This window comes from Hevea brasiliensis, chromosome 15 (genome assembly GCF_030052815.1).
Source record: "Hevea brasiliensis isolate MT/VB/25A 57/8 chromosome 15, ASM3005281v1, whole genome shotgun sequence".
In the NCBI taxonomy this organism is placed as follows: domain Eukaryota; kingdom Viridiplantae; phylum Streptophyta; class Magnoliopsida; order Malpighiales; family Euphorbiaceae; genus Hevea; species Hevea brasiliensis.
The window spans coordinates 21,592,185-21,664,273 of NC_079507.1; the positions used below are offsets into that span (position 1 = coordinate 21,592,185).

Consider the following 72,089-nt stretch of genomic DNA (forward strand, 5'->3'; position numbering starts at 1 on the left):
AAAGATTACTCAATAAAAATCTACTATGTGAGATGCTTGCTTAGTTAAGAACTAAGCCCATTAAAAATATTAGATATTCATATCATTTCTCACTTTATGTGTTTGGCCTATTCCTACAAAAGTAGTTGCAATCTTTAAGGAAGTAGGTTATTAATTTTCAACATTGCAAGAGATACACACCTAGTCGACATTCACACTAATAATAAGCCAAGTATGATTAATAAAAAATCATAAAAAATGTAACTCTCTCAAATTCTCGAGCACTATAGACATAAAGGACACTAATTAGGAAAAATTATCTAAGAACCAAAACAAAAATAAATACAGAGATTGAAGACAAAAATTAAGTAGAGTACCCATAATAAAGATTATTAAAATATAACAAAGAAGAAGAAGATCACACTTGATAGAAAAAATCAAAGAACTAAAGAGCAAATCACCTCAAAGAGAAATTAATTTCATGTTACTCAAATCACCCAAACTTCCTTACATGAATTAAAGAGTAAACTCGTTCATAATAGAAACCAAAGAGCAAATCACATGAGTTTATTTTAGAACAATAGCAAAAAAAGAATAGAAAATCAAAATAGAACAGCAACTGGCATTTTCTTGGCACCTCTAATTGAATTTGAATGGACTCAAAAAAAGAAGATCATAATTGAGAGAGGTTGTGTGGGTGTAGTCATAGACCAAAGATAAATCTGTGAGCTAGTACAAGGTCGAGAGAGAAAGAAAGTAAGGAGAAGAAATGAAACGCAGATTGGATTTTATCAATTTGGTATTGATGGAGAGAGTTAGCAGCTGCGTTTTTTATTTAAGTGTAATTTTAGGTTAGGGGAAATGAAAGAGTAAGAGATGGAGAGGTAAGTTTAGGTTTTAAGTTTTTATATAAGTGGATTCATGGGTCATAATGGGCTAAATGGGTTAATGGGTCATGGGTTATCACGTGATGCAAATATTAAACTATGTCATAAACGTGTCAAGTCGAGTTAATGGGTTATCCCGTGACACGACACTATTATACCTATGTCATAAATGGGTCGACACGAATTTGACACAATACGAATAAGCCTAAACCAAACTCTATATTTTCATATTGTGTTCCTATCATGTTCGCCGGTCGTGTCTAAAATTGCCACCCCTACTAATTACCCATGCAAAAGAAGTCTTGAACTAGCAAACCTTGAATGCCAGAGCATAAAACTCCATCTTGTAGAACATTGACAGAAAAGTTGATGTAGTTGTTAACAAGACCATGCAAACGGAACTAAAAGTAAACTCTTTGGAGGACCATTTTAACATGATCTATACTAATCTTTAGACCAAGATTGACCAGCTTGATAAAAGACTTCAAAAAATGTTTCAACAAAAAACTTTTACTCAAAAGTTTTTTCAGAAAAGAGGCAAAGCTTAAAAAGCTAAAAGCTGAAGTCGCCAGAATGGAAGCTGATCTTTCCAGTACAATCCTAAAAACTCTTCCTAAAGAATCATTTGTATTTCCTCAGCCAAAAGACTGAATCAACTTTCATCTACCATTCTAAGACCACAACAGTCTCAACGACTAAAGCAGACTTAGTGACTCATGATCTCTTCACAAACTTCAAATTTGCCTCAGTAAAAATGGCTAGATAAATGTCCAATGGATGATCCTAATCCTCCTCCTTATATGACTATCTAGTCAACACAAGGAGGTTCTTCAAGCTCCTCTAGCTCCTTTTAGACTTAGAAATCTTTGATTTAGACTCTAAAAGTAACTTAGCAGATATCACTAAGTTAGTGATGATGGAACCTACAAGAACTACCCAGTCTAGTTTAACTCAAGGTTCCAATTCAACATCTACTTCAAGAACATAAAAAATTATTAATGCTAAAGAACATCAGAAACTACTAATGCCATAGAACCTATTATTGAAGTAGAAATTGCCCGACCCATGGTTGGCCATGGTTTACTGTGGATGACATCCCTCCTTCTCAATAGAGTGATAGAATACTCCTATTTGGTATATGGATTGATACCCAAAGATTCACCAGAGAAGACGTTACTATGCCTCTTATTCTTCAAGAATTTTCAGCAAGACTTAAGGGCACTCTTCGTTGTTGGTTCACTACCTTAAGTGAATTCCAACAAGCCCATTTTTTCTCTCTACCGAATGCCCCTAATATCAATGGCTTTATCCATAAAGAATTCTTTAGAGATGCCACAAATATCCTCATAGAAAGTAGAAAGGAATTTCATGAAAAAAAATGTTGCTCACTTAAGCCAAAAGATATTAAAAGGCATTACCAGAGAATGAATTATCTCCTTCACATGCTTTCTGGCAAAAAAGATATTAACCTCAAAACCACCTATATTTTCTCTCTCCCAAAAGAGCTAGTTCTTGAAATCAACGAACAGTTAAAAGGAATAAATTTCACAGAAACCACTTTTGAAGAAATTCATCAATTCTCAATGATTGCCTTGGAAAAGCTTTGTGAGTAGAAGCGTAACTGAGAACTATTTATGACAAACTCAAAGAAGCTCAGGAAAACTTGTGACAAGTCCCATTTGCAAATTAAGTGCAAAGAAGAGAATTGTATCTGCAAAAATAAAAAGAAGTTTCACCAAAAAAAGTTCAAGTATGGAAAAAGCAAAAAGAAAAAAGGAAAATTCTACTTCTTTAGAAAAAAGACACGTTGAAACAAATCATCTAAGTCAGATAGGTGCTACATTTATGGGAAAAAGGGGCATTATGCCAAAGAATGCCCATAAAATCCCAAGAAGGCTGCTAAGATAATCCAACAAATCCATCAAAGCACTCATCTAGACTTGGAGGATGCAGATATTGAATCTTTATTTTCTAAACAAAGTGAGGCAGATCATGACATTGTCTTTGCACTAGAAGAACTTATGGATGATAGGGAATCAAGCACTAAAAGACACAATTCTAATTATGGAGATGATTTTCATTTCACCAGCATAAATGCACTACAACCTTGTTTCTCTGCCCAGTCCACAACTCCCAGTTCACTTGTAGAACTTCAAGTTCTACCCTCTAAATATGGAAGGCCAATTTCTATTATTGGCTTCATGCATACAGGAGCTCACAGGAGCATGATTAATCTTTCCATTCTTTTAGAAGAAAACTAGATCCCTCATTCAGAGTATTTCAAAGTAGCCAATGGAAAAGTTTTCAGAATGGGCCTAATTACCAAAAGGCCCACTGGCATTTAGTTCTTTCCAGATTGTATAATCTGAACTAAAGCAATTAGGATAGACCATCATAGTAAAGATTTGCTGATTGGGTTTGATACTTATCAATAGGCTTAGAAACTTCAGATTCTTCCAAATGGTTTAAAGTTTAAAAGGTTATTTAAATCTTACACTACAGTCCCAAAACTGTTCACCCTTCAAAAGCTCCAGAAAAATTTCGAGAGTTTAGAGATTTGCTTATGCCATCTTGTGCTAATTCTCATGCAAATTTTCACTATGAAAAGCCCTTATGGAAAAACCCTAAATTCTTTATTAAGCTTCCTTTCAAGCTTAACGAAGATGTTAACCCTACTAAGGCTATAAATCCTGGTATGACACCATCTGACCTCTGACTAGCACAAGAAGAATGCTAGAAGCTACTTCAACAAGGCCTCATCCAACCAACCATATTAGAATGGGCATGCCAAGCCTTTTATGTGAAAAAATGGTTAGAAAAGGATCAAGGGAAAAAAAAAGGCTAGTAATTGATTACAAACCTCTGAATCATTTTCTAAGAGATAATAAAATTCCTCTTCCAAAAATCAATTCCTTGTTTACCCATTTCCACCATGCCCGCATATTTTATGAAGGCGAGATTCTAGCAATTAGGCATAGATCCAGCAGATAGATACAAAACAACTTTTTATATTCCTAAGGCCTAATACCAATGGACCGTGATGCCATTTGGCTTGAAAGTAGCACCATTATTATTTCGAAAGGCTATTATTTGAATCTTTAAGCCCATTTTGCATTCAACCCTAATTTATATTGATGACATTATGCTCTTCTCATAAGATGTCCAAGCCCATAGCCCAATTCCATGCTCTGGTCCAACAGTATAGTATTATGCTATCTGAAAAGAAAAGTTATTTAGCTCAATCCAATATCGAGTTTCTTGGCATGAAATTTCAAGATGGAAAATACCAGCCTAGTCCACATATAGCCCAGGAATTACTCAAATCCCATATGAAAATCTCTCAGTCAAATAGATCTAATAGTTCCTTGGTATTATCAATTACCTTAAGGACTTTATTTCCCATGCATCCAGATACACTAATTAGTTGTCAAAAATGTTAAAGAAAAATACCCTGCTTTGGGCAAAAGAATAGACTATAGCTGTCAAGGCCTTAAAAAAATTGCCCAAGACCCTCATCCACTCAAGATTTCTAATACTAGCAAAAGGATTCTTCAGACAAATGCTGGTGATGAATACTAGGGTGCCATGCTCCTTGAAGAACTTAATGGGAAAAAAGCATATCTGTATACATGCAAGAGGACAATTCAAGAAATCTGAAAAGCACTACCACACTATCTATAAAGAGATCTTGGCCATAAAAAATGGAATAAAAAAGTTTGAATTCTATCTCACTAGTCACTACTTTCTGATAGTGATGGACAACTCCTCTTTTCCAAAGGTGCTAGATTTCAAAAACAAAATTCTTCTAGAGCCACATCTCTTGAGACTTAAAAGATGATTTGATAGATATGACTATACAGTTCAGCATATAAAAGGAGATCACAAATTGATCCCTGATCTTCTCACAAGAACCAAGACTTGTAATCTCATCTCATTAACATATTCCTTTCCCTTAATACTCATGGCAAGCTTGTCCAAACTTTCCAGTTTAATAACTCATCAATTTCTCATTCCCACAATGGATACATTTCCACCAGGATGCACTCCAAACATGACTTTGTCATAACTCATTGCATATGCAAGGAACCATCTATTTCATTTCCAAAATTTGCCCAATGTACTTCACTAAAATAAGGACAATTACACTCATTGCTAACCAGATGCTCCATTCGTAATAGTTTTTTGCCTAAATCTCAAGGAGGACTTCCTTCTTGAAGAAAAATGGTTTTTATAGTGCATGGTTACTCTTTATACAGTTGGTATAGAACTCCCTACAGTCGCATTGTTTAATTGCTTTCATGACATGGCTAATCAGTGATACGTTTGGTGGCATTTTCGTGAATGGTTTCAATTCCATGTTCTTAGGAAAATCATTCATGACAATAATCTTCAAAGAAGGCCTCTTGAATATGCAAAGAAAGTCAGATCCCTGTTCATCCTTCACCGAACATTCTTCAAAAATTTAGAAGGCATGCTTTGGACTCAAAACTAAACTTATGAATGGCGCACACATCCATAAAATCTAAGCCAGTGGATTCAATTCTTTGCAAATAATTGTTCTCTCATCTCTGTGAGATCAACAATTACCAATCCATAGTTCGAATGACTGATTCTACCTCAATTGGTCCAAAAACTCAACCAGAATAGGCCCCTAACTATGACATTACCTTTTAAGACTCTCAAGATCCTACAAAAGATAACCCCATGCAAAATTATGAGGAGATGAACCAGGACAAGTCACGTGAAGACTATTTATGGGTCAAAAAAATATTTAGCAAAGATATTGACTATGATGACTTTAATCTAAGTCCAAGCCAAAACTCTCGCTAAGCTGTCTCTAGATGAAAAGAGCTGATATTGTTTACTTTCTTAAAGTATTAGTGTCAGAGCATCCAAGGCACTTTGTTTTATTAAAGTCTGTATGTAATAAGAGCATCTGATGCTCCTTGTCTATTTTATTAGTGAGATGTCAAAAATTAGTACTGTAAAGTGATTCCCTTTGAGAATCACAATTATGTGTTTTATCCTAGCTCCTCTTCTATATAAGGAGCCTATTGTATGTTGTATTCTCTGAGTGAAATCAATAAAATCAGCTCTTCCTTAAAACTCTTATGGCTTTCTGAAAGTTTTCTTCTTCTTGAAAATCTAAAATTATATTATGTTAATACAACTCTCTACTAAAATATAAGTATGCTCTGCACTTTCCTCTTAAGGAGATCCTGTGTACCAGAACATGTTAATCCAATGATCCATGGTTACGATCCTCTTAATTTAATTTTAATATCATAATGCAAAAGGGCACCATCTGAGGTCTGTTGTTAGCCATGGATGACATTCTGTGACCTAAATAATATAATATAATAAATTTATAATTTTATATTTATTTTAATAATAAAAATTATGTGATATATATATTTATTAGTCATTTTACATATTAAGAGTAACAGTTAAATATAATTTTATCAAACACTTAACATAAATCAGCTATCATTAGTTATCATCTATCAGCTATCAACTGTATCTAACAGTTAAACTAAATAAGCCCTTAAGCTGCTAAGTTAATTTTTAAGCTTATTTAATAAATATTTAATTTCATTAAATAATTTTGTGAATTAGTTTATTAAATAATATTATGAGTTGATTCGTTTATAAATTTATTTATATTAATTATTATATTTTATAATATTATAAATATGCTAATTTTTTATAATTATTTTATAAAATAATACTCTCTTTACCTATTTTTATCTGTCGTTTCTTAAAAATCATTTTATCCATACTTATCAGTCATTTTTAAAACATGAATATTAATTCTTTTTAATTTTACCTTTATATTTAATAAGTACAATAAGTATTAGGTTAATTTTACTTATAGTCTCTCAATTTAGTTAGTTATATTTGTAATGCCCCTCAACTTTAATTTATATCATAAAAATATATGAATTTAAATTTGAGTATCATTAAAATTCATATAACCTATTATTACATGTTTTAATTTTACTTATACCTAAATTTTACTTATAGTCTCTCAATTTAGTTAGTTATATTTGTAATGCCCCTCAACTTTAATTTATATCATAAAAATATATGAATTTAAATTTGAGTATCATTAAAATTCATATAACCTATTATTACATGTTTTAATTTTACTTATACCTAAATTTTACTTATCATCCCTCAATTTTGACAAATATATCACACATTATTCTCAATTTTAATTTATCTCACAAAAATCTTTAAATTTTATTTTAATATATAAATAATTTTAATACAAAATGTAATAATAATTAAGATTGCATATATTATTTTATTAATTTAAAAAATAAAGACAAAAACTGTATACAATATCAACCTATATAAAAAAATTAAATCATTCATACTTTATTAGGGTTTAAATATTTTCAAAATGAAGTAAAATAATTAAATGTTAGCAATTTTTTTCTTATATTAAAATAAATCGAAGGAATTAAGATAAATTAGACATAAATCTTTTAGATATTAATTTAAAGTTAAATTAAAAATAATATATGTAAAAATAATATTTTTATATGATAAATTAAATAATTAACTAATTATAAATATTTATAAAAATATTAAATTACCTATTTTTATCTGTCGTTTCTTAAAAATCATTTTATCCATAATTATCAGTCATTTTTAAAACATGAAATTTATTTATTTTTTTTAATTTTACCTTTGTATTTACTAAGTACAATAATTATTAGGTTAATTTTACTTATAGTCTCTCAATTTAGTTAATTATATTTGTAATGTCCCTCAACTTTAATTTATATAATAAAAATATATGAATTTAAATTTGAGTATCATTAAAATTCATATAACCTATTATTACATGTTTTAATTTTACTTATAACTAAATTTTACTTATCATCCCTCAATTTTGATAAATATATCACACATCTTCATCAATTTTAATTTATCTTACAAAAATCTTTAAATTTTATTTTAATATATAAATAATTTTAATACAAAATGTAATAATAATTAGGATTGCATATATTATTTTATTAATTTAAAAAATAAAGATAAAAACTGTATACAATATCAACCTATATAAAAAAATTAAATCATTCATACTTCATTAGGGTTTAAAAATTTTCAAAATAAAGAAAAATAATTAAATGTTAGAAATTTTTTTCTTATATTAAAATAAATCGAAGGAATTAAGATAAATTAGACATAAATCTTTTAGATATTAATTTAAAGTTAAATTAAAAAATAATACATGTAAAAATAATATTTTTATATGATAAATTAAATAATTAACTAATTGTAAATATTTATAAAAATATTAAACTATTTCTAAAAGCAAGATTTTATTTTAAATAAATTAAAAATAAATGAGAATTTAAAATTTTAAACTAATTATAAAATTGAAGGACGACTATTGTAACTATTTAGGTTGAGTTATAAGTTAATCTAAAACCTATAATAGTAGGTCATAAAAATTTTAGTTATATTTAAATTGAAGATCATGAATTTTTGTAACACAAATTAAATTGAGGGACAATATTGATGTAACTACCATATGAGTGATATTAACTACTAACTATTTGTATAATTTTTTAAAATCTACCTTAACATCTTTACTTTCTTTCTTAATGAGGTAAAACAAAGGGCAATTTAGTTAAATTAATAAATATTTTATTTTAATTTATGTGATTTAATTATTTTCTTAATTATCACGTAAAAAATCTTAAATAGTAGATAAAGGTGGATAGATCAAGTGTATTATTAATTATTATTTTACTTATTTACACATTAATTATGTTAAATTTGCTAATTGTATAGCTTAATATTGTAATAATTGTTGGTTAAAATCATATAAATTTTATTCTAATCGAAGAGTTACCGTTTGTTTTGGATTAGGTTTTATAAGGCAGTAAAAAGTTTTTTAAGGTTTAAAATCCTCTATTTTATGCGTTAGGAGAACTTCGATTTTTTTAAGTAAAATTTTTTAAATTTTAAAGACCTTCAAAAGCCTTTATTTTTTAACTCATTAAATTGAAAATAAAAATAAAATTTTCTTTCTAGAATATCAAAATATCTTTAAAAAAGTTCCATTCATTTAAAACAATAAAAAATTATTAACATATCAAAAGATAATAACTTTTTTTTTTAAATAATCTTACTTTACCTCCTCCCCTACAGAGTGCGAAACACCAAACTCTACCTTTCTAGCCTATATATTCATCATTTGGTAACCCTAGTTCCTTATATTTCTCCCTTCTTTTATCTTTTTTTTCCCATCTTCTTTGCAATTTCATCTTTTTTTGTTGTCTTCTCTTCCCCTAATCTCACATACTAACCACCTTCTTCCATCAACTTTAACTCATCATAGTTGATCTGCACCTCATTCTCTCTCTATGGAAAACTTGGCCACCAACCACAAGAGGGGTGATCTTGATGGCTAATGCTTAGATAGAATACAACTCAAGCTTAGATAGACCCAAGTTTAGCGGTTTAAATAGAACATGCAGAGCTTCATTCAACCAGAAGTACATAGCAGATCAATGAATGTTAGACAGAGCTCCTTTAGGCTCTCTCAATTTCCTATAGCCAAGTAATAGATGGATTGCTCATAGATCGGAGTTGGCATTGTTAGTATCTCTAGGAGGTACTTAATCACACAAGAAATCTAAAAATTAGATGCAAGCACGGACAATTAACCAAAATAAACAGAGCTCCACCCCTTGCTAAAGCATCAGGGTACAAGGAGAAGCACATGCAAGTCTTCACGACCCCTTTAGTTATCTAGAGGTAGAAAAAGGAGAAACTCACTTTTTAGAAGGGGAAGGGAGACCATTCTCCTTCTCATGCAAAGAATATTTTGTTTTATGTGAGAGTACATAAAGAATGATATTTAGCTTGAAGAATAATAATAAAATATTAAATTTTATTTGTATAATATAATTTTGAAATTAAAGATAGTTTTTAAAATAAAAAAATAATTGAATTAAACGAAAACCAGTTGCGCATGCAGCTGCGTTACACTCCAACCGCTCCAAAAAAATTCTTTCTTCAAACAACCAGAGCACATGCTTACATGAATCCTCCAAATCCAATCAATTCATCTACCCTGCTTTTAACCTATAATATTCAACTCGGAAGAGAATCCATCAATCATTTTCCTCTCTCCTACTCATACATTCATATTTTTTCCACCCCCACCATTGTGATAAGCTCATATTCTCATCTTTGTTGTCAGAGAAGGCCAAGAACCTGAAAATGGAGAGAAATGAAGGAGAAAATCAGCATGTGGAAAAGAATTCGAACTCTAAAGACGGTTCAATTTGTGGGTATGAGTCCCTTCATCATCTCCTCAGTGCCAACCTCAAGCCTCACCTTTTCAAGGTAACCCCATAATTTTTCCTTGAACTGCAAATTTTGATGAGTTGCAAGTAAAAGTTGCTGATTAAAGCGAATTCATATAAATCTCCAAAATTCTCATTTCGTAAATCAATTTAAAGCAATAGATTATTAAGGTTACTAAGTAAAGAATTTCTGGAATTTTTTTATGATGTAATTGTTATTCTTTTCAGGAAGTCAGGCGGTTGCTTCTTGGGCTGAATTGTGGAAGGGCACTAGAACTTGTAGCTCTTCCAGAGTCTACAAAAGCTCTCTCTTCAGAACATGATTTTGACCTCCAGGTATTGGGTGTTACCATCTATTTGCTATAATAGTTCAGTATTAGAATAATTTCTGAATAACATTATGCTTCACATTTTATTTACTAGTGAAACATATGATTTGGTTATTGGTGTTTAGAATGATCATGATGCCATAAATTTGTGATCACTTACGGAAATCCTATAGATCTTTTCTGGAGACTGTTGAGAACTAATGAAAAAACAACAATGGTAATTTTGAATCGTGACAGAACTCTGATTTGATATGCTTGTGTTGGAAACTAATGGATGAGATGTATTCAGGGATGCCTAAAAACCTAGGAGGGGATTGACAGGTGGGGATTGACAGGTGGGGATCATTTGTTTCTGTTAGAGAAAAAAACAAAAAACCATGGCCCTTAACTCATGGGCATGCATAAACCCAAGATCCATGGCTTGAATCACTAGTCCTAATATGATCAAATATGCATATATGTATACCAACCATGCCAATATTTTCACAGCTTAGATGTTACCTCAATTGCAGTGATGCCTAAAGAATAAATTTGAGAGGAGAGATAGTTTAGCACTTCTTGCTCACAATTTACTGCTGGAAAGCACACCACTAGAATTCTGCCTTTGTATTGCCCATGTAATGTACTCAAATGGCTATGTATTGGACATGAAATGCACAGCATAATGCCCTCTTGAATGCACCTCTCTAATACCCTGAAAAATGCACACAGAATGGCCAAAAAACTCTTGTCAAAAAATTTTCTTTGGCCAGCACTTATGCTAACTTTTTCTGCCCCCAAGTCATCCACATAATGGCCATCACTTGGCCTTTTGATCTGTGCCCATGCAACCACCAAAACATGGCCATGAAAAACATGCACAATGAGTTTACTGTCCCTTGTAGTTCTAGGCAGCCAGCAGCGATGAGAAAATAACTTCCCTAAACCAACAGCTTATAAGGCCTCCTTACTGAGGCCTGCAAATGAAGGCAAATGGGCCTGGGCCTATCATGGGTGGACCTGAGCCCATCATTCTTCAGTTCAAAAAATGAGAAAGTGTTAAGATGGGATAAAAATCAAAATGCATGAGCTTCACTTTTTGAGAAGTGTTGAAGGCATGTACCTTTGTCACAAGATTCTGACATGGACCTTCAGCTAATGTATGCTTTGCATTTCTCAACATAGTCTATTTAATGGCATTGAAATCTTTAAGTGCGCATTCCCAGAGCGAGTTTGAAACTTTTAGTGGGAAATCCTTGTGACACGAGGCTTGGGTTTTTGTTTTGGCTTTCCTACTAATATATCATAATAATTTTTATATATTTTATTGCTTAGCTATATGTAAGCAGGCATATTTCATTTTCCATGATAGGCTTCTTAAATAATCATGCTATGCTATTGATTGTTCTAAGGTATTAATCTTTGTATCATTCATGCTTTTTGCTTTGGTGCTGACAAAGAGTTATTAAGACAACCTCTAGTAGTTCGTGTGGGTCTTATTCAGAACTCCATAGCTCGTCCAACAATTGCCTCGTTTTTGGACCAAAAGAGGGCTATTTTCCAGAAATTGAAGCCAATGATTGATGTTGCAGGTTCTTCAGGAGTGAACATATTATGTTTGCAAGTAAGTTGAGATGTAACATTGAACTAATTCATTTATTGATTTTTCCACTTAGTCAAATGGTCTGGAATGATTTCTCACATAATATTACTGCAGGAAGCATGGATGATGCCATTTGCATTCTGTACTAGGGAGAAGAGGTGGTGTGAATTTGCAGAGCCTGTGGATGGGGAATCAGCACAATTTCTTCACGAATATGCAAGAAAATACAACATGGTTATCATAAGTCCAATTCTTGAGAGAGATGTAAATCATGGAGAGACCCTCTGGAACACTGCTATTATAATTGGGAGTCGTGGGAACATAATTGGCAAGCATCGGAAGGTAAATACAAGTTTACTTGTCTCTATTATATGTTACTTCTAGACTAGTTTGTTGAGCACATTATCTAAATTGCATTTGGCAGAACCATATGCCTAGAGTTGGTGACTTCAATGAAAGCACATATTACATGGAAGGAAATACTGGACATCCTGTGTTTGAGACAGCTTATGGAAAGATTGCTGTGAATATATGCTATGGGAGGCACCATCCATTGAATTGGTTAGCATTTGGCTTGAATGGTGCTGAGATTGTTTAACTATATTTATAATTGTTTTGATACAATTATAATTCTTTTTTCATAACTTAATCAATTATCCTACTATATTGAATTGTACTGTATATCGAATAAAAGAATAAAATTTAAAATCAATTTTATATATTTATTTTTTAATATATATATATATATATATATATATATCTTATTTTTCTAATTTTATATAAGTTCTTATAGGACTCGTAGACTTATCTTGGCTTTTTCTCAAAAGGACTAGCTGCTAGGGATGGTAGCGGGTAGGGTACCCGTGAAAATCACCCTATCCAAACCCAAGCCCATTTTAAACCCGATTATAATTATCCAGTAAATACCGGAACCTGTTTAATTTTATATATTTTAATTAATAATCTATATAAAAAAATAATTTTTATTAATAATTTATATTTTAAAAATTTAATAATTTCCTAAAATATTTCAATTTTATTTTATATAAAATAAAATATATAAAAATTTGTAAACATTATTATAAAAACATATATTTTATATTTAATTGAATATTTATATGAACGGGTTCGGATAATGAATACCGAACATATAAAACTCGAACCCAACTCGAACCTATAATGGGTATTAAATTTCAAACTCAAACCTGTCTCAAACCCAATTATATACTATCTAAACCCATCCTATTAGGGTTCGGTCAGATCGAGTACTCGCAAAAACCCGACCCATTGCCAATTAAACAATAGTTTTTTTTTAAATAGAATTTCTTAAATTTATTTTTAATATTAACTAAATTTTTAGTGTGAGCAAAGAAAACAACTAATATTTTATTCATGTAACATTCATAATTTTTAAATAATTATTTTTTATATAAATATTTTATTCTAACGCTGGTATTGTGGACTTCGCGTAGGTATTTTCGTTTCCTGAAAATTCAATCGTCGTCCGGATCTGCAATTTCGAATCGAGCAGATAAGCTGCTGGAACTATTTCGAAACCGGGCCAAAGTTATAGGCTACCTTACTATTTGCAGATGCCCCGGATGCGTTTCAAGCGTCAGAATTGACATAGGTAAACTCGAACCCAAACTTTCTTCAGTTATTTAGTATTAGGTTTAGAATAAAAATCCATAAAATATTCGAGAGTTATTATTAAATTATAATTCTTTTTGCAATGGCTTTATAATATTGTTGAGGACCGCGGGGCAATGTTTTAGAATTTTTAGAGTTTATTTAAGTGATTTTTGCAAAATATCCATTTTAGGGGCTAAAACGTACTTTTTTAAGTTTGTGACTATTGCCTGGTTTGGAGGGCTCAGGAGGGTCATATGATATTGATAAAATATGGGTTGAGATGTGTGATTCTAGAAGTGATATTTGAACCATTGTGCAGGTTGGGTAGGCCCTAGGTGCAGGAGAAATTCTACCAAAATTTCGGCAAGATCTTAGAAATTATTTTGATTTTATGGTTTAAGTCAATTATTTAGTTTTGTCAGTCTTTTGATAGAAGTCAGTGTGTATATTTAGGTGATCGGTACCGGCCGTCTTCTCCTTTCAGCCGGAGTAGCTGCAGTCTAGTATACTAATCCGTGAGTAGATATTTATTTTATTTACAATTTTAATATTATTATATTTCTGGTATGCTCATGCATCACTTATACTTATATTTATGTAGTTAAATATTAGGAACACCTTGTTTTGCATTTATACTTGATGATGTTACTTTGGTTACTGTGTTTTGATAATCTGGAGCTGTGTGTGTGAGTTGGTGTGTATGTGGAGTATATGGATATGGGTAGGACGGGTAGACGCGGCCGGAGCTTGACTCGCTGCGTCCCGATCCTTATTATGGATAAGTCGGGGTAGGCACGACTTTGATTTGATCTCGCTGGCCCCCGCATATGGATTATTAAGCGAAAGTCCAGCTCGAGTTGATATTGCTGGCATGCCTTGGATTAAGAGAGCTGGGTAAGGGGATCAGCTCCCCATATATGTATGCATGAGTATGAATATATCTTGGGTGCATGAGTGCTCCAGATTATCTTTGATGTGACATGACTTGTTTGCCTGACTTGTATGAAGATGATGCATTTCATTTCTAAGGATACTTTAGAATTAGATAGTTATAGAAATTATAGGTAAAATAAATATTTACTTTCTGAGTCGGACGCTCAATCATGTTCACTATTTTTTCAGGATACAGGAAAGCCTTGTTGTAAATGACTTGTTCCTTTCCTCACAGGTCCACTTATGTTCATTTTGTATAATTTATGTAATCAATGGAAGTTTTAAAACTTCGCATGTGTAGGAGGTTATTTAATTTGATTTAGGCTGTAAAAGATTATATCTCTTTTCTTTTGAAAATTTGTAAACTTCTTATGATACATGTGATGTTGAATGGACTGGGTATATGGCGTGATTTGAGGGAGCTGAGTTTCCATTTGATCTTATTGTGATTTGTGAATGATTGTGAGGGTGAGCTAAGCTCCCAAATGGATTGGATTTTTGCATTTACAGGTCGGGTGAGCTAAAAACTCCCCGTTGGATGGTCCATATTATGGCCGGACTCTATTCGATTGTTTCCTTGAAATTGGGCCAAATATGGGTTTATGCTTGGGTTGAAAGATAATTAGACTTACTACGGGTTTCAGAGGCCTTATACTGACTCAAGTCCTAGTGCAGGTCCGGCCCGCGAGATCGGGTCGTGACAATTTAGATAATAAAATTTAATTATTTGATTATTTTAATTTAATTATTTAAAATATAAATTAAATAATTCATAATTAGCACAAATTAAAATACCTTCAAGTGTGTGACTTCATAGTTTAATATGAAACCAATAATGAATTGAACAATCTTATTTTACTAATTTTTGAAATATGTGCATTATAAATGTATTAAATTAAAAAAATAATATATAATATATATTTCCTATAAACATATAATTGCAATAATATTATATAATAAATTAAAAAAAAAGAACACAGGTGCAAAATTGATTTTTACTTTATTCGTTTATTTGGTAAGATGTGATATAATTTTCGATTTAATTATTAACACAATATTAATATTATATTAAAATTATAAAATAAATTTAAATTGGTATAGTATCTATATCTATCCAATTAACTAATGTATAATGTAGCTCTACTGTGGCAAATTTTAGAAAATCATAATTATAAAATAATTATAATAATATAGATATATAAGAAAATATATTAATTAGATTTAAATTTAATTGTCATTAACTATTTTTGGATAGTATTAATTTTTTTTTATCAAAATCAAATAAAATTCCTCTTAAATTGTATACCCTTTAATTAGTTTTTGAAATTAATATTCATCTTTTGATTGATTTAAATTTATTTTATTTTATTTTATTTTATTTTATAATTAATTCATAATCTTGAAGGAAGTTAAATGGTTTAGTTTTATTTTTAATATATTTTATTACTCTTTAAATTTTATATCATATTTGATTATAGTATTATTAATAATAAATTTCTTATTTAACAAATTATAAAAAATCAATAAATACATAAAATAAAATATAACTCTTAATTATAATGCACTTATATGTTAATATCATCTCCATATATGATTTATGATTTCAGAATAATTACATAATTTATTTTATATATATATATATATATATATTATAGGTTTTTAATTTTTAATATATTAAATAATGTTAAAATTTTATTAAAATTATAATAGGATTATGATTAAATTATTAAAGACATTCTTTCACTTAATTATTAAAATTTTACTTAGATTACAAATTAGTTAGCAATATAATTCTAATTTAACCACTGATTTTCTATTTTATAGTTAGATTTAACTTTAATTTACTATATTGACCTATAAAAAAATATAGAGTAGAATTTAATTATATATTTTTTTTCTTAACGTACATTACATGTTATTTATATTTGTTACATATACTCGTGTTTTAATTTTTATGTATAATTTTTTTATTTTTTTATATATGATGTAATATTATTATAATATATTAATTTTCAATAACAATTAAATTTATTCTTGTTGTCATAATATTAAATTATCATAGCTATATTTTAATTTTTTTTCATAATTAAAGTTGGTTTATATCTTTTAAATTTTTAAACATTTAATTTGAATCACAGTAAAAAAATCCAATTAAATGAAAGTTAAATATAGATACGACTAAAAATTTTAAATTTATATAAATTTTAAATTTAATTTAAATAATAAAAAAATAATATAATTATAAATAATATAACAAAATTAAAATATTTTTGACAATCTAATGTTTCCGTTCATATAAATTATAGAAGATAAGCTATGGATGTTTCAATATCAAATTAAATATATATAAACATTTTTTTATAAAAAAATCTTAATCTCAAATTTGGATTTAATTAATTAAATGGAAAGGTTTATATTAACAGCCGCATAGAGATTAAGAATTCAGCTCTTTAACAAACACAAATCAGGATATGAATTACAATTTACACTTTGTTTGGCGTAAGAATTTGCAACGTAATAGAATTATATCTACAAATTTAACTTGGATTACGTTTTGAATTAAATTAATAAATAAATTCAAATTAAAATAGAAGCATAAAATAGTGTTTTTAGAACACTTATTAGAATTTATTTTAATTTTCTTTTTAAATAAAATATATTTTTGAATAATAATTCTTCTTAAAAATAATAATTCTTCTTCAAACGGGAATATTGTAGACAGGAAGTCTAATCTTGTGCAACTTCTGAAATTTTAATATTTTTAATAATTAATAGAATTTATATTAAAATTAAAATTTTAATTTAGATTAATTAATATAACAATTTTTATAAATAATTTAAGTTTATAAGTATATTTAGATATAAGTAAAGATTAAGAATTTAAAATTTATATAAATTTTAAAATTAATTTAAATAATAAAAATATAAAATAAATTAATTTTTAATAACCAATTAAATTTAATTCTTTATTGTCACACTAATATATCATCATGTGTATTTTGGGCAAGCTTATTATCCCTTTTCCCACATTTATATATTATATAGATATATAGATTAATTGGTATAAATCCTTCTATTTTTATGCAATTTAGTTCCAATATATTAATATTATGAAATTATATTTATGTTGACCCTTTAAATTAATTAGTTATTAAGATATTTTCAACTGAGAACTCGAATTTAATACCTAAATGAGTGATATGTTTTTAGCTATTTGACCAAGATAAGCAATTAAATGTACACTTTAATATTATAAATATGTTATAATATTTGTGTAATGTTAAAAAAAAAAAAAATGTTTGCTTAGCTATATGTAAGCAAGCATAATTTCATTTCACATGATAGGACTCTTAAATAATCAATGCTATGCTATTGATTGTTCTGAAGTATTAATTTTTTTTTTCATCATTCAGGCTTTTTGGCTTTGGTGCTGTCAAAGAGGGCTATTTTCCAGAAATTGAAGCCAATGATTGATGCTGCAGGTTCTTCAGGAGTGAACATATTATGTTTGGAAGTACGTTGAGATGCAAGTAAGTTGAGATGCAACATTGAACTAATTCGTTTATTGATTTTTCCTCTTAGTCTAGGGGTCTGGAGTGATATAATATTATTGTAGGAAGCATATATGGGTGATGCCATTTGCATTCTGTACTAGGAAGAAGAGGTGGTGTGAATTTGCAGAGCCTGTGGATGGGGAGTCAACACAATTTCTTCAGGAATATGCAAGAGAATACAACATGGTTATTATCGTAACTCCAATTCTTGAGAGATGTAAATCATGCGGAGACCCTCTAGAACACTTCTATTATAACTGGGAATCATGGGAACATAATTGGCAAGCATCAGAAGGTAATTACAAGTTGAAATAGTATCTCAAATCATCAGCCAAAATAAGTTCAATGTGTGTTCGTGTTTGTAAATATTTTAACATTATTAGCTGTCACTGGACGAAGACAGGGAATAATGGTGATAAAACATGAACATTTTGAGAGTGATGAGGAGAAAGAACTAGGAAAACACATCCTGGGGCCTCTTCTTTTAGCTTCTTTGCTATTGAGTTTATATACTTAAATTTGATCACATTGAGCACATCAGCAATCAGTCTTTCTACTTCTCAATCCATTTCAAAGCTCAATCACTCCATTTCAATTAGATAAAATTGTATTATATGAAAAGATCAATTAGATTAAGGCTGATTAGCTTTGGTTTTCAATCACAATTATATTACACAATTTAGGAATAATAATAATGTAAATATCATTTATATCAAACAAAATTTTAAAGAGAAAATGAGGAGACTGCTGTACTCACAAAAGAACAAAAACATTTCAATGTGAAGAACCTTAATTTGTGGTTGAAACATGAAAACATTAAAAAGAAATAAAGAAAGTTAGAGCTAGGGATGGATCGGGTTTTTGCGGGTACCCGATCCGACCGAACCCTGATAGGACAGGTTTTGGTATTATATAATCAGATTTGGGACGGGTTCTGATTTTAAAAATGATACCCGTGACGGGTTTGAGTTGGATTCGGGTTTTGCATATTGAGTATTCGTTACACGAACCTGTTTATATAAATACTTAATTAAATATAAAATTTATTTTTTTTATAATAATATTTATAAATTTTTATATATTTTATTTTATATTAAATGGAATTTAAATATTTTATGAAATTATTAAAATTTTAAAATATAAATTATTAATCAAAATAATTTTTTATGCAAAATATTAATTAAAATATATAAAATTAAACGGGTTCGGATTTTTTTCGGATAATAATAATCGGATTGGGATGGGTTCGGATAGTTGAAAATAAATTTTAATCGAGTTTGGGACGGGTTCAAGTTTTAATAATGTTAATCAGGTTTGGAGTCGGGTAGGGTAGGTAGGGTGATTTTCATGGGTACCCTACCCGTTGCCATTCCTAGTTAGAGCAGAATCCTCCTTAAGATGGAAACATATCACATAAGGCAATAAGAAAATACCACTTTCAATCCGCGTAAGGATCCCAATCTAAGAGTCCACTTAGAAATCTTTTCCCATATGTCCTGATTGAAAATATAATTTCTTTCTTCACGGTTACGAATTCGATTGATGTTTATTTGTTTTGGTTAATAGTGTCATCTATTTCCAGGAAAAATTTGCTTGACCTTTACATCCTCCATGCAATGCTTCCAGCAAGAAACCATGAAGAGACTTGCAATAACCACTCTTTCCTTCATAGGTTGGCTTATGGTATGAGAAATGAAGCAAGTGAAAAATAATAATAGTAAGCAAAGTTACAAACAAAATTCCAAAAGTTCATTAATCTTTTCCATTTTATTATTTACAGCTCCCTGGAATCAAAATAATATGAAATGGCAGTGACTACATTCCCAGCTCCCTGGAATCACTTCCCAGCAAAGAAGATTTGCAAACAACTATTCAACTATCATTCTTAAGTGGAATTCTTATAAAGAATTATATATCATACCTTAAAAGAGGATTTTACATAGGTACTCAAGTAGAGTCTTTCCAGATGAGGAGAAATCCCTAGCATAGCATCTACAAGTTCAGCAATTGGACATTTGCCTCCACTATTAGTTGAAAGTTTTAGTTCTTTTACTTTATGCAATGGTGGCGGTAGGAGTTGTCTCAGTTGGCTAGGGATAATGTAACTCTATAAAGATAAATCACGCAAACATAAATGTTATCAAATATCAAGTGGAATCCACATATTAATCAAATAATAGGAGTTATCAAGTAGACAGACCTCACCCGTTTGACTTTTCAGAGTCACTATCTTGAAATATTGATTGAACTTGCTAAGTAATTCAATCAATATAATATACCAGGAAATTTCCATGTTATTGGATTCAATATACAAATGAATCTCTAGTAAGATCAAATCGTTTGAAGAAGAAGAAATTATATCACCACGATATGGGAAGATGTGTAGATTAGGAGTATGAATCTGAACTCTAGCCACCTTCTCACATGACTTTATACACAATTTATGGAGACTGGAGCTAGAAATCTTGATACTCTCCAAAATATGGCATTCACGCAAGCTCAAGCTTTCCAGGTGAGGAAATTTATTAAATTGCACCTGCAACCATTTATCACTTATAGGAGCCCTATATACTGCTAAGCTCTTCAAAATTTTCAAACAGGCCACCTTTAATACAGAAGCCCAAATTGAACCATGTAGAGTCAATGAATGAAGATTTGGTGCCTCAATCTCAAGTCGCTCAAGACGAGCAATATTTCTCACATGGAATTTGACAGGATTGACAAGATCAAATATCTATAGAGTCTTGATACCAAAGCAGCTAGTGAAGCTCATATCTTCAATTAGAGGAGACCCAGCAACAAGTTTGCTAATAGCATTATCATCTGCAAAAACATATGTAAGAGACAATCTTTTCAAGAAAGGCAATGTTACGTTACCGATGGAGGGCATACAAATGCAACTTGCAGTAGCTTAAGTCCAAATCCTGTACTAAAATTGCATTAAGAAGAGCTTGAGGCACGCAGTGCACATGCCTTTCAGCAAGTATAGTTGGACCAAATCTAATTTTCAGGTGTTTGACATTACGCTCCAAGGCATACCCAATGCACCTGCCCATAAAGGAAGCACTTTCTGGGTCTATGGAAAGATTATAAGACATAACAAGTTTAAACTTGATCAAACTAATTATCTGCTTGCGTCGATTTAAAAAAATCTGTTCAAAAAGATTAAATATCTCCTGCACGTTCCTCCAATGATCTGAATTTTCAAGAATGATTGCACGAATATCAAATTTTAAAATTGGGACAGTCTTCCATGCTTGTAACCATGTCTTTGACAATACACTGGTTCGTGCAATTTCTTTATTATAGAGAAAGGAAAGGATGCGATGTAATAATATAGGCTCTGACAATTTAGATATAAAATCTACTGCTTCTATGCTATCCTCCATCCTTGTTATTAGCTGATCCTTCTGATTTTACTAGTAGAACTCTGTTCAAGAACAGCTTGTATATTAGAAGATAAAAAGACCACTTAGTATTTCGAACAATTGCTAGCAATAGAGAAATATATATCAATACCTGATCGCGAGCTCTTCAAAACTGATCTTTGATATCAAAGCCTCAAATAATAAAATTAATTAATGAACACTAATCATTAATCAAAGCATGTACATTCATGGTTTTTTTGTTGCTCATATTCCAAAGGATTTTGTCCGTTTAGTAGTTAAGAAAATGAAAATGAAAATATGTTGAAAAAAATATCAAAAATTGCACTGAAGATTTAATTCTTGTTGACTTTTCATGGTCTTGTTCAAGTATTAATAACATAATTGGATACAAAAACAGTATTATGTCAACTTATATTTTTAAGGGAGAAATTAATGGACATTTTTAAGGGAGAAATTAGTGGATAATTAACTCTAAATTAAATATAATAAACTCATATTCAATACAGTATAATTATTGATTTAAATTTTTTGAAGACTTTATTTCAAAAAAATAAATTTGATAAAAAAAAATAAGACTTAACAGTTTTTATTTTAAATTCAAGACAAATTTTAATCGAATTTCAAGTCAAATTATAGCTTGGTCTAGCATTTTTGACACCTCTGCTTCTTCGTCATTTTTTTTTTCTTTGTTTTGACTGCATTTTTTTTCATTTTCCTTTATTCTTTCCCTCGTGTTTTAAAGATGCAGAAGATTAACCCAAAATTCTCTCCCCTACATGCTTTCTAATCTTGATATATTTTGGTAATTTTAATTTTTTTACCTAATATTTAATTTTGTCATAATAATATACAATTGAGTAATTACATAATAGCTTACTAAAAAAATAGATAATAAGAAGGTAGAAAGAATGGAATTGACATAAAGAAATTTAAATTGTTATTACTAGAACTTCAGAAAATCAATAATAGTCTTAAATATTCAAATGCAATAATCTACTTTTCAAGATGACATTTGGCTGGAGTCTGACTTCAAGCATCCTCAACGTTCACTTCCTCTTCACAATCTAAATTTCCTTCAACATCAGAATGTCCTTCACTATAATTTATCGCGAGATCTGAATTAGTTTTCTAATATTGCTTGTATGATTATGTGAGCAATGTAGTACTTCAAAAGTTGGCAGTCTAACCTTAATTTTCTTTTAAGTTTGTTTTGATTTCTCAAAGTAACAGCTGTTATTAGTGGAGATTCTTTTGGATTTTCATATATTGCTTCAGCTTTACTGTTTGAGCTTCCTGCCTCAATTTTGGCATCTCTTTGAAGTTCTTTTGCAAATCCACTTTCCTGTAATAATTTTAAAAAATTACTTCAATATAATTCTAATATGGTAAGTAAAAATGATGACTAAAATAATTTGTATTAATCATAAAGATTTGTTACCTGTGAGGCAATATTTTTTTGGTAGTTGGCTTCATCTATAGCTTTGATGACAGCGAAACTTTTTGTAGCTAACAACTTTTTGAATGTATTGATTCTAATATGAAACAAATATTAACTTCCAACAATATTCTAAATTGGTGATGGCAAAGACACATTTTCTTCTTCCTGATATATAAAATTATCACATAAAAATATTAGTGTATAGAATATTAAGATAAATATAAATATTAAGGACTATGATTGAGGGATCAAGTGGATCTACATTTAATGTGGATCAAAAGGTTTCCAACAACATAAAAAGTTTTATTTACCCTTGATACTTAAGGAGGTAAAGTTTCCCTATATCTTCTTGTGACACCCCTTACCTGTCTACAGTGTAGCCGAGCAAGTTATGCCACTCAGTGTGCCGGAGCACCAATTTATATTTCTATTTCAATTTATCCCTTTTAATTCATTTATTTTCAATTTTGATAAATCTGAATTTATCCGCAAATTTTATAGAAAATCCGGCAAAGTGCCGGCTATAAATTGGAAAATAGTTCTTCTGAACCTGTTTAAAAACACTTCCAATATAATTATAATCTCAATCTCAGTCAACCACCAACATTTTTCAACAATTTCTTAAATCAATTCAGTATCTCAAAATTTACATTCATCTCATATCACACCCAATTCAATGAGAAATACTCATATTTATTTCTGAACACAGCTCATAGGTAATTACAGCAAAAATATGATTACATGAGTTTATAATATACATAACAAAAGTTTACAAATACAAAAGACTTAGGTAGCCCAATATCCTACCAATGTACTACAATTGTGAGGTGACTTTGAACTCTGAGTGCAGATCTGAAAACTCACCCTGTATGAGGTCTGCTGGACTCTCCAGCTATGTCTCCAGTACCTGCGCGTGGTAAAAGCGACGCGCTAAGCAATTCTGCTTAGTGGTGACAATATAAAATAAAATAAAATAAAATAAAATAAAAACATGTATGCAGAATGTATGTTTACATTTTTGGGTAGACTTAATTTCAAATATTTATTACAATATTATTCAATTAAAGTTTGGTAAGATTTATTAATATTGCCCGAGTAACCTATACTAGTTGACTGGACTGGATAAACAGGTAAACTGGTACTGGGTACTAAGTACCTCGGACCATTACACTATCGGTCACATCGTGTCTCCCGGTGTGCAACGGAACAACTAATAAGCTGTAATAATTATCGGGGATTAAACCCGAGTATACCAACTCAATATCATAGCCAAAGGCTATTATGTCACAAAATGGCATGGAAATCCATGAAATGCAGAATGGCATGAAGCCATATGCAGTACTGCTAACAGAACCCTATTGACATGCCAACCTATCCAAACCAATCACATTAGACCTACTAGGGCATTTAACACTTTTCATTTATGTAATTCTTTGAAATTGAATTTTTATGATTACTATTTATTTCATTAGTCAACCAGAATGTTGACTTTTGCATTGGCAATAGTTAAATTAGTTTAAATATCATCAACATACCACATTTTGCATTTTAAACTTGTTGGTATTGGTTGCCAATACCATCTCTAAGCTTAATGTGAATTGGACAAAATTTTCAGTTTTCAAGCTTTAGGTTTACTGTTCCATTAGTCATTTTTGCAGTGGGAATTTGGCAAAATGATCAACATGAAAGTTGTTCCTTATTTTGTCTAGTTGAATTTCCTTTTTTGAATCACTCCATTTGGAGTTTTTTAACTTAAGTTATGGTCCAAAAACCACAACTGGCCGGATTGGACAGAATCCAAAATTCTGGGCAAAACTGGTTCTACCAGATTTGGTAACCTAAGTTTGGTTGGTAATTTGACTAGGTTATGGTCATAATTTGGGTCAGGTTTCTTCATGAAAGTTGTTGGTCTATATCTCAGCTTGTTGCTGGTAAAATTTCAGGTCAATTGGACCTTTCTACATTGAGTTATGGCCAAATGACCAAACACTATTCATTTGGTCATTTTGCCCAGGCAAACTGCAGGTCACCCAGATTAGGGCAAGCTTTTGGTCCACTTGGTTTGGTTTTATGGGCATGGTTTCTCCATCAAAGTTGTGCCATTATGTGTCTAGTTTCATGTCCAATTGGCCTTGCACCAATTGAACCTCTAAAATTCATGTTATGGCTGCCCAAACCTGCTGAACTCATGTCCAATTCTGCAGGTCACCTAGGGCAGCCACACCAAACCCAAATCCCATCACTCAACACACTTCATTTTTTGTTTAAACAGAACTAAATGGTCACTAATTGACCATTAATACCCAATTTCATCATCACATGGTCAAAGTCCCATTTCTCCACCCCAAACCCTAACTCAAACATTACCATTCATGCATTTTCATTGCATTTCTTCAATCCACTTACAAAATGCACATTAAGGGTAGCCATAATAACCTTTTAACTTCATTAAAATCATCACAAACAAACCCTAACCATGGCTGCCAAAAATTTATGGTTTACATACAATTGGTATTCAACAATTTTTCTTTGTAATTTACACTCATTTATACTTACTCAACATAAATTTGAAGAGAAATATAAGTTTAAGTCACTTACCTCTTAGGGAGCTAATCCAAAGCTTATAAGAAGTCTTTCTTTTTAATTCTTTTTGCTCCCAAAAGAATCTCCAAGATGCAAGAACACTTTTTTGTGTTGGGAGTTTAGGGTTTAGTTGGGTAGAAGTTGGTGAAATCAAGCTTGAAAAAGCTTGAAAATGGTGGCTATGGTGGAGGCTTACGGCAAGGAAGAAAGGAGAAATGAGAAATCTGGTTTTTCTCTCATTTTTCAGCCCATTTGTCTCTTTTAAATAAAGTTATGCCATGTGTCAACATTGGGTTGGGTGGGAGAACTTTAATGACATCATTATGATGTCATAAGTCCATTTTCCTTTATTTTCTTTTCATTTCTTGTCTATTTAATTGCAATTAAATTTTTAATAACATTTATTCATATTTTATATTATATAAATTATTTATTTAACTGGGCAAGTTGGTCAAAAATCATCTCTGAAGATGAAATGACCAAAATGCCCTCCGTTTGGCTTAACGGGCCAAAATTGTCTGTACCGATTGAAAATTTTTTCTAAGTATTTTCTTGGCATTCTAATTCCATAAGAATCTCAATAACCCTTCTCTGGAGTCTCAGAAATTCTTTTATAATTTTTCCCTCGGGTCTAGGGCTCCTAGTTGCGAGAACCGCAACTTCTCACTAGGTTACCCATCGCTAGGGCACCGGCTTATTTAACTTGGTTGTATCTTATTTCTAAAATTTTTGCTAAATTTTTCTTATTAATATTTGAGTTAATTATGGTTCCTCACTTTAGTTTAAATATTTTTCCGGACATTCTAGCTGTCCGGACCGACACTGGTCACTAGAACAGTAGACTGTACAGACTAGCTAAAGTGAGGATGTTACACTTCTACTCTTTCCTCCTTTAATAATTTCCCTCTAACCACGTTCTTTTTTTTTAGCAAACAATAACAAATTATGTTATCATTTTCAAGAAAAAATTATATTTTTTTTAAACTATAAAATAGTGCATGTAATGGTGATAAAAATGGTGATTTTTTTACTATATATTATAAATTAAGGCTAATATGAAGTATAGTTTATGAGTTGTAATGTTAATTAATTACTTTTTATTAATTTATATTACATAAATATAATTGTGACACCCCTTACCCGTCTACAGTGTAGCCAAGCAAGGCATGCCACATAGTGTGCCGGAGTACCATATTATATCCTAATTCAATTCAATTTATAGTTCTTGTAATGCCCTCACTTTAGGTAGTTTGTACATTTTACTATTCTAACGACTAATGTCTGTTCGGACAGCCAGGATGATTGGAACTATACTTCAACTAGAGTGAGGAGGCATAAATTGACTGAATAAAGACTAAGTAAAATTAAGGAAAAATAAAAGAAGTGAATTGCAAATGAGCTAAATGAGCTGGTGCCCCGGTAATAGGTGACCTAACGGGAAGTTGCTGTAAAGACAGTTAGTAGCCCTAAACCCGAGGGAAACCCAGTGAAATAATTTTTGGGACTACAGAGAAGAGTCATTGAGGTTTTTATGGCGTTAGAATGCTAAGAAAAATTAAAGAAAAATTTTTAGATCGGTATAGATAATTTTAGTCTGTTAAGCAAAACGAAGGGCATTTTGGTCATTTCGTCTTCAGAGATGACTTTTGGCCAACTTGTCTAGTTAAATAAATAATTATTATGACATAAAATATGAATAAATATTGCTAAAAATTTAATTAAAAATTAATAGAAAAGAAAGAAAAAGAAAATGACTTAAATCCCTAATTATGACATCCTAATGATGTCATTATAATGCCCTCCATCAATCATATTACAACACACCCTTTATAACCAAATTAAAAAGAGATAAAATAGGTTAAAAATGAAAAGCCAATCTGCCTTCTTCTTCCCCAAATTCCAGCCGACTTCTTCCCTCTCTCTACCTCCATTACAATTTCTTTCATTTCTCTCTCCATAACCTTGAATTCCTACTACTAAACCCTAAGTTTCTTTCATTAAACCTTGTTAATTCCTCTTGGGAGAGTGTTTGGCAGCCTAGAAAAAGAAAGAAAGTGAAGTTTAAGCTTAGAAAAATTCTGCTAAAAAAGGTTAGTGCTGCTATTCTTTAATTTCTCTTAGATTTCATGTTGGAAGCATGAATTGACTTAGAATTTAAAAGAATTGAAAGAAAAGATCCATGTATGAGCCAGTTCTATTTTTGGCAGCCATAAATTAGGAAAGTATTTGATGAGTTTTGATGCAATTAAAGATGTTTATGGGTGGCTTTGATGGTGATTAGGAGACTTTGAACATAAATTGATGTGTGTGAAGTAGGATTTGAATATTTGAGAAATTTTGAGTTAGGGTTTGAATTAATTTTGGTACCTTGGTGTTATGGCTTGAGATTGATCTTGTTGAGACTTTTTGTTAATCATTTGAAGTGTTATGAATGATAAATTGTAGTTGGGAGTAAGGAGGATAGAATATTGGGAGTGCTTCTCTTATGTAGGAAATTCGGACCTATGAGTTTAATGTACTATTTGAGTCATAACTATAATTGTGTGACTCAAATTGATATGAAGCCAATTGGAGGTGAAACTAGACTCAAAATACCCCATTTTTCAAGAACAAACCCTGCTCAAATTCTGTCAAAATCTTAGTCAATTAACTATCCCAATCTAGGCATTCAAACATTGAACCCAGAAAAATGACTAACATGTTCATTTGGCCATAACTCCCTCTAGACAGGTCCAAATGACCTGAATTTTATACCATTGGAAAGATTGGACATAGGACTACAACTTTCATTGAGAACACCATACCCATAAATGCCTCTAACCAAATGAAATTGTTGACTCAAGTTAGGATACCAAACTGACCTGCATCATTCTGCTCTAAATTTCCTGGACTAAAGCTCACTCGACCAGTTTTGGCAAGATGGCCATAACTTGGTCTAAAAAAACCAAAATTCAATGAAACCAGTGGCAAAATTTCTATAAGACATAGATTTACAAAATTGGTCTTTTGACCAAAATCCAGACACTAAGGGAATTAGGCTAATTTATTAGGTTAAATTAGTATATGAATTCTGAAAATTACCTAAGTGATCATTTGGCCCCAGAATAATCATTTAGCCATATCTCCCTCTAGGAATCTCTAATTTGGATAAGCCATACTGATCTAGAACCCTAAGAAACAGGGCTCCAACTTTGTTTTAGACTTGGTCCTCAAATTATGAACATAAGAACCCTAAAATGGGACTCAAATTTTCTGACCTGAACATGAATCCTTGTAGAATAGGGTATATGAGTCCAGGCCAATGATTTGGCTATAATTAATTCTAAAAAACTTGAAAATTTGTAATAAAAATTTTTGAGTGACTATAAGACATAGGGTAACAACTTCTATGAAGAACCTTAGGCCTAAAAATGACTATAACATGACCAATTAATTAGACAAAGATAGACTCTGGAAACTGCCAAATTCTGGACCTTCAGAAAGGTTCATAAAATAACTTAGCATATGATATAAAATAAAATAGAATACTTTGTTAAGCATAAAAATGACATGAATTAATGAAACTATAGGTATGAAATAACATTATTTTACCCAAAGTATACCTTGACTCATTTATATAGCTTGGATCAATTGGTATACCATTTAGCGACTACATATTGCAGTACTGCCCATAGGGATAATTATTAACAGACAACATATGTCTAAGATGATTGTTCTATTGGCTTTATGCCTGCCGATGGCCATAGTGCCAATTTTCATTAGTACTGGCTTATGCCTGCCCGCTGGCCTAGTGCCTGACATGACCGTTGTATACTGGGTAGATATACGGATGTCTAACTAGTATACTCCCATGTATCCAGTCTTTATAGTCTGTCATAGGTTACTTGGGCACAGATAAAAGTAGTAAGCCTTAAATATAAATAAGTACATGAGAAAATCATTAATATGAATTTTATAAGACTGAATATAAGGTATATACACCGAAAAGATCCCTATTAGCTTATTGACTTCTAAAGTTCTAGAAAACATGTAAAAAAAAATTTAAATACATGAAAATTGATATTTATTTATAAGGTTGTACGTGAAATAATTATTTTAAATTTTTTAGTTATTTTTTTCCTTATTTATGCACCACTAAGCGTTATGCTTAGCGCGTTGATTCTTACCACGCGTAGGTACTGGAGAGCAGCAGCAGCAGTAGGGTCTAGACCGGACTTGGACCAAATCTGGTACAGTGTGGGTTGTCACCTCATCAGTCATTTTCGTAGGGCTCATGTACATACTAGATTTTGCATTTTTGTATTGTATGTAAATAAATGATGTAAATAATTTTGGATTGTATATAAATTGCAAATTAGTGTATATGTAAACTTTATATGAATGAAATGTAATTTATTTTCTTGAAATTGATATGAGCATGAGAAGTGATATGATGAATGAATAGATGAAATGGATATAAATTGTTTTAACAGGTAACATGAAACCCACCATGCACTAATAGAATAGAGGGGACTCTGTCCGGGTCTTCATAAAAATGAAATGGGATAAAAAAAATTTTCTACAAGTGAGATAATAAAATTAAATGGATATTAAATTAATATTGTAAATGATAAGACAGGATAGGGTGCTCCGGCACCGAATGTAGCATGTTTTACTCGGCTACACTGTAGACATGTGAGGGGTGTTACATTTATCGGTATCATAGCAAAGGTTTAGGCATTCTAGGTATACGTAGACAGAAAGATATAGTGTGCATAACATGCAGGAGCCCTTATTTAGGAGTCGAGGTGACACTAATGCAGATCTGCTCTTTGTTTGTTTTATAGGATTATTGGAGTCCGATCCTTCAGAGGAAGGGTCTTACAGACCAGTGGAGGAGGAGGAGATTGGTAGTCATGCACCTGTCTGCAGTCAGGGGCGAGACAAGAGAGAGGAGTCATCCCAGGGTATAGCGGGTAAAACCAGCAGGCGTTTTTGGAGAAAATGACTCAGATGCTTCGCTAGTTTACCAGAGCCACCTCACAGCCTACACAACGGTCTCCACTAGAGAAGTTAAGAAAGTATGGGGCCGTTGACTTTATGGGTAAGAAGGAAGATGACCCATCTGCTGCTGAGCATTGGCTAGAGCGAACTAAGAAAGTGATGAAGCACTTACATTGCATGCCAGAGCAGTAGCTAGAGTGCGCTCTGTCGTTACTACAGGAGGAAGCCTATCAATGGTGGGATACGGTTTCCAAAGCGGTACAGCCGACGAAGCTTACTTGGGACTTCTTTTTGACTGAGTTCAAGAAGAAGTATATTAGTCACATATACTTAGAGGCTAGAAGGAGAGAGTTTCTGACCTTGAGGTAGAGATAGTTAACAGTCTCTGAGTATGAGAGGGAGTTTGTGAGGCTGGGTAGATATGCACCGGAGGTAATGCCTATAGAGGCAGAGAGGTGCCGTAGGTTTGAAGATGGACTGAACGATAATATCAGAATTATAGTGATGGGACATGGGTTACGGATTTTTCCTGGTTAGTAGCTGCATCACTTAATGTGGAGAGAGTACGAAATGAGGAGCAGTCTAGGAGAGATAGACAACAAAAGAGGAGTTCTAGATAAGGTCAGTCCAGTACACCAGTTTCTGAGGGTAAAAGGCCTAAGAGTTCACCAGGCCAGGGCCAGAGACAGAAATCTCAGTTTACACAGAGAGGAGGATAGTCCAGAGTATCAGTTGGAAGTTCTTCAGGCAGCGTAGTAGAGGGATTAACCTCCATACCGTTATGCACTTACTGTGAGAGGAGGCATCGAGGAGAGTGCCGATTGTTGATCAGGGGATGCTTCCGATGCAGAGTTACTGATCATTTTCTACGGGATTGTCCCCACCGGAGTGTTCCCACTGCCCCACCACCAACTGAGAGATCTGTCCCCGCAGCTCAGAGGGGTAGATGACCTGCGCGACCAAAGGTGACGAGTACATCACAGAGATCAGCTTTAGAGACGATTGAGCGACCCAAGGCCCGAGTAGCACCTCGTGTATATGCTATGAGGGCACAGGAGGAGCCAAAGCTGGCAAATGCTGTCAGAGGTATATTTTTAATTATAATCTTTTAGTATATGTAATAATAGACCCTGTAAATAAGATGAGAGAAGATAGGTGTAGAATTAGTTGAGAATATGAATGTAAAACCAGAACTAGTAAAACAGACTAAAGAGATAGCAGTTCCTCGACTATTTACACCAAGTAAATTTCGAGGATGAAATTTTTATTAGAGGGGGAGAATTGTAACGCCCTCACTTTAGGTAGTCCATATATTCTACTATTCCGATGACTAATGTCTGTTCGGACAGCCAGGATGATTGGAACTACACTCCAACTAGAGTGAGGAGGCATAAATTGACTGAATAAAGACTAAGTAAAATTAAGGAAAAATAAAAGAAGTGAATTGCAAATGAGTTAAATGAGTCAGTGCCCCGATGATGGGTGACCTAACGGGAAGTTACTGTAAAGACAGCTAGTAGCCCTAAACCTGAGGGAAATCTAGTGAAATAATTTTTTCGACTTCAGAGAAGAGTCATTGAGGTTTTGATGGCATTAAAATGCCAAAAAAAATTAAAAAAAAATTTTAGATCGGTACAGATAATTTTAGACTGTTAAGCAAAACAAAGGGCATTTTGGTCATTTCATCTTCAAAGATAGCTTTTGGCCAACTTGTCCAGTTAAATAAATAATTACTATGGCATAAAATATGAATAAATATTGCTAAAAATTTAATTAAAATTAATAGAAAGGAAATAAAAAGAAAATTACTTAAATCCCTAATTATGACATCCTAATGATGTCACTATAATGCCCTCAACCAATCATATTACAACACACCCTTTATAACCAAATTAAAAAGAGATAAAATAGGTTAAAAATGAAAAGCCAATCTGCCTTCTTCTTCCCCAAATTCCAGCTGACTTCTTCCCTCTCTCTACCTCCATTACAATTTCTTTCATTTCTCTCTCCATAATCTTGAATTCCTACCACTAAACCCTAAGTTTCCTTCATTAAACCTTGTCAATTCCTCATGGGAGAGTGTTTGGCAGCCTAGAAAAAGAAAGAAAGTGAAGTTTAAGCTTGGGAAAATTCTGCTCAAAAAGGTTAGTGCTACTAGTCTTTAATTTCTCTTTAGATTTCATGTTGGAAGCATGAATTGACTTAGAATTTGAAAGAATTGAAAGAAAATATCCATGTATGAGCCAATTCATTTTTTGGCAGCCATGAATTAGGAAAGTGTTTGATGAGTTTTGATGCAATTAAAGATGTTTATGGGTGGCTTTGATGGTGATTATGAGACTTTGAACATAAATTGATGTGTGTGAAGTAGGATTTAAATATTTTAGAAATTTTGAGTTAGGGTTTGAATTAATTTTGGTACCTTGGTGTTATGGCTTGAGATTGATCTTGTTGAGACTGTTTGTTAATCATTTGAAGTGTTATGAATGACAAATTGTAGTTGGGAGTAAGGAGGATGGAATATTGGGAGTGCTTCTCTTATGCAGGAAATTCGGACCTATGAGTCCAATGTACTGTTTGAGTCAGAACTGTAATTGTTGTTAGTAGTATGCCCTAGAGCATATCATTTAGTATGTATCTTGTACATATTTTTAATAATAAAAGGCATTTCCACTTTTCCGTTTACATAATATATTTATGTGTAATAGAAAAGGTCCATTGATATTTTGTTAGAAATATTATTCTTAAGTTGTTAAGAATATGAGTGACAATATTTCTAGCACAAAGTATCATAAATAGGTTCACAATCGAGGATACTTCATAATAAGGACATGACTTATCCAGAAAGATTGTATTCATGTTTGTTCCCAAGTTATTTATATGAGATATAAATAAGATGGAATGGTGAGTCTCATGCCATATAACAAACATGATAGGCACTTATAAATGATAAGTAGGCCGAACCAGTGACACTTATGACAAGCACATGGAGTTTACTCTTATCAATGTTTTGTCATAAATCATATCGATGCATATAATCTTTAGACACGAGATAGCATGATTATCTTGTATATAGGTAGTTTGAGTTTGATCTGCTTTCATACTTGTATGCGTGTATGGGTATATGAGCATGTGTTGGCTCCTACTAGTTATATATGGAGGTAGGTGTTGATCAAGATGGAATCTGTTCCTCTAAGTAAATAGAGATAAAATCCTATGTTCATTTAATTGTTCTTGATGTTTCAAGTTCTGGCAGACAGATAGATTTATTGAGAAAAGAGTTTACGATGAGAAAATCTTTTAATCAAGAACTGGAATTAAAAGAGAACATAATATTCATAGCAAATGGAGTTTGACATAAACCATGACTCGGCTTGAGTTGGGATTTTATGTAGAGATTCTAGTGCATGATAACATATGATTATAGGTTCATTTAAGGTAAATCTTATTACTAATTGGGTGGCCATGGCATGCTATGCTAGGTGTTAACAATGGTTTATGAGGTTCATAAAATGATTTAGAGAAATCATTTAGGGTAAGAAAGAGTTACGATGATATTAAGAGTTGATATCATGTCTCATTGCCAATTAGTGATGAGCCTAGTAAGTCACACACATACACAAGTTATCACCTAATTAAATATGATTTAATTAATTAATTAAAGAGTTTAATTGATTAATTAAATAGGTTTGGATTGCAATTAGATTGCAAAGTCCTAGCATGACTTGAAACCAAATCTAGATTATTGGATGTGGAGTATAAATTAAATTTATATTTAAAGTGTTTAAATATGAATTTAATTGATGAGAAATTAATTAATAGAGATTAATTAATTAATTTATATTTGATATAAATTAATTAGAAGAAGAAAATAATTATTTTGGGTTAAGAACTCAAAATTAAGACACGAGGGCATTTTGGTCATTTCACGATTGTGACACGTGGCACCATGAGATGGTGACACATGGCATAACACATAAGCGTGCCAAATATTTTTAATCATGTAAGATGATTAAAATCAAGATTAAATATAGGTTTGACACTTGGCACAATGTGATTGGGTCACTTAAACCTACAGCTAATCAAAGGGTGACATGTGGCAAGGGTTTAATGTGTTAACCTAGCTATTTAAGTGTGGTTATGAAAAGAAAACATAACCAGCAGCCTCTCCTCTCAATTTTCACGCCACTTTGAGCCTCTCCAGCTATTTCTCTTCATCTCTCATCAATTCAAAGAGATTAGCCATCAATCTCTTGAATTAAGAACACTAGAAATTGTTTCTAGTGTCCTGTTTACATCTCTAATCTTTTAAAAGGCAGAACTTAAATTTCTAATTAATAGAAAAGGCTTTAGAAGCTGTTCAAGGGCTGCCATAGGTGTTCTTGATGTGGACAAGCTAGAGGGACAACATCTGGTGTCCTGAAGACGAATCTCAAAGGCGCAGACACGCTGCAGCACATCAAGAGGTTAGTGTAATCGTTCTTGATTTAATCTAGGGTTCTAAAATTAATCTGATTAATTTTAAAATCTTAAATGGCAAATACAGATCCAAAAACATATTAAAAGAGTTTTAATATGTTGTTTATCATTGAAATCAAATAGATAAAAATAAATCTTGCATGGTGCATGTGACCCTAGGTGAAAATTTTTGAATTCAATGGTATAATCTTGTGTTTTTCACGCTTCCGTTCCTTCAATTGGTATCAGAGCCACTATATTTGCCATTTAGATTGTTGATTATATAATTTAATTGTGTGTTTGATCATGAGATCAAGAGATTCATTGCTAGTTGGATCATGAGATGTGGCGTTACACATGGTGAAGCCACCATTGGTGGCGGCAACAATGGTTCCTTGGGTGGTTCAAGATTTGCCTTTTAATTCTGCAATTGTTGTATGATCTAAGGCCTATTCTTTGACTAATTAAAGTGTTTAATTAGTTGTTTTAATCACACAATTAAATTATGATTCAAATCAGAATTTTAAAAATTGTTTGAATGTGATTCAAATCTGAATTTTAAAAGTTGTTTGAATGTGATTCAAATCTGAATTTTTAAAGTTGTTTGAATCATATTTAAATCTGATTTTTTAAAATTGATTCAATAAAATTCAGATCTGATTTTTTAAAAAATATTTGAATGTGATTCAAATCTGATTTTTTAAAAAAAGTTTGAATGAGATTCAAATCTGAATTTTTGAAGTTGTTTGAATGTGATTCAAATCTGAATTTTTAAATTTGTTTGAATGAGATTCAAATCTGAATTTTTAAATTTATTTGAATCATATTCAAATCTGGATTTTTAAGTTGAATATGAGATATTCAATTTAATTTAAGTATGTATGTTTTATTTAATTGTTAAATAGTGATATGCATGATGGATGATCATGGACTATAAAAGACCAATGTGATTGGATTTATTTCTTTTATGTTTCTTTGGGATTGTAAATTAATTAATTTATTTTAATTTATTTTGGGCATGTATTATTAAGTTTGTAATATTTTTGGGTTGTAATTTCATTTGTTTAAGTTCTTGTAAATTCGCCTTGGTATGCCAAGGATTACTTTGTAATATTGGATTGCAAGAAGTTCAAGGAGGTCAAGAGCATTGGTGGGACCAGTGGGAGGAATTCAAGATCAAGTGTTGATTATGTACTCCTTCAGCAACTCTTGTAAAATGAATGAATGAAATGCACCTAGGAATGCCCTGATTCAATTCTTGGTGGCTCGATTGAATCCCTTAGAAAGTCCATGATCATACCATATTTACTGCTTATCCATGAATGCATGAGATGTATGGGAATGTATGCAATTATATGATATATGCATGCTAAATGGATAATGTGCAAAGTGAGACCTTAATAGTAATTAGGATGGCTATAAAATCTTCCAAACAAATGATTAAGTTGGAAATGCTATAATTAAAGTAATTATAACATAAGCCCTCCATTGGGGCAATTATTTTAAGAAATTTTAAATAGTTGCATGAGATGCAATTAATTTAAGAGATTTTCTTAAGAATAATTGTTAAGCATGAGATGTTGTAAATATGTAAATGGTTTGGTGGCCAATATTGGATGTACCTGAGGACATTAAAATTATTTGCATAATTCTTGGCTCAATGGGATCAACTTAACTAATGCAAGATAAGTCAATAATGGATGTACTGAGATTTTGAGCATTAGGGGCTAGGTAAAGGATTGAACCTCACATGAGATGTGATGGGCAAGGAGTTGCTCACTTATAGTTTATTGTAATTCCAATAATGGATGTACCTGAGGATGATCAATAGAATTATAAGAATTCAATCACCCACTAGAAATCCATCCAACTAGGAGTTCCGTTTTCTACTTTGGAAGTGTAGGATTCGCTAAGTTAGTGGGAGGACCAATTTGATTAAAAGACCATAATCATTTTGGTTAATTACATGATACATTTACTAATTAATCTGGTTATTTTCTGCGATTAATTTTACGATAAAAATGAGCACAAAACAACCACCACCATCCAATATCCTTGCAAGCATACTTGATCACAACAGTTGACAGGACCTAATCATGCGATTGGCTAAGAAATTTGAAACTTGTCTGAACCATGAACATATAGGATATGTTCTAGATTCAAATGTTCTGGTCCCTTACCTCCAGAGGCCACACAAGAGGAACATGATACTTTGGACAAGTGGAAGGAGCATGATATGAGAGCTAAGTGTTACATGCTTGCTTCCATGAGTAATGAGTTCTGAAGCAACATGAGAACATGCAGTGCTAATGAGATCCTCCTTCACCTACAAAAGTTGTATGGTGAGCACAGCAGAATGCTAGGTATGAGATATCTAGATAGCTATTAGGTATGAGGATGTCGAGGGAGAATGTTGGGGATCATGTCCACAAGATGATTGGTGATTGAGCGGTTGGAACATCTTGACTTCAACATGGATTTCCAATTACAAACGGATTTGATCCTTGATCCTTCACGAGTCTTTTGGGAATTTTGTGACAAATTTCCATATGACTAAACAGAATGCACCTTAGTTGAATTACTCAACATCTGGTTATTGCCCAAAAGAATATGCCAGGCAATAAAGGAAAAGAGGTAGCTTTGGTTGCATCTTCTTCTGCTGGAAATTCCAACAAGAAGAAGGGCAATAAGAAAAAGAAACCTCAGATTCCTTGTCCTTCCAAGAAAATAGCTAAACAGAAAAGGAAGACCAAAGCTGACAAAGGCAAAGGAAAGTGTTTCCACTGCCAACAGGAAAGTGTTTCCATTGCCGATGAAAGTGTTTCCACTGGCCAGAGTATAGCAATCTAAATGAATGCAATGCCATGGTAAAAACCAACTCAAGTTCAAAATATATTTGGCACTTAAGGTCATGTCATGTTGCAGAAGATAGGATTGCAAAATTGGAGAAAATGGGGATTCTATCCTCATTGGACTCTGAGCCTACTCCAACTTGTGAATCTTGCCTTCAGGGCAAAATGACTACATCACCCTTTGTTGGACAAGGGCTAAGAGCTGAAAATATTTTGGAGCTAATACATAGTGATCTATGTGGTCCATTTAAAGAAATGGCTAGAGGGGGTTTTCATTATTTTATTACCTTTACTGATGATAAATCAAGGTTTGGGTATTTGTATTTGATGAAATACAAACATGAATCTTTTGAAAAGTTCAAAGAATTTAAATCTGAAGTAGAAAATCAAACAGGAAAGAATATTAAAGTTCTTCGATCAGATCGTGGAGGTGAATATTTGAGTACTGAATTTGATGAATACTTGAAAGAGCATGGCATTGTTTCTCAGCTGACTCCTCCAGGAACGCCACAGCTGAATGGTGTATCTGAAAGGAGAAATCGTACCCTATTGGATATGGTACGTAGTATGATGAGCTATACTGATATGCCAATCTTCTTTTGGGCATTTGCATTAGAATCAGCTTTGTATATTCTGAATAGGATTCCATCAAAATTAGTTTCTTCCACACCTTATGAGATATGGCATGGAAGAAAACCAAGTCTTAAGCATGTTAAGATTTGGGGCTGTCCAGCTTATATCAAAAAGCTGAACAACGATAAATTGGAGACCAAATCGAGAAAAGGTCGATTTGTTGGATATCCAAAAGATAGTTTTGGATATTATTTTTATTTGCCTACTTCACAAAAGGTTGTGATAAGTAGAGATGCCACATTTCTTGAACAACAGTTTGTTCAAGAAGGAGGCAAAGGAAGGCAAATAGAGTTAGAATTGGAGAATTCGACCAGCGAAGCGATCGGATGGATATAGATCCATCTAGTCAACCAATACCCGTTGATGAAACATCTACAGCTGTTCCTCGTAGAACAACCAGGGTATCTCACCCACCAGTGAGATATGGTTTTCTTCATAAAGAAGAACAAGAGTTGTCTACTCATGAAGAAGTAGATCATGGAGATGATCCACTTACCTATGAAGAAGCTATATCAGATATAGACTCCTCAAAATGGATTGATGCTATGAAATCCGAGATTGATTCCATGTATAAGAATCAAGTTTGGGATCTTGTTGACCCACCTGAAGGTATTGTACCTATAGGGAACAAATGGGTTTTCAAGAAGAAAATTAGTTTTGATGGAAAGGTAGAGACCTATAAGGCAAGGCTAGTAGCGAAAGGGTTTCGCCAAAGGCAAGGAATAGACTATGAGGAGACTTTCTCGCCTGTTGCCATGCTTAAATCAATTCGGATTTTATTAGCAATAGCTGCATACTATGATTATGAGATTTTGCAGATGCATGTCAAAATAGATTTACTCAATGGATACATTGAAGAAAACATTTTCATGGAACAACCTAGGGGATTTGAATCCCAAGATGGTTCCAAGGTATGCAAGCTAAAGTGATCCATTTATGGATTGAAACAAGCTTCGAGGAGTTGGAACATCCGTTTTGATGAAGCCATTAAATCTTTTGGTTTTATCAAAAATGAAGATGAGCCATGTGTATATAAGAAGGTTAGTGACAGTGCTATCACTTTCCTTGTCTTATATGTGGATGACATCTCGTTGATGGGTAATGATACAGGTATGTTGACGATTATAAAGGTATGGTTGTCAAATACATTCTCCATGAAAGACTTAGGGGAGGCAACCTATATTCTTGGGATTCGCATCTATAGAGATAGAGCGAAAAGAATAATTGGTTTATCCCAAAGTCTATACTTGGAAAAGGTGTTAAAGAGGTTTAACATGCTTGATTCCAAGAGAGGATTGTTACCAGTGAGACATGGTATCCATCTTTCTAAAGAGATGTCTCCAAAGACACCTGAAGAAAGAGATAAGATGGCAGATTCCATATGCTTGGCTATTGGAAGTTTAATGTATGCAATGTTGTGTACTAGGCCGGAGATCGCATATTTTGTTAGTTTGACTAGCAGGTATCAATCCAATTCAGGTTTGGAACATTGGATAGCTATCAAGAATATCCTTAAGTACTTGAGAAGAACTAAGGATTTATTCTTGATTTATGGAGGTGGAGACTTGCAATTGGATGGTTATACTGATTCTGATTTCCAATCAGATATTGATGATAGAAAGTCTACCTCTAGATATGTGTTCATTTGTAATGGAGGTGCAGTCAGTTGGAAGAGTTCCAAGCAGAGCACGCATTGCAGATTCCACTCACGAGGTCGAGTATATTCGCATCGAGATCTTGCAAAGGAAGGCTTTTGATAAAGAAGTTCGTCACAGAACTTTCAGTTGTTCCTTCCATTTAGTCAGCAGTTCCATTACACTTTGTGACAACAATGGAGCGATCATCTGAGCTAAGGAACTAAGGTCTCACCCAAAATCCAAACACATAGAAAGGCACTACCACATTATCAGACATATAGTTGGGCAAAGGCGATATAGCCATGCAGAAAAATAACATCAGCTGAAAAATTCAGCTGATCCATGCACTAAGCCTTTGTCACAAGCTCAGTTAGACTGACATCTTGAGAAGATGGGTCTAAGGTATTGTAATGAACGGCTCTAGTGCTAGTGGGAGATTGTTAGTAGTATGCCCTAGAGCATATCATTTAGTATGTATCTTGTACATATTTTTAATAATAAAAGGCATTTCCACTTTTCCGTTTACATAATATATTTATGTGTAATAGAAAAGGTCCATTGATATTTTGTTAGAAATATTATTCTTAAGTTGTTAAGAATATGAGTGACAATATTTCTAGCACAAAGTATCATAAATAGGTTCACAATCGAGGATACTTCATAATAAGGACATGACTTATCCAGAAAGATTGTATTCATGTTTGTTCCCAAGTTATTTATATGAGATATAAATAAGATGGAATGGTGAGTCTCATGCCATATAACAAACATGATAGGCACTTATAAATGATAAGTAGGCCGAACCAGTGACACTTATGACAAGCACATGGAGTTTACTCTTGTCAATGTTTTGTCATAAATCATATCGATGCATATAATCTTTAGACACGAGATAGCACGATTATCTTGTATATAGGTAGTTTGAGTTTGATACTGCTTTCATACTTGTACTGTGTATGGGTATATGAGCATGTGTTGGCTCCTACTAGTTATATATGGAGGTAGGTGTTGATCAAGATGGAATCTGTTCCTCTAAGTAAATAGAGATAAAATCCTATGTTCATTTAATTGTTCTTGATGTTTCAAGTTCTGGCGGAGACAGATAGATTTATTCGAGAAAGAGTTTACGATGAGAAAATCTTTTAATCAAGAATGGAATTAAAGAGAACATAATATTCATAGCAAATGGAGTTTGACATAAACCATGACTCGGCTTGAGTTGGGATTTTGTAACAGAGAGATTCTAGTGCATGATAACATATGATTATAGGTTCATTTAAGGTAAATCTTATTACTAATTGGGTGGCCATGGCATGCTATGCTAGGTGTTAACCATGGTTTATGAGGTTCATAAAATGATTTAGAGAAATCATTTATGGTAAGAAAGAGTTCTGATGATATTAAGAGTTGATATCATGTCTCATTGCCAATTAGTGATGAGCCTAGTAAGTCACACACATACACAAGTTATCACCTAATTAAATATGATTTAATTAATTAATTAAAGAGTTTAATTGATTAATTAAATAGGTTTGGTTTGCAATTAGATTGCAAAGTCCCTAGCATGACTTGAAACCAAATCTAGATTATTGGATGTGTAGTATAAATTAAATTTATATTTAAAGTGTTTAAATATGAATTTAATTGATGAGAAATTAATTAATAGAGATTAATTAATTAATTTATATTTGATATAAATTAATTAGAAGAAGAAAATAATTATTTTGGGTTAAGAACTCAAAATTAAGACACGGGGGCATTTTGGTCATTTCACAGTGTGACACGTGGCACCATGAGATGGTGACACATGGCATAACACATAAGCTTGCCAAATGTTTTTTAATCATGTAAGATGATTAAAATCAAGATTAAATATAGGTTTGACACTTGGCACAATGTGATTGGGTCACTTAAACCTCGAGCTAATCAAAGGGTGACATGTGGCAAGGGTTTAATGTGTTAACCTAGCTATTTAAGTGTGGTTATGAAAAGAAAACATAACCAGCAGCCTCTCCTCTCAATTGTCACGCCACTTTGAGCCTCTCCAGCTATTTCTCTTCATCTCTCATCAATTCAAAGAGATTAGCCATCAATCTCTTGAATTAAGAACACTAGAAATTGTTTCTAGTGTCCTGTTTACATCTCTAATCTTTTAAAAGGCAGAACTTGAATTTCTAATTAATAGAAAAGGCTTTAGAAGCTGTTCAAGGGCTGCCATAGGTGTTCTTGATGTGGACAAGCTAGAGGGACAACATCTGGTGTCCTGAAGACGAATCTCAAAGGCGCAGACACGCTGCAGCACATCAAGAGGTTAGTGTAATCGTTCTTGATTTAATCTAGGGTTCTAAAATTAATCTGATTAATTTTAAAATCTTAAATGGCAAATACAGATCCAAAAACATATTAAAAGAGTTTTAATATGTTGTTTATCATTGAAATCAAATAGATAAAAATAAATCTTGCATGGTGCATGTGACCCTAGGTGAAAATTTTTGAATTCAATGGTATAATCTTGTGTTTTTCACGCTTCCGTTCCTTCAATTGTGTAACTCCAATTGGTATAAGGCTAACTGGAGGTGAAACCAGACTCAAAATACCCCATTTTTCATGAAGAAATCCTGCCCAAATTCTATCAAAATCTTGGTCAATTTACTGTCGCAATCCAAGTATTCAAACACTGAACCCAGAAAAATAACCAAATGACCTAAATTTTATACCATTGGAAAGATTAGACATAGGACTACAACTTTCATTGATAACACCAAGCCCATAAATGCCTCTAACCAAATGAAATTGTTGACTCAAGTTAGGATACCAAACTAACCTACACCATTCTGCCCAGAATTTCCTGGACTAAAGCTCACTCTACCAGTTTTGGCAAGATGGCCATAACTTGGTCTACAAAAACCCAAATTCAATGAAACCAGTGGCAAAATTTCTATAAGACATAGATTTACAAAATTGGTCTTTTGACCAAAATCCAGACGCTAAGGAAACTAGGCCAATTTATTAGGTCAAATTAGCATATGAATTCTGGAAATTACCTAAGTGATCATTTGGCCCCAGAATAATCATTTAGCCATATCTCCCTCTAGGAATCTCTAATTAGGATAAGCTATACTGATATGGAATCCTAAGAAACAGGGTTACGACTTTGTTTTAGACTTGGTCCTCAAATTATGAACATAAGAAACCTAAAATGGGAGTCAAATTTTCTGACCTGAACATGAATCCTGGTAGAACAGGGTACATGAGTCCAGGCCAATGATTTAGCCATAATTAATTCTAAAAAACTTTAAAAATTGCAATAAAATTTTTTGAATGACTATAAACCTTAGGCCTAAAAATGACTATAACATGACTAATTAATTAGACAAAGACAGACTCTAGAAACTGCCAAATTCTGGACCTTGAGAAAGGTTCATAAAATAACTTAGCATATGATATGAAATAAAATAGAATACTTTGTTAAGCATAAAAATGACATGAATCAATGAAACTATAGGTATGAAATAACATTATTTTGCCCAAAGTACACCTAGATTCATTTATATAGCTTGAATCAATTGGTATACCATTTAGGGACTACATATTGCAGTACTGTCCACAAGGATAATCATTGACAGATAACATGTCTAAGATGATTGTTCTACTGGCTTTATGCCTGCCCGATGACCGTAGTGCCAATTTTCATTATTACTGGCTTATGCCTGCCAGCTGGCCTAGTGCCTGACATAGCCGTTGTATACGGAGTAGACATACGGATGTCTAACTAGTGTACTCCCATGTATCCAGTCTTTATAGTCTGTCATAGGTTACTTGGGTACAGATAAAAGCAATAAGCCTTAAATATAAATAAGTACATGAGAAAATCATTAATATGAATTTTATAAGACTGAATAAAAGGTATATGCACCGAAAAGATCCCTATTAGCTTATTGACTTCCAAAGTTCTAGAAAACATGTAAAAAAAAATTTTAAATACATGAAAATTGATATTTATTTATAAGGTTATACGTAAAATAACTATTTTAAATTGTTTAGTTATTTGTTTCCTTATTTATGCGCCACTAACCTCATCAGTCATTTTGGTAGGGCTCATGTATAAATTAGATTTTGCATTTTGGTATTGTAAGTAATTAAATGATGTAAATAATTTTGAATTGTCTATAAATTGTAAATTATTGTATATGTAAACTTTATATGAATGAAATGTAACTTATTTTCTTGAAATTGATATGAGCATGAGAAGTGATATGATGAATGAATAGATAAAATGTATATAAATTGTTTTAACGATGAAACCCACCATGCACTAATAGAATAGAGGGGACTCTGTCTGGGTCTCCATAAAAATGAAATGGGATAAAAAAAATTTTCTACAAGTGAGATAATAAAATTAAATGGATATTAAATTAATATTATAAACGATAAGACAGGATAGGGTGCTCCGGCACTGAATGTAGCACGCCTTACTTAGCTACACTGTAGACAGGTGAGGGGTGTTACAGTTCTTATTTTTATTGATTAAAAAGGCTTTTATGTGAATTTTATACCATTTATGTTCTTTATTTACAATTTTTGATTAATTTAAAATTTTCACAAATTTTATAGAAAATCCGGCAGAGTGTCAGCAGTAAATCGAAGAAACAGTTCTTCGGAACCTGTTTAAAAATACTCCCAAATATATTTCAATCATCCCCAACTCCAAATCAAGGCAATACCATTCCAACACAGTTTATCAATCTCAGAATTTTAAACTCAAAATTTAAAATTCTATTCCACACATAAACAATTACATATTCAAATTTACAAAGAAATTTGTACTTGCATTAACTCACAATATTTATAAATATTTACATGACTTTATAGTGTACAAAACAAAAGCTAGTGTCTATTACAAAATATAAAATACAAAATACAAAAGGAACCTAAGGGTCCTACCAAGGATGCACAGTACGGAGGTAACTCTGTACTCAATGCAGATCTGTAACCTCACCTAGTCTGTGGTCTGCTGGGCTCTCTGTCAGTGTCTCCCGTACCTACGCGTTGCAAACAGCGACGCGCTAAGCAATACAGCTTAGTGGTGCCAATATAAAATAAAATAACTAAAATAAAATTTAATATGCAGAATGTATACTAATATTTTATACAGACTATGTTTTTCGTAATTAATCATAGTATATTAATTTGGTACTTTTTATGGTAATTATTTGGTTAAGATTTATTTAGATTTGTTTTGATTGCCTAAGTAACCTATACTAGTTGACTGGATGGAATAAACAGGTAAACTGACACTGGGTATCAAGTACCTCGGGCCGTCACACCATCGATCACATAGTGTGTACCAGGTGTGCAACAGAATGGCTATTTAGCCATATTAGTCATTAGGCACAAGGCCAAGCATAATCGACATAATCAAAATAGCCACAGGCTATTACATCACAGAATGGCACGAAAGGCCATAAAACACAGAATGACGTGAAGCCATATGTAGTACTGCTAACAGAACCCTATTGGTATGCCAACCTATCCAAACCAATCATTCTAGGCATACTAGAGCATTTTATACAGTTAATTATTTACTTGCTTATATTTGTGGCTTAGAGGTCACTATTCACTTGACTATTCCCACATAAATATTGACTTTTTAATATCTAATAGATTTGTTAAGTCTAAGTTCACTAAGATACCACATTTTAAACTTTATTTTTGTTGGCATTAGTTGCCAAACTCAATTAATAACCTTTTGAGTGTTATTTCAAATTTCTAGATTTTAAGGTCTATGTTTACTGTTCTATTGGACCTTGCTACAGTGAAAATTTGATAAAACTTTCTTCATGAAAGTTGTTAATTTATGTGTCTAGTTTAATTTTCTTTTTGAATCACTCCATTTGGAGTTTGTAGGTCCAATTATGGCCTAAATACAACAAATGGCCGAATTGCAATTTTTTCAGAATTTCTGGGCAGAAATCAATTCTGGCAGTTTTGGTGTCCTGACTTTGGTAGACAATTTCATTAAGTTCTTATCAGAATTTGGGTTTATGTTCCTCATGAAAGTTGTTCTAATTTGTCTAAGCTTTCCATTGATATAAAATTCAAGTCAATTAGACATTTCTACACTGATATAAGTTCTTATCAGAATTTGGGTTTATGTTCCTCATGAAAGTTGTTCTAATTTGTCTAAGCTCTACATTGATATAAAATTCATATTAAGGGCAGCATGTATACTAATTTAATTCAAAGAAAGTCATCAAAACCCTAACACATCTAAAGCTGCCGAAATCATAGGGTGTGCATACAAATGGTTTTCATTTTAATTTTCTACAATTTCCAACTTGAATTAACTCCCTAAACATGAATAGAGAGAGAGAGAGAGAGAGAGAGAGAGAGAGAGAGAGAGATTGGATACTAACCTCTTTTGAGAGCTAACTTGAGCTTGTAAATCTCCTTAATTTCTCCTTCTAATTGCTGCCTAGAGGTAGTTTAAGGTGTGAGGAGAAGTTTAGTAAAGAAAGCTTATAATTTTATAGTGATTTTTCAAGGAATTTCTAGTGAGAAGGTTGAATAAAAATGGTGAAAGGACAGAGAGGGGAGAGTCAACTTGTGGATGAAGATGATGAGCAGAATTTTTTTTTAATTTTAACTCATTTTCTCTCTTTTTTAATTGGGTATAAAGTGTGTGTTACAATATGATTGGTGGAGGACTTTTAATGACACAATAATGATAATTTGAATTTTATTCATTTTCTTTTTCTTTTCTTTTTCACTCATTTTTAATTAAATTTTTATCAATTTTTATTCATATTTTATTTCATATAATTCACTTACTTAATTGGAGAAATTGGTTAAAAATCATCTCTGATGGTAAAATGACAAAAATGCCCTTTGTTTTGCTTAACGGACTAAAATTGTCTATACTGGTTTAGAAAATTCTCTGAGCATTTTCTTGACATTCTAGTGCCATTAAAAGGTCAATAAATCTTCACTGGAGTCCCAAAAATTAATTCACTGGGTTTTCCTACGAGTGTAGGGTCGACAACTGTCTTTACAGTCGCTTCCCGTTAGGTCACCCATCGCCAGAGCACCGACTCATTTAACTTTGTTGTATTTTATTTCTAAAAATTTTCCTTAATTTTTCTTACCATTATTTGAATTATTTATGACTCATCATTTTAGTCTAAATATAATTCCAGACATTCTAACTGTCCGAATAGACATTGGTCACCGGAACAGTAGAATGTACAGACTAGCTAAAGTGAGGGTGTTACAACTCTTCCCCTCTAATAAAAATTTTATCCTCGAAATTTACCTGATGCAAACAGTTGAAGAAACTGTTGTTTCATCGTCTCTTCACTTTCCCAGGTTGCCTCCTCAGTATTGTGGTGCCTCCAAAGTACTTTCACCAGTGGAATTTGTTTATTTCTCAGTTCTTTTACTTCCTGAGCCAGAATCCTGATTGTTTCTTCTTTATATGTCAAGTCTAGTTGAATTTCAATTTCTTCGATGGAAATGACATGTGAAGGGTCTGATCTATACGTTCTCAACTTAGACACGTGAAACACATTGTGGATCTTGTCCAGCTCTGGTGATAAAGCTAGCCTATAGGCTACTGGACCCACACGCTCAATAACTTTCATATGGGTCAATGAACCTAGGGCTTAACTTACCATTTCTTTCAAACCTCAATACTTTCTTCCAAGGTGACACTTTGAGGAACACTTTGTCTCCAACTACATACTTTATCTCTTTTCTCCTCAAGTCGGCATAAGATTTCTGTCTATCTGAGGCAACCTTCAAATTGGCTTTTATTAACTTCACTTTCTCCTCATTCTGTTTCACCAAGTCTGGTCCCATGAGCTTATCTTCGCCTAATTCAGTCCAACACACTGATGTTCTACACTTCCTCACATACAGTGCTTCATACGGAGCCATTTGGACGCTAACTAAGTAGCTATTATTGTATGTGAATTCTGCCAGTGGGAGGTATCTATCCCAACTCCCCTCAAACTCAATGACACAACTCCTCAGCATATCCTAAAGGACCTATCACATAATTCACGTTGTTACTATCATTTCAATGTATTATCTGTAATAATTCAATTTGTTTTAAAGTTTACCTGAATCACTCGTTCCGACTGAACATCCGTCTAAGGATGAAAAGCCGTGCTAAAATGGAGTTGTGTGCCCAAGGATTCTTGTAACTTCTTCCATAATCTTGATGTAAACCTTGGGTCTCGATCAAATATGATGGAAAGTAGGATTCCATGCAGTCTAACTATCTCACTGATATATAACTCTACTAGATTCTCTAGTAAGTAGTTAGTTCTAACTGGCAGAAAATGTTTTGACTTCGTCAATCTATCCACTATCACTCATACTGCGTCATGCTTCTTCTGGGTGAGAAGTAAACTACTTACAAAATCCATGGCGACCCGATCCCATTTCCATTCAGGAATGCTTATAGGCTGTAGCAACCCTAATGAAACTTGATATTCTGCTTTAACTTGTTGACATGTCAAGCATCTAGTAACATAGTTAGCTACTTCCTTTTTCATACCAGGCCACCAATAATGAGGTTTCAAATCATGGTACATTTTTGTGCTTCCCGGGTGCATGGCATAAGCACTAATGTGTGCCTCTTTCAGAATACTGGTCTTCAATTCCCCATCATCTGGTACACACACTCTTTCTTTGTAGTATGGACACCCATCGACTTTCACCTCATAGTCAGTTTCCTTTCCCTCTGAGATTTTACCCACAATAGCCATTAATTTCTCATCTGCCTTCTGCCCATCTTATATCAGCTGTAGCAGGTTTGGCTTTACTTGCAACTCAGCCAAAATAGCTCCATCTCGAGCCAAGGATAGACGGACATTCAGTGATCTCAAGGCTGTAATGGATTTTCTACTTAGGACATCGGTAACTACATTTGCCTTCCTAGGATGGTAATCAATTACACAGTCATAGTCTTTTAGGAACTCAATCCACCACCTCTGTCTAAGGTTGAGCTCCTTCTGGGTTGGCAAGTACTTTAGACTTTTGTAGTATATATATATATGTAGCACTTTTCTCCATATAAGTAGTGCCTCCATATCTTCAGTGTGAAGATAATTGCTGCTAGCTCCAAATCATGAGTAGGGTAGTTCTATTCATGTGGCCTTAACTGCCTGGAAGTATAGGCGACCACTTTTTCCTCTTGCATCAATACACACCCTAACCCATTGTGTGAGGCATCACTGCAAACCACAAAGTCCTTTCTCGACACTGGGTGTGTTAACACTGGTGCCTCTGTCAACATAGCTTTCAACTTCTCAAAACTGGTCTGACACATGTCGTTCCAGTCAAATCTAACATTTTTGTGTAACAACTTGGTTAGTGGAGCTGCTATAAAAGAAAATCCCTTCACAAACCTTCTGTAGTAACCAGCTAACCCCAAAAAGCTTCTAACCTCAGTTGCATTTCTAGGAGGCTTCCATTCCAGCACTGCTTCAATTTTCTTGGGATCCACTCTAATCCCATCAGCTGATACTATGTGTCTAAGGAATGAGATCTCACTCAACCAGAAGTCACACTTGGACAACTTAGCATACAGCTTCTTCTCTCTCAGAGTTTGCAGAACAATCCTCAAATGTTCATCATGTTCATCTCTGTTATTAGAATATACCAGAATATCATCAATGAAGATCACTACAAACCAATCTAGATTTGGATGAAAAATGTGGTTCATAAGATCCATAAATGTTGCTGGTGCTTTTGTCAGACCAAAGGGCATCACAAGAAATTCATAGTGTCCATACTGAGTCCTGAATGCAGTCTTTGGCACATCTGCATCCTTTACCCTCAGCTGATGATACCCTGATCTAAGATCAATTTTATAAAATATGTCGGCTCCCTTTAACTGATCAAATAGATCATCAATTCTAGGCAATGGATACTTGTTCTTCACAGTCACTTTATTTAACTTCTGGTAATCAACACATAGCCTCAAGGTCCCATCCTTCTTCTTCATAAACAGCGTCGGAGCTCCCTACGGTGACACACTGGGGCATATGAACCCCTTATCTAGTAACTCCTGCAACTGAATTTTCAGTTCCTTCAATTCAGTGGGTGCCATCCTATAAGGGGCAATAGAAATTGGTGCTGTACTTGGCAGTACCTCGATAGTAAATTCTACTTCCCTTTCTGGTGGCAAACCATGCAATTCTTTAGGGAACACATTAGGGAAGTCTCTTAATGTGGGTATGTCATATAGGTTTGGCTTAGCCTGCTTAGTATCAACCACGTGTGCTAAGTAGGCTTCACAGCCTTTTCTCATCAATCTCCTTGCAACTGTGGCTAAGATGACATTGGACAAAAAATCTGTCATTTCCCCCATAACTATTATCTCAGCACCCTCAGAAGTTTTTAATGTGATTCTCTTCAATCTAAAGTCCACTATTGCCTGATGACTTAACAACCAGTTTATTCCCAAAATCACATAAAACTCATGGAAGGACAATTCAATTAGGTCTACGAGAACTCATACCCTTGAATCCTCAATGGGCAACCTTTGTACACCTTATTCACTACCATGTTGTGGCCTAGTGGATTAGTGACTAGAATATCTTGGTCATTTTCCTCTACTAAGAGTCCCCTTTCTATGGATAGCTTGATGGAGATATATGAATGAGTGGATCCTGGATCCACCAATGCATGCACAAATGTGTTGTAAAGGGAAAACATACCCCTAATAATGTCTGGGGCATCCTGCTCCTCCTAAGCTCTCATAGCATAAGCCCTGGCAGGTGCTCTGGCCTCTGGCCTCTCAGCTGACTCTAATACAGGCCTCTGTGATGGACCAGCTGCCTAGATTTCCTCGGCCTTCTACTCCTTTGAGATGCAGGGGCAGGCCTGTCTGCTTGTGTAGGGGCAGTTGTAGCAGTCCTCCGTGGACAATCTCTGATCTGATGTTCTGTAGACCCACACCGGAAGCAACCACTAGTCACTCACCAACATTCCCCCTTATGCCACCTTTGGAAGTGTGGACAAGCAGTAGAAGCTGCTGGGGCTGGTCCCTTAAATACCGTCCCTAGAGAGCTGCCCACTGATGGTGTGGACAGGCCTCTCCTCGGTCTGAACTATGATCTGGGCCTCTGGGATTGACCCTGACTGTGTTGCTAACTTGAACTCTGAGTAGGTGGACCTCTAAACTTCTTGCTGGGGGCAGAGGATGAATTAATCTGACCTTGGCCTCTTTTCTGTTGTCTATCTCTTTTATTCTGCTCATTAATTCTGACTTTTTCAACCTTTAATGCAGCTTCAACTAACTTTGTAAAGTCTGTAATCCCCAAAGCTGTAATCATTATCTTGATGTTATCGTTCAACCCTATCTTAAACCTCCTACACATCTCAGTTTCATTGGGGACTATTTCCCTTCCATAGCGGCTTAATTTGACAAATTCCCTCTCACACTCCGCTATTAACAACTGTCTCTGCTATAGACTAATGAATTCTCTTCTTCTCTCTTCTAAGTACACACTGCCCACATACTTCTTTCTGAACTCTGTGAGGAAGAAGTCCCATGTTATCTACTCTAGTTGCACCTCACTGGATACTGTGTCCCACCACTGGTACGCATCATCTTGGAGCAGGGACACAACACCTTCTAGGTTCTGCTCTAGGGTACAGTGAAGTTGCTTCAGTACCCTTATGATTCTGTCTAACCAATTCTTAGCTACCACTGGGTCATCTTCTTTCTTACCAACGCAATCCATAGCCCTAAATTTTCTAATCTTTTCCAGGTGAGATTTCTGCTGTGGAGGTGATAGCAATGGCATAGCTCTTACCATCTGTCTGAAAAACTCGGCCATTTGCTGAAACATGGCCTGTGGAGGCTGTGCAGGCACCTCTGGTGCTGGTGGAGCAGGTTCCCCCTGCCTTTAGTCTCAGCCGCGGGTGGAGCATGACCCTCCACCTCTTCCTCGACTGCCCTCTGTGAAGTCTAGTCCATATCGTAATCAAAATAACAAAAAACAACAAATCTGCATCAGTGTCACCTCAACATTTACAAATGCAATGCAATGGTATGTACTCTATCTAGACCCAAAAATGCCTAAATCGTGCTCTGATACCACTAAATGTGACACCCCTTACCCATCTACAGTGTAGCCAAGCAAGGCATGCCACACAGTGTGCCGGAGCACCATATTATATCCTAATTCAATTCAATTTACAGTTCTTATTTTTATTGATTAAAAAGGCTTTTATGTGAAATTTATACTATTTATGTCCTTTATTTACAATTTTTGATTAATTTAAATTTTTCGTAAATTTTATAGAAAATCCGATAGAGTGCTAGCTATAAATCGGAGAAACAGTTCTTCGGAACCTGTTTAAAAACACTCCCAAATATATTTCAATCATCCCCAACTCCAAATCAAGGCAACACCATTCCAACACAGTTAATCAATCTCAAAATTTTAAACTCAAAATTTAAAATTCTATTCCACACATAGAAATTTGTACTTGCATTAACTTACAATATTTATAAATATTTACATGACTTTATAATGTACAAAACAAAAGCTAGTGTCTATTACAAAATATAAAATACAAAAAACAAAAGGAACCTGAGGGTCCTACCAAGGATGCACAGTATGGAGGTAACTCTGTACTCAATGCAGATCTGTAACCTCACCCAGTCTGTAGTCTGCTGGGCTCTCTGTCAATGTCTCCAGTACCTACGCGTTGCAAACAACGACGCGCTAAGCAATACAACTTAGTGGTGCCAATATAAAATAAAATAACTAAAATAAAATTTAATATGCAGAATGTACGCTAATATTCTATACAGACTATGTTTTGGTATTTAATCGTAATAGATTAATTTGGTACTTTTTATGGTAATTATTTGGTTAAGATTTATTTAGATTTGTTTTGATTGCCCAAGTAATCTATACTAGTTGACTGGACTGGATAAACGGGTAAACTGGCACTGGGTATCAAGTACCTCAGGCCGTCATACCATCCGTCACATAGTGTGTACCAGTTGTGCAACAGAATGGCTATTTAGCCATATTAGTCATTAGGCATAAGGCCAAGCATAATCGACATAATCAAAATAGCCATAGGCTATTATATCACAGAATGGCACGAAATGCCATAAAACACAGAATGGCATGAAACCATATGCAGTACTGCTAACAGAACCCTATTGGCATGCCAACCTATCCAAACTAATCATTCTAGGCATACTAGAGCATTTTATACAGTTAATTATTTACTTACTTATATTTGTGGTTTAGAGGTCACTATTCACTTGACTATTCCCACATAAATATTGAATTTTTAATACCTAATAGATTTGTTAAGTCTAAGTTCACCAAGATATCACATTTTGAACTTTATTTTTGTTGGCATTAGTTGCCAAACTCAATTCATAACCTTTTGAGTGTTATTTCAAATTTCCAGATTTTAAAGTCCATGTTTACTGTTCCATTGGACCTTGCTACAGTGAAAATTTGACAAAACTTTCTTCACGAAAGTTGTTAATTTATGTGTCTAGTTTAATTCCCTTTTTGAATCACTCCATTTGGAGTTTTGTAGCTAAAGTTATGGCCTAAATACCACAACTAGCCGAATTACAATTTTTCCAAAATTCAAGACACCAAAATTGCCAGAATTGATTTCTGGGCAAAAATCAATTCTGGCAGTTTTGTTGTCCTGATTTTGGTGGACAATTTCATTAAGTTCTGATCAAAATTTGGGTTTATGCTCTTCATGAAAGTTGTTCTAATTTGTCTAAGCTTTCCATTGATATAAAATTCAGGTCAATTGGACATTTCTACACTAAGTTATGACCAAATGAATAAATACTGTTCATTTGGTCATTTTCTAGGGACAGCATGTTGGTCACCCGAATTGAGGCAGTTTTTAGGTCAACTTAGGTTGGTTTTCTGGGTATGGTTTCTTCACAAAAAATGTTGCATTATATGTCTATTTTTACCTCCAATTGGCCTTACACCAATTGGAGCTATACAAATCCAATTAAGGCTGTCCAAACACACAAGACTCCAAGAGTCCAAAATTCACCACACAAGGCAGCCTACCCATTTTAACATCGAATGCCTCAATTCACTTTATATTATGTTCAAACCTTACCAAATAGTCACTAATTGACCATTAAAATGTTCCTACATCATTATAAGAGCAAAACCCCAATTTTGCTTAAAATCCTAAATTCTCAAATTCCCAATTCTTGCACTAACTTCCAATTCAATGTTCTAAGCATTAGTTTCATATCAAGGGCAGCATGTATACTAATTTAATTCAAAGAAAGTCATCAAAACCCTAACACATCTATAGCTGCCGAAATCATGGAGTGTGCATACAAATGGTTTTCATTTCAATTTTCTACAATTTTCGACTTGAATTAACTCTTAAAACATGAATAGAGAGAGAGAGAGAAAGAGAGAGAGAGATTGGACACTAACCTCTTTTGAGAGCTAACTTAAGCTTGTAAATCTCCTTGATTTCTCCTTCTAATTGCTTCCTAGAGGTAGTTTAAGGTGTAAGGAGAAGTTTTAGTAAAGAAAGCTTATGATTTTATGGTGATTTTTCAAGGAATTTGTAGTGAGAAGGTTGAATAAAAATGGTGAAAGGAGAGAGAAGGGAGAGTCAGCTGGTGGATGAAGATGATGAGCAGAATTTGTTTTTCATTTTAACTCATTTTCTCTCTTTTTTAATTGGGTATAAAGTGTGTGTTGCAATATGATTGGTGGAGGACTTTTAATGATACAATAATGATGTCATAATTTGAATTTTAATTCATTTACTTTTTCTTTTTTTTCCCACTCATTTTTAATTAAATTTTTATCAAATTTTATTCATATTTTATGCCATATAATTGACTTACTTAATTGGTCAAGTTGGTCAAAAATCATCTATGAAGGTGAAATGACCAAAATGCCCTTCGTTTTGCTTAACGGACTAAAATTGTCTGTATCGGTTTAGAAAATTCTCTTAGCATTTTCTTGGCATTCTAGTGCCATCAAAAGCTCAATAACGCTTCACTGGAGTCTCAAAAATTAATTCACTGGGTTTTCCTACGGATATAGGGTCGACAACTGTCTTTACAGTTGCTTCCCGTTAGGTCACCCATCGCCGGAGCACCAGCTCATTTAACTTTGTTGTATTTTATTTCTAAAATTTTTTCTTAATTTTTCTTATCATTATTTGATTTATTTATGACTCCTCACTTTAGTCTAAATATAATTTCAGACATTCTAGCTATCCGAACAGGCATTGGTCACCGAAACAATAGAATGTACAGACTAGCTAAAGTGAGGGTGTTACAACTCTTTCCCTTTAATAAAAATTTCATCCTCGAAATTTACCTGATGCAAACAGTTGAGGAAACTGTTGCTTCATCGTCTCTTCACTTTCCTAGGTTACCTCCTCAGTATTGTGGTGCCTCCAAAGCACTTTCACCAGTGGAATCTGTTTATTTCTCAGTTCTTTCACTTCCCGAGCCAGAATCCTGATTGGTTCTTCTTCATATGTCAAGTCCAGTTGAATTTCAATTTCTTTCGTGGAAATGACATGTGAAGGTTCTGATCTATACCTCCTCAACATGGACACATGAAGCTCATTGTGGATCTTGTCCAGCTCTGGTGGTAAAGCTAGCCTGTAGGCTACTAGACCCACACGCTCAATAACTTTATATGGGCTAATGAACTTAAGGCTTAACTTACCCTTTCTTCCAAACCTCAATACTTTCTTCCACAGTGACACTTTGAGGAACACTTTATTGCCAACTACATACTCTATCTCTTTTCTCTTTAAGTCGATATAAGATTTTTGTCTATCTGAGGCAACCTTCAAATTGGCTTTTATTAACTTTACTTTCTCCTCAATTTGTTTCACCAGGTCTGGTCCCACGAGCTTATTTTCACCCAATTTAGTCCAACACACTTGTGTTTTGCACTTTCTCCCATACAGTGCTTCATACGGAGCCATTTGGATGCTAGCTTGGTAGCTATTATTATATGCGAATTCTGCCAGTGGGAGGTATCTATCCCAACTCCCCTCAAACTCAATGACACAACTCCTCAGCATATCCTCAAGGTGTTAGCAGTATGCCGTTGAGCATATCATTTAGTATGTATCTTGTACATATTTTATTAATAAAAGGCATTTTCACTTTTCTGTTTATATAATATATTTATGTGTAATAGAAAAGGTCCATTGATATTTTGTTAGAAATTCTATTCTTAAGTTGTTAAGAATATGAGTGACAGTATTTCTAGCACAAATTATCATAAATTGGTTCACAATCGAGGATACTTCACAATAAGGACATGACTTATCCAGAAAGATTGTAATCATGTTTGTTCCCAAGTTATTTATATGAGATGTAAATAAGATAGAATGGTGAGTCTCATACCATATAACAAACATGATAGGCACTTATGCATGATAAGTAAGCCGAACTAGTGACATTTATGACAAGCACATGGAGTTTACTCTTGTCAATGCATTTTCATAAATCATATTAGTGCATATAATCTTTAGACCTGAGATAGCACAGTTATCTTGTATATAGGTGATTTGAGTTTGATACTGCTTTCATACTTGTACTGTGTATGGGTATATGGGCATGTGTTGGCTCCTACTAGTTATATATGGAGGTAGGTGTTGATCAAGATGGAATCTGTTACCCTAAGTAAACAGGGATAAAATCCTATGTTCATTTAATTGTTCTTGATGTTTCAAGTTCCTGGCCAGGATAGATAAATTTAATCAGAAAAGAGTTTCTAATGAGAAAATCTTTTTAATCAAGAACTTGAATTAAAAATGAACATAATATTCATAGCAAATGGAGTTTGACATAAACTATGACTCCAGCTCGAATTGGAATTTTGTAACAGAGAGATTCTAGTGCATGGTAACATATGATTATAGGTTCATTTAAGGTAAACCTTATTACTAATTGAGTGCCTATGGCATGCTATACTAGGTGTTAACCATAGTCTATGAGGTGCCTAAAATGATTTAGAGAAATCATTTATGGTAAGAAAGAGTTCTGATGATATTAAGAATTGATATCATATCTCATTGCCAATTAGTGATGAGCCTAGTGAGTTACACACATACACAAGTAATCACCAAATATAAATGTGATTTAATTAATTAGTTAAAGAGTTTAATTGATTAATTAAATAGGTTTGGTTTGCAATTAGATTGCAAAGTCCCTAGCATGGCTTGAAACCAAATCTATGTTATTGGATGTATAGTATAAGTTAAATTTATATTTAAAGTATTTAAATATGAATTTAATTATGAGAAATTAATTAATAGAGATAAATTAATTAATTTATATTTGATATAAATTGATTAGAAGAAGAGAAATAATTATTTTGGGTTGAGAACTCAAAATTAAAACACGAGGGTATTTTGGTCATTTCACAGGATGGCACGTGGCACCATGAGATGGTGACACATGGTACTACACATAAGCTTGTCATTTGTCTTTTAATCATGTAAGATGATCAAAGTCAAGATTAAATCTAAGTTTGACACTTGGCACAATGTGATTGGGTCAATTAAATTAAGAGCCAATAAGAAGATGCATGTGGCAAAGGTTTTCAGTGATGACCTAGCTATATAAGAGAAATGATGAAAGAACAAAATATAAGCTGCTATTTTTCTTTTGTGCTGCCACCTAAAGAACATCTCCCCTCTCTTCTTCTTCATCTCTCATCAATTCAAAGAAAATTGCCAACATTCTCTTGAATTAAAATTGTTAAAAATCATTTTTAACGTTCTGTATACATCTGTAATCTCTCTAAAGGCAAAACCTGAATTTCTAATTAATTGGAAAGGCTTGAGAAGTTGTTCAAGGGGCTGCCATTGGTGATCTTGGTGTGGACAAGCTAGAGGGATAACATCTAGTGTCCTAGGTGCATCCCAAAGGTGCCAAACACAACTGCAGTGCATTAAAAGGTTAGTGCACTTGTTCTTGATCTAATCTAGGGTTCTAATGAATTAATCTATTAATTCTAAAATCTTAAATGGCAAATGTAGATCCAAAAATATATTAAAAGTGTTTTAATATACTTTTTATCATTTAAATCAAATAGATAAAAAAGAATCTTGCATGATGCATGAGACCCTAGAAGAAAAATTTTTGAATTCAATGATCTAAACTTATGTTTTTCATGCTTTCGCTCCTTCACAAGGACCTATCACATAATTCACGTTGTTACTATCATTTCAATTTATTATTTGTAATAATTCAATTTGTTTTAAAGTTTACCTGAATTACTCATTTTGACTGTCCATCCGTCTAAGGATGAAAAACTGTGCTAAAATGGAGTTGTGTGCCTAAGGATTCTTATAACTTCTTCCACAATCTAGATGTAAACCTTAGGTCTCGATCAGATATGATAGAAAGTGAAATTCTATGCAGTCTAACTATCTCACTGATATATAACTCTGCTAGCTTATCCAGTGAGTAGCCAGTTCTAACTGGAAGAAAATGTACTGACTTTGTCAATCTATCCACTATCACCTATACTGTGTCATGCTTCTTCTGGGTGAGAGGTAAACCACTTACAAAATCCACAGTGACCCATTCCCATTTCCATTTAGGTATGCTTATAGGCTGTAGCAACCGTGATGGAACTTGATGTTCTGTTTTAATTTGTTGATATGTCAAGCATCTAGTAACATAATCAGCTATTTTCTTCTTCATACCAGGCCACCAATAATGAGGTTTCAAATCATGGTACATTTTTGTGCTTCTCAGGTGCATGACATAAGCACTAATGTGTGCCTCTTTCAGAATGCTGGTCTTTAATTCCCCATCATCTGGTACACACATTCTTCCTTTGTAGTAAAGACACCCATCGGCTTTCACCTCATAGTCAGTTTCCTTCCCCTCTGAGATTTTACCCATAATAGTCATTAATTTCTCATCTGACTTCTGCCCATCTTATATCTGCTGTAGCAGGTTTGGCTTTACTTGCAACTCAGCCAAAATAGCTCCATCTTGAGCTAAGGATAGATTGGCATTCAGTGATCTCAAGGCTGTAATGGATTTTCTACTTAGGGTATCAGCAACTACATTTGCCTTCCTAGGATGGTAATCAATTACATAGTCATAGTCTTTTAGGAACTCAATCCATCGCCTCTGTCTAAAGGTTGAGCTCTTTCTGGGTTGGCAAGTACTTCAGACTTTTGTGGTTTGTATATATGTAGCACTTTTCCCCATATAAGTAGTGCCTCCATATCTTTAGTGCGAAGATAATTTCTGCTAGCTCCAGATCATGAGTAGGGTAATTCTGTTCATATGGCCTTAACTGCCTAGAAGCATAGTCGACCACTTTCCTCTCTTGCATCAATACACACCCTAACCCATTATGTGAGGCATCACTGTAGACCACAAAGTCCTTTCCCGATACTAGCTGTGTTAACACTGGTGCCTCTATCAACATAGCCTTCAACTTCTCAAAACTGGCCTGACACTTGTCGTTCCAGTCAAATTTAACATTCTTGCGTAACAACTTGGTCGGTGGACCTGCTATCAGAGAAAACCCCTTCACAAACCTACTGTAGTAACCAGCTAACCCCAAAAAGTTTCTGACCTCAGTTGCATTTTTAGGAGGCTTCCATTCCAGCACTGCTTCAATTTTCTTGGGATCCACTCTAATCTTGTCAGCTGATATTATGTGTCCAAGGAAGGAGATCTCACTCAACCAGAAGTCACACTTGGATAACTTAGCATACAGCTTCTTCTCTCTCAGAGTTTGCAAAATAATCCTCAAATGTTCATCGTGTTCTTCTCTGTTCTTAGAATACTCCAGAATATCATCAATGAAGACCACTACAAACTGATCTAGATATGGATGAAAAATGCAGTTCATAAGATCCATAAATGCTGCTGGTGCATTTGTCAGACCAAAATGCATCACTAGAAATTCATAGTGTCTAAACTGGGTCCTGAATGCAATCTTTGGCACATCTGCATCCTTTACCCTCCGCTGATAATACCCTGATCTGAGATCAATTTTAGAAAATACACCTGCTCCTTTTAACTGATCAAATAGATCATCAATTCTGGGCAATGGATAATTGTTCTTCACAGTCACTTTATTTAACTGCCAGTAATCAACACATAGCCTCAAGGTCCCATACTTTTTCTCCATAAACAGTACCAGAGCTCCCTACGATGACACACTAGGGCATATGAACCCCTTATCCAGTAACTCCTGCAACTGGATTTTCAGTTCCTTCAATTCAGTGGGTTCCATCCTATAAGGGGCAATAGAAATTAGTGTTGTACTCGAAAGAACCTCGATAGCAAATTCTACTTCCTTTTCTGATGGCAAACCAGGCAATTCTTTAGGGAACACATCAGGGAAGTCTCTTACCGTGGGTATGTCATACAAGTCTGACTTAACCTGCCTAGTATCAAACACGTGTACTAAGTAGGTTTCATAGCCTTTTTTCATTAATCTCCTTGCAACTGTGGCTGAGATGATATTGGACAAAAAATCTATCCTTTCCCCCACAACTATTATCTCAGTACCCTCAGGAGTTTTCAATGTGATCCTCTTCAATCTATAGTCCACTATTGTCTAATGACATGATAACCAGTCCATTCCCAAAATCATGTCAAACTCGTGGAAGGACAATTCAATTAGGTCTGTCGAGAACTCATACCTTTGAATCCTCAATTGGCAACCTTTGTACACCTTATTCACTACAACGTTATGGCCTAGTGGATTAGTGACTAGAATGTCTTGGTCATTTTCCTCTACTAAGAGTCCCCTTTCTATGGATAGCTTGATGCAGATATATGAATGAGTGGATTCTGAATCCACCAATGCATGCACAGATGTGTTGTAGAGGGAGAACATACCCCTGATAACGTCCGGGGCATCCTGCTCCTCCTGAGCTCTCATGGCATAAGCCCTGGTAGGTGCTCTGGCCTCTGGCCTTTCAACTGACTCTAATGCAGGCCGCTGTGATGGACCAGCTGCCTCAGATTTCCCCAGCCTTCTACCCCTTTGAGATGTAGGGGCAGGCCTGTCTGCTTGTGCTGGGGCAGCTATAGCAATCCTCCGTGGACAATCTCTGATCTGATGTTTTGTAGACCCATATTGGAAGCAACCATCAGTCACTCGCCAACATTCTCCCTTATGCCACCTTCGGCAGTATGAACAAGCCACAGAAGATGCTGGGGCTGGTCCCTTAAACACCGTCCCTAGAAAGCTGTCCACTGATGGTGTGGACTGGCCTCTCCTCGGTGTGAACTGTGATCTGGGCCTCTGGGACTGACCCTGACTGTGTTGCTGACTTGAACTCTGAGCAGGTGGACCTCTAAACTTCTTACCGAGGGCAGAGGAAGAATTAATCTGACCTTGGCCTCTTTTCTGTTGTCTATCTCTTCTATTCTACTCATTAATTCTGACTTTTTCAACCTTTAGTGCAGCTTCAACTAACTTTGTAAAGTCTTTAATCCCCAAAGCTGTAATCATTATCTTGATGTTGTCGTTCAACCCTTCCTCAAACCTCCTACACCTCTCAGCTTCATTGGGGACTATTTCCCTTCCGTAGTGGCTTAATCTGACAAATTCCCTCTCATACTCTGCTACTAACAACTGTCTCTGCCGTAAACTAATGAATTCTCTTCTTCTCTCTTCTAAGTACACATTGCCACATACTTCTTTCTGAACTCTATGAGGAAGAAGTCCCATGTTATCTGCTCTGGCTACACCTCACTAGACATGATTTAGAAAATTCTCTGAACATTTTCTTGGCATTCTAGTGCCATCAAAAGCTCAATAACTCTTCATTGGAGTCCTAAAAATTAATTCACTGGGTTTTCCTACGAGTATAGGGTTGACAACTGTATTTACAGTGGCTTCCCGTTAGGTCACTCATCGCTAGAGCACCGGCTCATTTAACTTTGTTGTATTTTATTTTTAAAATTTTTCCTTAATTTTTCTTACCATTATTTGAATTATTTATGACTCCTCACTTTAGTCTAAATATAATTCCAAACATTTTAGCTGTCCGGACAGACATTGATCATCAGAACAGTAGAATATACGGACTAGCTAAAGTGAGAAGTTATCTATTATTGAATGCACTAGGAACTTTAATTATTATGAAATAATTTAAGATAACCTAGAAGGTATTGAATTAAATGATACAAAAAAATTAATAATAGAAATATAATTTAAAAAAATGTTACAAATGTACCTTTCATAATAATATTAAGTTAAGAATAATGCTATTAGAATATTAGTATATTGTATATTCTTACTGTAACCTTATGAACTAAGCACCTCCAAAAATGACTAAATTAGGAAAAAAAAAAGGGATATTAAATTTTAGAAACCTTATTGAAGCATATTTAGATCTAAATTATCTAAACCATGTTTTATTTCCATCTGTATTTTGTATATTATTTTCTTTATTATATTATTGCACCACTAAGCAGCAATGCTTAGCGAGATGGATTGTTTCCTTTGCGCAGGTACTGAAGGTAAAGCCCAGCAAATATTAAATAGAGATTTTGGAGTTCTAATCTGCAGAAGTGTCTGAAGTATTCAAGGTTATCACCTCCTCAGCAATGCATGTAGATATGGCCCATATAGGTCATAATTTGTATGTTGTATAAAATGCTTAGTTATAGTATTGTAATGTAAATTATGAAAATATAATTAATAGGTATGTGATATAAATTAATAAATCGGTTAATTCATATGTGATTAAATTATATATCATGTAAATTAATGAAGATTGAAAGTTTTCATATGTGAAATGAGTATGAATGAATATGCATGGTAATGAATAAGAATCGAAATGTATGGGCACTAGCAGAAATGATGAGCATGAATGAGATCTTTATTTGAAAATATTATTGAAATTTTCAAACAGATGAATAGTAAAATACGTCAAACGATAATAAAATAAGGAAAACTCTGTTAGTTTCTCCGTTAGAAAAATAATTGATATTAAAATATAACGAGTTCAAAATTATTAAAGAAATAAAGTAAAATAAGTTAGGGTGCTTCTGCACCAAATGTAGCATGCCTTGCTCGGCTACACTGTAATCGGGTGAGGGGTGTTACATTTATTGGTATCAGAGCATGATTTAGGCATTCCTAGGCATAGATAGATGGAAAGGAATAGTGTGAATAACATGCATTGCATTCATATGAGTCGAGGCGACACTAATGCAGATCCATTTTCTCTGGTAAGGTGAAGAAATAAGGAGGTAGTAGCTCCTTGATTACTTAAGTCAGGTAACTTTCGATGACAAAATTTAAATTAGAGGAGAAGAGTTGTAACACCCTCACTATAGCAATTTCATACATTTTACTCTTCCGGTGACAGGTGTCGGTCTGGACAGCTAGAACGTTTGAGAAAATATTTAGACTAGAGTGAGGAGTCATAAATAACTTAAATATTAATAAGAAAAATTTAGAAAAAAATTTAGAAATAAAATGCAACCAAGTTAAATGAGCCGGTGCCCTAGCGATGGGTAACCTAGAGGGAAGTTGCGGTCCTCACAACTAGGAGCCCTAAACTTGAGAGAAAATTCATAAAATAATTTTTGAGACTCTCGAGAAGAGTCATTGAGGTTTTGATAGCATTAGAATGCCAAGAAAATGCTTAGAAAAATTTTTAGATTGGTACAGAAAATTTTAGTCCGTTAAGCAAAACGAAGGGCATTTTGGTCATTTTGTGTTCGGAGATGATTTTTGACCGACTTGTCCAGTTAAATAAATAATTATTATGACATAAAATGTGAATAAATATTTCTAAAAATTTAATTGAAAATGAGTAGAAAAGAAAAGACAAGAAAAAGAAAGAAAATTTGAAATTATTACATCACATGATGTCGTTACAATGCTCCCACCCAATCATATTGTGACACCTATCTATAAACGTAAATAAAAGCATAAAATGGGAAGAATAATTGAAGAAACAATCTGCTTCTTCTTCCTTCTTCCAGCCGAAACCCACTTCCCACACCCTTCCACCATTAAAAACTTCACCCAAGCTTCATCTCACCTACCAAATCACCTCAAAAGCCCATCTTCCCTTCATAAAAACTTGTCATCACCACTAGAGCAAGACTTGGGCAGCAAAAAGAAGTGAAAATAAGGGAGTTTTTCAAGCTTGGATTGACACACAACAAGGTTAGTGCTAATTCATCCTTAAAACTTTGTATATATATCATGTGGAGTATGAAATAAAGGTGAAATTAAGAGAATTGAAACAAGTTTTTCATGAATAAATTCCACCAATTTCAGCAGCCTTAGGATACATTAGGGTTTCATTGATTAGATTGAGTTATAGTTGTACATGGCTGCCATTGAATATAAATTTGATGCTTTGATTCATTGATTGCATATATATGGAGAATTGAAGTTATTGGAGTTAGGGCTTGGGGCACAAAATTTGGATTTTGCTCAAGTGTTGGTGAATGTAAGTTCTAATGGTTAATTAGTAACCGTTTGGCTGAGTATAATGAGGAATTGAAGTGAATTATAGCTTGGGATTTGAGGTTGGGTGTGCTGCCTTGAGTGACTTGCAGGACTAGATGTGAGTCCAGCAAGTTTGGGCAACTATAACTTGGGTTTTGTAGGTTCAATTGATGCAAAGCCAATTGGACATATAATTAGACACATAATGGCACAATTTTGATGAAGGAACCCTATCCAGAAAACAAACTTAGGATGCCCTAAAAATTGATCAAATCCGGGTAACACACATTCTACCTGGGCAAAATGACCAAATGAACAGTGTTCATTCATTTGGTCATAACTCAGTATAGAAAGGTTCAATTAACCTGAAATTTATATCAATGAAAAGTTTAGACAATTTAGAACAACTTCTATGTTGAACACAAACTCTAATTCTGGACTTAACCAAATGAAATTGCTAGCCAAAGTTGAACTACCAAATCTGGCAGAATGGTATTCTACCTAGAATTTCTGGGTAGATACCAATCTGGCCAACCTTTCTCAAAGTGGCATATCTTAAGATAGAAAACTCCAAATGGGGTGATTCAAAAAGTGGAATATAACTAGATGTGAGAATAATTTTGATCAAGAACACTTGGCCAAATTCTCGCTGTAGAATGACCTAATGGAACAGTGAACTTTAGAACCTAAAATTGAAAATTTTGATTTATTTTCCATTGGTTAGAAGTATGGATTGGCAACTAATGCCAACACTTTTGGGAATCAAAATATGGTAAATTTAGGTGATTAAAACTCATGTAACTATTATATATGAGAAAGTCAATATTTTGACTTAAATGATCAAATGAATAGTAACCTTATATGTTAAGTACAAATATTCAAGAAATAACTTTGTAATATGCCCTAGTAGGCCTAGTGTGATTGGTTTAGATAGGTTGGCATGCTAATAGGGTTCTAATAGCAGTACTGCCTATGGCTTCATGTCATTCTGTGATATGATAGCCTATGGCTATACTAATTATGATGTTATACTTGGCTTTATGCCTTATTGCTTTTATGGCTTACTAGCCATTCTGTCTACACACCGGGAGACACATTGTGACCGATGGTGTGACTGTCCAAGGTACTTGATACCTAGTACTAGTTTACTCGTTTATCCAGTCCGGTCAATTTATATAGGTTACTTGGGCATAGAAAAGTATAAATTTAATTGAATTGATTATTAAAGGAAGTAAGGAAATTAAATATCAAGATAAAGAACAAGAATGATTACAATAAAATGAGGCTCAAAATCATCAAAGAAAACGATTAATAAAATGCTAGAAAGAATTGAGATGAACTGGACTGATGATAAAAAAAAAAAGTTATCTATTATTGAATGCACTGGGAACTTTAATTATTATGAAATAATTTAAGATAACCTAAAAGGTAATGAATTAAATGATACAAAAAGATTAATAATAGAAATATAATTTAAAAAAATGTTACAAATGTACCTTTCATAATAATATTAAGTTAAAAATAATGCTATTAGAATATTAGTATATTGTATATTCTTACTGTAACCTTATGAACTAAGCACCTCCAAAGATAACTAAATTAGGTAAAAAAAAAAAGGATATTAAATTTTAGAAACCTTATTGAAGCATAATTAGATCTAAATTATCTAAACCATGTTTTATTTTCATCTGTATTTTGTATATTATTTTCTTTGTTATATTATTGCACCACTAAGCAGCAATGTTTAACGTGATAGATTGTTTCCTTCGCGCAAGTACTAAAGGTAAAGCCCAGTGAATATTAAACAGAGATTTTGGAGTTCTGATCTGCAGAAGTGTCTGAAGTATTCAAGGTTATCACCTCCTCAGTAATACATATAGATAGGGCCCATATAGATCATAATTTGTGTGTTGTATAAAATGCTTAGTTATAGTATTGTAATGTAAATTATGAAAATGTAATTAATAGGTATGTAATGTAAATTAATAAATCGGTTAATTCATATGTGATTAAATTATATATCATGTAAATTAATTAAGATTGAAAGTTTTCATATATGCAATAAGCATGAATGAATATGCATGGTAATGAATAAGAATCGAAATATATGGACACTATTCGAAATGATGAGCATGAATGAGATCTTTATTTGAAAATATTATTGAAAATTTCAAACAGGTGAATTGTGAAATACGCCAAATAATAATAAAATAGAGGAAACTCCGTTAGATTCTCCGTTAGAAAAATAATTGATACTAAAATATAATAAGTTCAAAATTATTAAAGAAATAAAGTAAGATAAGTTAGGGTGCTTCGACACCGAATGTAGCACGCCTTGCTCGGCTACACTATAGTCGGGTGAGGGGTGTTATAAAACCTTTATTGATTAGACTTAAAAATGTCTTTATTTCTCCCAAAACCAAACACATTTTCTTTCAGTTTTGGAAGAAGAAAAAATCTTCTAGTCATGTAAACACACTTATTCTTCTCTCAAACTAATTCTCTCTTCTGCCATGTAAAACCATTTCTCTATCAATTGTTTTCATTGATTCTATTTGTCAATATGAGTTCACAAAGTACTTTATTAGCCATAAATCAAAGATGCATTAGGGTTACCGAAACCCATTCATCTCTTTGTTGCAGAGTCTATAGTAAGCCAATAGCGAAATGGCCTACAAGAATTGCAATTTTCACTACATATTTATTTATGGAGATTACAAATTGGTATTAACACAATTTTTTTTACCCATTTATCTATTCTTTTTCTCTCAAACCCATTCATTCTTTTTTTTTTTTTTTTGCTTTCGAATTTATACAATAGAAAAAATTTATTTGATGATTGCATATAAACCCAAACTATAAAATGTAGGCAAAATTAAGTGTTTTTTTTTAATATACCTCATTCTATATTAAGATGTTGATTTTTTTTTTTTTTGAAACCGCCTCAATCTCATTTATCAATGTAATTTTTTCAACAATGGTTGAAATATAATAATGCTTTAAGTGCTTTTTTTGGGTAAAAAAATCACTCGCAGGATAGTCATTTTGTTATAGTTTAATTTATTATAGTTTGATTGTGATAATTTCTTTAGCATGTTGATTGCTTGGTTGTGATAGTCTCCTCTATCAAATTGTATTTTCCTCATCATAAGTTAATTGCAATGATTGTGATAGTTGCCTTTGTTATCATATACCACTCTAACCGAAAATATGAATATTTTCTCACAGAAAATCCTTACACATATTATCCAACAATTAGGCTAGCCATTTAGAGGTTATGTCATTTGTCCTGTGCAAGGTCATGAGGAAGACTCTTGGAAAGTAGGAGTTACATTGGAAAATTTTACAAATAGAGATTATCCTATTACTTTTCTTAATGAATATCTAAAGAATATGCTAGAATGGTATGGTGTGAAACCTCTATGGATCGTGTGTTTCAAGGTTATTTCAAATAAGATTATGCATGTATCTATCTTCATGAGAAATGGGTGCGAGGCAAAATATAGAGATGCACCTCCTCCACTTGTTAATGATGCTACTGATGAACTATAATATGATATAGTAGAAATACCTACTGATGGAGGCTATCTGGAAGATAGTGATGAAGATAGAGAAAAAGAAAGTAGCAAAGACAATGAGAATTGGCATCTTGATAGTTAAGTGTTGTTAAATTTCTATCAATTTCAAGTTTTTTTCCCTATAAGATTACTTAAGCTTATATATTCTAACAATACAAATCTATACTTTTTTTTGTGACTCCACTGAAGCCAGAGGATCTAAGATTTATTTATGGGTTGAACAAATATGACTACAAATACAAAGTGGTTAGTAAATCTTTAATATACTTTATATGATGAGTCATTATAGTTGATTTTTATTATTGTTTTATAAATATTTTTCATTTGTACTCATATTTTGTTCTTTTTCATATTATACAGCAGAACATACCCAATGAATTAATTAAAAATCATGTTGGAGCTATGAGGAAGAGGTTGTATGTTAGAGGTGTGAGTATGTGCTAATGAATAATGCCAGAGGAGTGATGAAGAAAGAAATGATTGAGAATGGATGGATCTAGTTTATAGTAGTCCACAACTTGAAGAAAACAGATATAGTGGAGTTCATCATGACTGCAAATGAACCAAAATATGTTCTCTTTTATGCCATAATCAAAAGGAAAAATTAGAAATATGCTATTTTTTTTATTTTATATGTGTGTGAGTGTGTGTGCGTGCGTATTTTTGCTTGTACATACTTTTAAAGTGTGGATGGCATATTATTTAGTTGTTGTGGTTTTAAATTCAAGTTTTGTACATTCTACAGTTGTTTATATTAATATTATTATATTACTATTTGTTATATTAATCTTAGTTTATTATAGTTTCTTATATTAATCAACTTAAGTTACAATTTTTTAGTCAAGTACAATACATAGTGTTAAGTACTATAATAAAGTAAGAATTAGATAATGTTACAAGTTTATAATACAGCAATATCTCATGCATGTTAATTCTCATTTCGTAACACTGAGAGAAGGAGAGAAGGACTGTTAAATCTGACTCTAGAATGATTGATTTAGCCCCCCATCTTTCTTGCTAACTAGATTACTTTCAACATTGCCCAAGCTTCTCAAACAGAGATGAGGGATAAAAAATTTCCTTAGCTGACCCATTAATAAGACTTCAAAAATTATTTCTATCCACCACTGCCCTTTTTTATCTCTTTTTTTTTTTAGCTTATATTGATGTAGATTAGTTGAAGAAGTAACAATATGTTTGATAGCATTTAATACTATAAAAATTACAAACAATATATACTACAACCAATAAATTTCTTACTAAGTTATAATACAATCTATTTTCAAATCTATGTCATTGCGTAAATCTTAACAATTAAGCAAATCTTGTTTCAATTTATAGTGAAATTATTAACTCAACATCATTATAATTCTCTTTTGTTTTTATTTTTTTTTAATTGTCATGTTATCTTTCTTCAGAAAACAAAACTATTTATTTTTATACTTAATTTCATTTGTTGACATTATAATTCAATTATTAAACAATTAATAGACAAAAAAATGTAGGCAAAAAATATTAATTTCCATTAATATTGAATCTTTCTTTGATGAATACAAACTAATATACATCCCAATGAATAGAGAAACTATCAATTGATTAACATTTAAATTATTAGATACATTTTCTTTCTCTGTAATTTCTACATTTGATATTGATGCAGTAATATTAGATGATAAAGTTTCTCCATCTAAAGATAAACTTGCATTTCTCTTTGACTCAAAATAATAATTATAAGCTTCAATAGTCTCTGCCTCTGTATCATAAGATTTGTATAAATTCTTGCTAACTCTAATAACGTTAAGCGCAAATTATGCCATGAAGTGTATATTCTAGAATTAGAACCTTCGATAATAATAGAATACTTTGTATTCTCCTTCCTTTACACATAGTAAGTTAAAAAAATGAAAAATAATAGAAAAAAATAGATTCAAAGAAATAATATTATCTTGTTTGAAGACAAAAGTAACTACAAAGATGACTCTAATGGAAAATGGAGGAAGTGGAAAAAAAAAAGATGAAGATGAAGATAGAGGGGGCTTATCTCATGTAAATGTTGGGCAAGAAAAAGAAAATGAAGACTTATTGGAGAGAGGGAGGGAAGGAGGGTTTATAGAAGGGGTGGTGTATAAAATGAATAAAGATGAAAATGAAAATATTCTTGAATAAAAATTAAAGAAAAATGAGAGGAGGGGGGGGGGGGGGTTGTATAGAAGAAGGGAGCATATAAGAGAAGGAAAAGATAAAATGGGAAAAAAAATGTAGAGGTAAAAAAAAATTAAAGTGGCAGACATACATTAATTGGCATAAGCATAAAAAGTAGTAACTTGATTTTGAGACTTGTAATGCTTATTGGATGAGAGAGAATTTGTAATTTGAATTTCAAATTTTACACATTATTTTTGAAAATCTCTACAAGGGCAAGAGTATAAAAGCACAAATTTTTAATGAATAAAATTATACAAATGACCCCATTGATCTATATTAAATATGGATCCACTTGATCCCTCAAGCTTTTTCCAAATATTAATTGAATTAATAGATTAAAAGAATGACATTTTCTTTCTTCAACTAGAGTTGTGCTGCTGAAATGCCAATCATTGGTTTCATTGTCTGATCAAATAAAACAAATATTATTTCTCTAGAGTCATATTTTACTTGTAACTCAACTCTGTATCTATTTATTATTTAATCATATGTTAGTTTTTGTTTAAACTATTTTTTAAATTAAAACAAAGTTAAATTTAAATGTATTGTGTTATTTTTTAAAAAAGGCGAACCTGTTGACAGGATATTCAACAGTCTTATTGCAATTGTCACACTTGAAAGTGTAAACTCTAGATATACTTTTTTTCTTGCATTGATTACATGAAACATAATATCAACCATTCTTTTCAATTATATTCCTGATCATATAACAATAGAAGGTGCAAATGTCACAACTTACCCCTTTGTAAAATATGACAAGTTCCCATAGTATACCTAATAAATTACTGAATTTCGCCTACCGATAATCTATTAAATATACTGCAAAGGATTTTGGCAAAACAATTTCATTTTTAAGTTTGGTGTAGAGATAAAAATTTAAACTAAGTGTTTTCAATTCAATTATATGTCATAAATCTTATTTAGGAATAATTAAAATTTTGCATAAAATTCGCATGGTTACGGCTACAATTAGGTAAAAACAGTTCTTCAAACCTGTTGAAAAACAATTTACACAGAAATATATAATACTCAATTTGAACTTAGTCAACTCAACTCAATTTATCTCATTTCATTCTCAACAAAACCCATCATAAAGAAAATAATTCATTATTTATAATACTTAGAAAGAAATTTAAATATTACAAAAATATACAAGTAAATAAAAATTTAAAATAATATTACAATAATCTGTATTTAATTATATTCCAAAAATAATATTATAAAAGTTTTTGTACAACTGCTCAAATGTACTTATATACAAATAGCTACATGATTACATCAAAGTCTAAGTATGAGGGTATACCTACAATATACCCAAAGATAATCCTAGCACGTCCTCAAGTCACAGCTTTAAGTTATCTCACTCAGCTGCTCTATATTTTCTTTCACCTGCGACAGCATACAAAGCTATCGTTGAGCGTTGAACTCAGTGGTGCACAACTAATAATTTAAAATTCAACACAAAATATACTTTGACAAATCATAACGAGAGATTGAAAATATTCAAATTCTTCATAATTCATAAAATCATAGTCAATATTTCAATAATGCAAATCATTTATTTGAATGACATTGGATCAAATAATCAAAATTTACCAAATCATAAATATACAT

General features: G+C 32.9%; 2 protein-coding genes across 2 annotated transcripts; one reads left to right on the plus strand and one right to left on the minus strand.

Annotated features, from left to right (window-relative positions):
- Positions 1-9,901: 9,901 nt before the first annotated feature.
- Positions 9,902-12,710, plus strand: LOC110664563 (beta-ureidopropionase-like). Its single transcript, XM_058136913.1, has 5 exons — positions 9,902-10,241; positions 10,430-10,537; positions 11,945-12,133; positions 12,227-12,454; positions 12,537-12,710. The coding sequence occupies exons 1-5, from the start codon at positions 10,116-10,118 to the stop codon at positions 12,708-12,710; spliced, it is 825 nt and encodes a 274-aa protein (XP_057992896.1). The 5' UTR covers positions 9,902-10,115.
- Positions 12,711-20,005: 7,295 nt separating this feature from the next.
- On the minus strand, positions 20,006-21,620 carry LOC131174025 (putative F-box/LRR-repeat protein At5g02700). Its single transcript, XM_058137054.1, has 5 exons — positions 21,137-21,620; positions 21,032-21,054; positions 20,432-20,965; positions 20,153-20,338; positions 20,006-20,062 (listed from the first exon to the last, which is right to left on the minus strand). The coding sequence occupies exons 1-5, from the start codon at positions 21,618-21,620 to the stop codon at positions 20,006-20,008; spliced, it is 1,284 nt and encodes a 427-aa protein (XP_057993037.1).
- Between the last annotated feature and the right edge of the window lie 50,469 nt (positions 21,621-72,089).

Excerpts from the sequence above, each read along its gene's own strand:
- LOC110664563 (XM_058136913.1), top strand. The coding sequence starts at position 10,116 with ATGGAGAGAAATGAAGGAGAAAATCAGCATGTGGAAAAGAATTCGAAC. Across the intron at positions 10,242-10,429 it reads TCAAGCCTCACCTTTTCAAG|GAAGTCAGGCGGTTGCTTCT; the intron begins GTAACCCCATAA and ends TATTCTTTTCAG. Across the intron at positions 10,538-11,944 it reads AACATGATTTTGACCTCCAG|GCTTTTTGCTTTGGTGCTGA; the intron begins GTATTGGGTGTT and ends TGTATCATTCAT.
- LOC131174025 (XM_058137054.1), bottom strand. The coding sequence starts at position 21,620 with ATGGAGGATAGCATAGAAGCAGTAGATTTTATATCTAAATTGTCAGAG. Across the intron at positions 21,055-21,136 it reads GGATTTGGACTTAAGCTACT|ATGATAATGCTATTAGCAAA; the intron begins GCAAGTTGCATT and ends ATGTTTTTGCAG. Across the intron at positions 20,063-20,152 it reads ATGTAAAATCCTCTTTTAAG|GGAGCTGGGAATGTAGTCAC; the intron begins GTATGATATATA and ends AAGTGATTCCAG.